This window comes from Mobula birostris, chromosome 10 (assembly GCF_030028105.1).
Source record: "Mobula birostris isolate sMobBir1 chromosome 10, sMobBir1.hap1, whole genome shotgun sequence".
Taxonomy (NCBI): Eukaryota; Metazoa; Chordata; class Chondrichthyes; order Myliobatiformes; family Myliobatidae; genus Mobula; species Mobula birostris.
This window is the reverse complement of record NC_092379.1, coordinates 110681200-110753288: the sequence shown is the minus strand read 5'-3', so window position 1 is coordinate 110753288 and position 72089 is coordinate 110681200. Positions and strand designations below refer to the sequence as shown.

Sequence of the window (72089 nt, the reverse complement as noted above, 5' to 3'; positions counted from 1 at the left end):
TAAAAGTCGAAACCCCCTTACACTCTCCCCCCACCAAAGAAAGTCATGTCCTAATGACTTCTAAATAACTCGCCAACCAGTCCTGCAGACACACAACACACAGATACACACAGTGACAGTGCTCCCCAAACAGTGGACCTTACTCCCATCCCACGGGCGCTACATAGGCCAACCTATCTGGGAGCTTCTTAACACTCCGAGACCTTCGTACCCCCTCACCTAAACCCAAAAGGCTCAGACACTACTAGGGATACCTCGGGCCTGCTTGCCAACTCCTCTCTCATTCCCTCGATCAGTAGCTGCTGTTTAAGTTTCTCCAAACTGAAACATTTAGCTGGGGCTACCCCTTCAGCCTCCTGCAGTCGAAACGTCAGCTTCTTCGGGGACTCCTTCAACTCTCGCCACAGCCTCAGCAGTTCTGACTCAGGGTTCTTGGCCATCTCAATCTGGGACGCAGTTACCCCACCAGCTTCTTCCACACTGACCTGAAAAGCAGCAGTTAAAGGATGTTCAGCCTCTGGTTGTTTCTTCCTGAGGACGTCTTCCAGGTCAACTTTCAGTTTTTCCACTTCATTTAAACTCGCGATAGTCATCTTCAGGTTCCTTTCAAGCGTCCGCCGCCCTTTTCCGAGACCTGTCCTCCATTTCTTCACCTCCTCAGGAGTGTAGTCAAACTCCCTTCCTTGGGCTCTCGGTTTTCTGTTGGCCTTAGTCAGAACACTTCCTTGATCTTCCCCAACTTGTAAGTCTTCCAATCTTTTCTGAATCGACGTCTTGAGTTTCTGCTGATCCCTTCGAAGGTGGGTCGTTGTTTCTTACATATAGTTACAACAGTGCAAAGCAATACCGTAATTTGATAAAGAACAGACCATGGGCACGGTAAAAAAAAAAGTCTCAAAGTCTCTCGAAAGTCCCATCAACTCACGCAGATGTAAAAGGAAGGAAAACTCTCCCTGCCATGAGCTTCCAGCGCCGCAAACTTGCCGATGCAGACCCTGGAAGCACCCAACCACAGCCGACTCTTGAGTCCATCCGAAAACTTCGAGCCTCCGCCCAGCCCTTCGACACCGAGCACCATCTTTGCTGAGTGCTTCGACCCCGGCCCCAGAAACAGGCAATAGGCAAAGCCGAGGATTTGGGGCCTTCCCTTCCGGAGATTCTCGATTCCACGGTAGCAGTGGAAGCGAAGTGGGCATTTCATAAGTTTCTCCAGATGTTCCTCCGTGCTTTTCACGTCTGTCTCCATCAAATCAGGATTGTGCACTGTACTTACTTACAAATACGATATCATTTCGGAGCGGCCACGCGCGCTGCGTCGTGCTGCCATCTTCTCCTCCCCTCCTTTTGATAAAACCATTGTTCAAAAGTTGTTATTTGCAAGGGGACTTGAAACAGATCCAAGTGGGGAGTCAATATTTTGGGTTGCTGAGCAATTTCTCAAAGAGAAGACATTCCACTCATAACTAAAGTCAAGTCCAATGTTTTCAACTCTCAACTATTTCAAGAGCTTTGTACTGAGAATGATGAACAGTTTGAATGCTTGCTTTTGCTTACAAAAGTCAGATGGCTCTCAAAAGGAAACTGCCTAAGATGTTTTCATACACTTTTTGAAACTATGGTAAAATATTTTGTAGACTTGGCTGCTTCATTCAGTAATCAACACAAGAATACTAAGCATTGCATTGCTTATATGTCAGAATTCTTCACAAAGTTCAAAGAAATCAATCTTCAACTGCAGGAAATTATGCAAATCTCATGGAAGTTAAACCTGTTGTCTCCACAGTTCTGTCTGACCTTATTTGAGTGCAACATTGGCCATCGAGACATTTCCAATTTCCGAGAGCTTTATGGATCTTCTCTTGATCCAAATATCAAATTGGGTAATAAATCTGATTATAATTACACTTGTAATGAGCATTTAACAGGAAGGATGGAGGAAGAACTGATCTCACTACGAAATGACTTTGAGCTGAAGCTGAGGATTCAAAACAGTCATATAAAGACTTTGGCTGTAAAAAGAAATCTCTGAATGCTATCCCGTACCATGGAAAAAAGGTCAAGATGTTTTTTATTGCCTTCCGAATATCATATTTAGTGGAGCGCCATTTCAGTGCAGATGCACATCTTCTTTCAAAGCAATAAATGAGACTGCAAATTACAGAAGGTGGAGATCTAAGACTCCTTCTGAAGGAGAAGCTGATATCACTGCACCAAGCCCACCCATCTTATTGAAAGGTGGAAAAGCAATGAAGTAGTGAATATTTGGACTACTAATGTACGCTCTAAAATTGCTGATGAAATTTGTTTTACTGTAATTAACTAAAGAAAATATATTTGTAGTTTTAAATAGATTTGAATATTTTCCAATTATTTGTCACTGATTTGAATTTGCAATTCCTATTTTCTTTCACTGTGCATCGTAAATCAAAATTTTTTCTAGTTTTTATGTAATGGCCGGAAAGATGTGAGTGCTGGGGATGAGGTATTGGGGCCAAAGGGGTGTTAATCCAAAAAGGTTTGGGAACCACTGATCTTGGTGGCACTGGCCCTGGCAGTGATTTCATTCTGCTGCCATTGTAGACATTCAAGCTTGCATTCAGAAATGTTATGCCTTGTAAAATCCCAAAAAGTTCATTATTTTTGAAATGCTGTTCAAACTAATTTTGTAGAATAACTGAAGCCAGTGCCCAATTTCATTTTAATTAATTTGCCATTCATTTCTGGTGTAAGCGATATTTCTTGTCTATCATTAATTTTCACATTGTAAAACTCAAGGCTACCCAGTCAGGTGTCACTCTCATCATTATCTGATTTTTCATCAAAGCAATGGAAATTAGTGCTCTTTTTGAAACTGCAATTTGACTTTTTGTCTTTTTCTCTTCCATCTGCGGTCTATTTATTTTTGTCTGCTGGCATGCTCTCTGTATGTATCCTACTCTTTTGCATTTTCTTCCAGTTTCACCATTAAGCCTGCACTGGTCTGTTGTATAGTATGTGAGTCCATGCCACAATGGTAACACAATTTGTTTGGGTAGGTAGTTTTCTGCTTAGACATTGCAATTTTTTGAGTGCTTACTTTCATTCTTGACTACAACTCAATTGCATTTCCGGCTGCTTTTTCCATGGATACAGTGATTTCAACTGCTCTTTTAAATGTGAGTTGTGCTTCAGTTAGGAGTAATTTTGAATGCTTTCTTGTAAAATTCCTCAAGCTTAAAAATCCCTCAATGCATCATTAAGCCCATCACTAAATTAACAATGCTCTGACAATTTCTTCCATTTAGCCATGTAAGCTGAATTGGACTCCACTTCCTCTTGATTCACTTATGAAAACCCTAAAAATTCTGCAGTCAACAATGGTATTGGTTCTAAATGTTCCTCTATTACATTCACATTATCAACAAAGCTCATTTTGGCTGGTTAGATTGGAGCTGTTAAACTTCTTAGTAAACTAGATATTTTTCCATTCATTCCACTCAGTAACACTAGCACTCATTTTTCATTGATGATTTCATTTGCTTCAAAATACTGCTCAATTCCTTCAGAAAGTTTTGGGGGGGAGAGAACCACAAGGTGGCAGGTGAAAACAAGATTGGGAGGGGTGAAGTAAAAGAGCTGAGGTTGATTAGTGAAAGGGATACAGAGGACTGGAGAAGGGGGAATCTGATAGGAGAGGACAAAAGGCTATGGAAGAAAGAAAAGGGGGAGGAGCACCAGATGGACAGGTAAGAAGATAAGGTGAGAAAGGGAAATGGAAATAGGGAATGGTGAAGCGGTGGGGGAGGGGGGGGCGGCTTTACCAGAATTTCAAAAAAATTGATGTTCATGTGTTCATGCTATCAGGTTGGAGGTTACCCAGACAGAGTATAAGGTGTTGCTCCTCCAACCTGAGAGTGACCTCATCACAACAGTAGAGGAGGCCACAGATTGACGTGTTCAAAGGTTCAAAGGTCGAATTTAATGTCAGAGAAATGTATGCAATATACATCTTGAAATGCTTTTTCTTTGCAAACATCCACGAAAACAGAGAAGTGTCCCAAAGAATGAATGACAGTTAAACGTGAGAACCCCAAAGAACTCCCCAGCTCCCCCCTCCTGCACTTGAGCGGCGGTGAGCAACAATTCCCCCTCCCCCCACTGGCAAAAAAAGCACATCGGTACCGTCACCGAGCCCAAGCGTGTGCCAAGCAATAACAAAGACACAGACCAAAGTTACCCCAAAGGCTTCGCATTTCATCCAACATTCAACAAACCACAGTTTCTCTCTCTGTCTGGCAAGGGAGAGAGAGGTGACCCCATTTTCACAGCAAGCGGGAGACATAACAACAGCCGGCTAGTTTACTATGTTAAAAGTCCATTTTGTCGCTTTTTTCAAACTCTGTGTCCGAAGATCGCAAAGACCTCAGGTCTTCGGGCTCACAGTGAAAGATTTTCCGGCCTCCCTGACGATACATGAGTCTCCTGCCATGACACCGACCCTTGATCCGCCTGTCTCTAGAGCCCCGAGATCAGAGGCTTCCGAACACGATCGACACTCTCAGGCCAAAACATTTGACATGTCGAATAACGGCCAGTTGTGGAACCCCAAGAATGGGTCCCATTCCCGCAAAGAACCGAAACCTGTGTGTAACTCCAGGTCAGGGTCTTCAAAAGAACCCTGAAAGGGAAAAATAGAGATATTAAAGGTGGAAATAGAGCTGTTTACGAAAATGCAAGCAAGGGAGTAGCCGTTAGGCGCCATTATCCCTCCTAATGTCAGAATGGGAATGGGAAGTGATATTAAAATGGGAGGCCACTGGGAGATCCCACTTTTCCTGGTGGATGGGGCACAGGTCTCGGCAAAGCAATCTCCCAATCTGTGTTGGGTCTCCTCGATATACAGGAGGCCACACCGGGAGCACTAGATTCAGTAGACGACCCCAACAGACTCACAGGTGAAGTGTCATCTCACCTGGAAGGACTGTTTGGGGTCCTGAGTGGTAGCGATGGAAGAGATGTAGGGACAGGTGTAGCAATTGATCCGCTTGCAAGAATGATGTCTCTCAATGCTTCTGATAAATGACATCTCTCAAAGCATTTGCGAAGCCATTACAATATCAAATATGGATCATTATTTTTAATGCCTCCAGAACTCCAGTCCTACACACAACTCTTCACACAATGCCAACCAGAAACTACACAGGCAGCAGTCACTGCTGACATTGGACATATTAATTAAAATTAAAACATTGAAGATTCTCAACACATGCAATTGTAGAAATATTTAATTTAACCTTCCAGGAAGGTTCTTACTAACTAACACGTGGGAAAGCTCCAAAACAATCTCAAGTGAGAACCTACATAAAAGACCTATAGAGAAGGCTACTGTGTTTTACCTCCCCAGCAAACCTTCTGTACACAAAACATACAAGAGGACAGAAAGAACAGAGAATGATTTGAAAACTAAAGTGAATCATCAGACTAGAGATCCATGGTTTTATAAACATTAAACAATGGATGAGAATTTAAGAACTGTATGTTTCAGTTTACTACTGTTCTCCACCAAAACAATTCACTTGCAATGAATGTTGCTTTAGCCAGCAGGGAAATGAAAAGCAACACACATCAAAGTTGCTGGTGAACGCAGCAGGCCAGGCAGCATCTGTAGGAAGAGGTGCAGTCGACGTTTCAGGCCGAGACCCTTCGTAAGAGTCTCGGCCTGAAACTTCGACTGCACCTCTTCCTACAGATGCTGCCTGGCCTGCTGCGTTCACCAGCAACTTTGATGTGTGTTGCTTGAATTTCCAGCATCTGCAGAATTCCTGTTGTTTGAGGGAAATGAAAAATTAGGTTTCTTGTCCCTGGCTGAAGGAAAGGAATAGCACCTTTCAAGTGTCCAGTACACTTTGATGGGTTCTATGACTAATGAATTAGCTGTTACAATATGGTCAAAATCAATTAAATAAAACTGTAAATGCTAGAAATCTAAAATGAAAATAGAAAATATTATAAACAACCACCACGTCAGGCAGCATCTGAGGAGGGAGAGAGTTAAACACTTCAGCTTGAAGACCTTCATCACAACTTGGGGAGATCGACAAGTTCCAAGTTGCAGAGAAGAATAGATGGAACAAAGGGAATATCAGATATGTTGGGACTAGGGTTGCCATGGTGATGAACAGTTGATGAAATTATAAACATAAGGGATTCTGCAGAAGCTGGAAATCCAGCGCAATGGACACAGAATGTTGGAGGAGCTCAGCAGGTCTGGTAGCATTTATGGAAACAAATGAGCAGTTGGTGTTTTGCGCCAAGATATTGCATCAGGACTGAAAAGGAAGGTGGAAGATGCCAGAATAAAAAGGTGAGGGGGAGATGGAGGACAAGTTAGAAGGTGATAGATAAAGCCAGATGGATGGGAAAGGTAAGGGGCTGGAGAAGAAGGAATCTGATAGGAGAGGACAGCAGACCATTGGAGAAAGGGAAGGAGGAGGGGCACCAGGGGAGGAGACAGGCAGGTGAGGATTAGAGATAAGAGGCCAGAGTAGAGAATAGAAGGAGAAGGAAGGGGGAAGGTAAAAAAATTACATGAAGATGAATTAGATGAAATCACAAGATCACAAGACAAAGGAGCAGAAGTAGGCCATTTGGCCCATCGAGCCTGCTCCGCAGCTCCCCCATGAGCTAAACTATTCACCCATCTAGTTCCAGTTTCTGGCTTTTTCCCCATATCCCTTGATAACCTGATTAATTAGATACCTGTCAATCTCCTCCTTAAATACCCTCAATGATTGGGCCTCCACAGCTGTATGTGGCAACAAATTCCACGAATCCACGATCCTCTGGCTAAAAAAATGTCTCCTCATCTCTGTTTTAACTGGGTACCCTCTAATTCTAAGACTATGGCCTCTTGTCCTGGACTCACCCACCAAGGGAAACAACCTTTCCACATCTACTCTGTCCAACCCTTTCAACATTTGAAATGTTTCTATGAGATCCCCTCTCATTCTTCTATACTCTAATGAATACAATCCAAGAGCCAACAAACACTCCTCATATGTTAGCCCCTGCATTCCAGGAATAATCCTCGTAAATCTCTGAATTCTCTCCAACATCAGTACATCCTTTCTAAGATAGGGGACCCAAAACTGCACACAGTATTCCAAATGAGGTCTCACCAGTGCCCCATTGAGCCTCATCAACACCTCCTTACCCTTATACACTATTCCTCTTGAAATGAATGCCAACATAGCATTCGCTTTCCTTACCGCCGATCCAACTTGGTGGTTAACCTTTAGGGTATCCTGCACGAGGACCCCCAAGTCCCTTTGCACTTCCAATTTTTGAATTTTCTCCCCATCTAAATAATAATCTGCCCGATTATTTCTTCTTCCGAAATGTACAACCGTACATTTGTCAACATTGTATCTCATCTGCCATTTCTTTGCCCACTCTCCTAAACTGATCAAGTCTCTCTGCAACCTTTCCGTTTCTTCAACACTTCCTGCTCCTCCACCTGTCTTAGTGTCATCTGCAAACTTAGCCACAAAACCATTTAATCCATAATCCAAATCATCGATATACATCGTAAAAAGAAGTGGCCCCAACACCGACCCCTGCGGAACACCACTAGTAACCGGCAACCAATCAGAATAGGATCCCTTTATTCCCACCCTTTGCTTTCTGCCTAGCAGACAATCCTCCACCCATTTCAATATCTTTCCTATAATTCCATGGGCTCTCATCTTATTAAGCAGCCTCATATGCGGCACCTTATCGAAGACCTTTTGAAAATCCAAATACACAACATCCACAGCCTCTCTCTTGTCAATCTTATTTGAGATTACCTCAATAAGTTCCACTAGGTTGGTGAGACAGGATCTTCCCTTCATGAAACCATGCTGGCTTTGGCCTATCTTGTCATGCACCTCGAGGTATTTCATAACCTTGTCCTTGAGGATTGACTCCAATATCTTTCCAACTACCGATGTCAGACTAATAGGTCTGTAATTTTCTTTTTGCTGCCTCCTTCCTTTCTTAAATAACGGAACTACATTTGCGACCTTCCTTCCTCCAGAACCATGCCAGAGTCTATTGATTACTGGAAGATCATTTCCAATGCTTCCACAATCTCCAAAGCCACCTCCTTCAGAACCCTTGGGTGCAGCTCATCTGGACCGGGAGACTTATCTATTCTTAGTCCAATTAGCTTCCCAAGCACTTTCTCTCTAGTAATCTTGACTGTACCTAGTTCTATTCCCTGATACCTCTGGCTATCAGGTATATTGCTCATGTCTTCCACTGTGAAGACTGATGCAAAATACTTATTCAGTTCCTCCGCCATCTCTTTGTTATCCATTATAATTACTCCAGCATCATTTTCAATCGGTCCCATATATACCCTTGTCACTCTTTTACTCTTCATATATTTAAAAAATCTCTTAGTATCATTTTTAATTTAATTGCCAACTTCCTTTCATAATTCATCTTTTCTTTCCTAATGACTTTCTTAGTTTCCTTCTGTAAGTTTTTGAAAGTCTTCCAGTCCTCATTTTTCCCACTAATTTTTGTTTCCTTGTACACCGTTTCTTTTGCTTTTATTTTTGCCTTAACCTCCCTCGTTAGCCACATTTGTGCCAATTTTCCATTCATGATTTTCTTTTTTCTTGGGATATATTTTTCCTGCATTTTCCTTATTTCTTGTAGGAATTTCATCCAATTCTGCTCTGCTGTCCCTCCATTTAGCTTACTTTTCCAATCAACTTGGGCCAGTTTCTCTCTCATACCACTGTAATTTCCTTTGTTCCACTGAAATATCGATACACCTGATACCAGCTTCTCCTCTTCAAATTTGAAACTGAACTCAATCATATTATGATCACTACTTCCAAGGGGTTCCTTTACCTCCAGCTCCCTAATCGCCTCAGGTTCGTTACACAGCACCCAATCCAAAACAGCCGGTCCTCTGGTGGGCTTCTGGACAAGCTGCTCCAAAAAGCCAACCTGTAGGCATTCTACAAACTCCCTCTCCTGAGATCCATTACCTTCCTGACTTTCCCAATCCACTTTCATATTAAAATACCCCATAATTATCTTAACATTTTCCTTCTGACACGCTTTTTCTATTTCCAGCTGCAACTTGTAGTTCACATCCCGGCTGCTGTTTGGAGGCCTGTATATAACTGCTATTAGTGTCTTTTTACCCTTGCCATTTCTTAATTCTACCCATAAGGATTCTACCTCTTCTGATCCTATGTCCCTTCTTTCTATTGATTTGATATCGTTACTTACCATCAGGGCCACGCCACCCCCTTTACCTACCTTCCTATCCTTCCTATACACTGTGTATCCTTGGATATTCAGCTCCCAATCACATCCATCATTTAGCCATGACTCGGTGATGGCCACAATGTCATATCTTTTAACCTGCAGCTGTGCAGCAAGGCCATCCACTTTATTTCTAATGCTGCATGCATTTAAGTACAGTACACTTAGATCAGTATCTGTTGTCGATTTTGCTATATTTCTATTTTGCAGCAAATTATCCTGTATATTCACCGGCCTGTCCTTCTTGCCATCTTTGCTGCACAGTATTTTTGATTTATTCTATTTTCCTCTTCCTTGACCCGAACACCTTGGTTTCCTTCCCCTTGCCAACTTAGTTTAAACCCTCCCTAACAGCTATATTAAACAATCCCGCCAAGATATTAGTACCTTTTGGGTTCAGGTGTAATCCATCTTTTTTGTATAAGTCATACCTTCCCCAAAATAGATCCCAATGATTCAAGAATTTGAAGCCCTGCCCCCTGCACCAGTTACTTAGCCAAACATTCACCTGCTTAATTCTGCTATTCTAACCATCATTAGCGCGCAGCTCAGGCAGCAGTTCTGATATTATTACTCTGGAGGTTCGGCTTTTCAATTTTCTTCCTAGCTCCCAGTAATCTTTCTTCAGGACCTCCTCTCTTTTTCTGTCTATGTCATTGGTACCAGCGTGTACCAAGACTTCCGGCTGCTCGCCCTCTCTCCTCAGAATACTCTGGACTCGATCTGAGACATCCCGTACCTGGGCACCAGGGAGGCAACACACCATCCGGGTATCCTTGTCTGGCTCGCAGAATCTCTTGTCCGTCCCCCTTATGATGGAGTCCCCTATAACTACCACATTTCTTCTTGCTCTCTTGATTTCGGCACTGGGCGGAATGCCAGAGTCTCGTTCACTGTGGTCCTCCTCTGTCAGGTCTGCCTCTTCAACAGTATCCAAAACGATATAGCGATTTCTGAGGGGGACTGTCACAGGGGTGCTATCCACTACCTCTCTATAGGTAGTATCTATCACCTCCTCACTTTCCCTAATTAGCCGAAGGTCATCAATTTCCATCTCAAGCTCCTTAACACGGTCCTTCAGGAGCCTCATCTCAGGGCACCTGGTGCAGACGTAATCCTTGGGGAGGCTGGGAGTCTCCCAGGGTCCCCACATCTGGCACTCCAAGCACAACACTAATCCTAGATGCATACCTCTAATACTACTGTTTGTACTAAATGCCAAAAAACTGTAACTTACTCCGTTACTATGAGACTCAATTGTCGCAGGAAGCCTCTTCCCGTCTCCGCCGAAGCCCGTTGAGCCAAAGCCCTTTCACTCTGCACCCTCTCACTCCACAGCCCACTCCGATGCTGCCCGCTGGATATGGCGGTTTTCTTTTTAAACTGTTCGCGCTCAACTGGCTGATGTCACGCGCCTGCGCAGTCTGGCCTCTCTCCTACTCCGAGAAATAAAATGTCTTCTCGTTGGAAATCCTTAGCCTCTTACCACTGCCTTCTTGATCCGAGGAGAAAAAGTCTGCTACTTTCTTCCTCTTTTTAAACTGTTCACGCTCAACTGGCTGACATCATGCTCCTGCGCAGTCTGGCCTCTCTCCTACTCCGAGAAATAAAATGTCTTCTCGTTGGAAATCCTTAGCCTCTTACCGCTGTCTTCTTGATCCGAAAAGAATATGAGGTGTTACTCCTCCGCCCTGAGAGTGGTCTTATTGTGGCCGAAGATGAAGCCATGGACCAACATGTCGCATCAGGAAAGGGGACAGGAGTTAAAATGGTTGGCCACCGGGAAATTCTGCTTGTTGCAGATGAAACAGAGGTGCTTGATGAAGCACTTCCCCAATCGTTGACAGATTAATAAGGATAGTTAGAGAGATAGAAAGCAAACAAAGGATGTGAAATGCGGCTCTGACATGCCCAGTGGATTAGACAGTGTCAGCAATAATAACATGTTGCTTACAAGGCGCTTCTTTAACCAGGTGTCTCGACTTATTTCTCATTACACACCTGGATGCATTTTGTGAGCACTTACTCTGTTAGAAGCTATATATTATGGTTGTCACTGTTGTTATGATTTATAGTGAATACATGCAATTTCCATGCACTGATAACATGAAGACAACCATGGAATTTAGAGAATTGAAAGGAGAGAACTGAAAAGTAAGCTTGCAAGTAAGATAGCAAACTAAATTAAAAAGGGATGCCTTAAATTGCTTCAAATTGAATTGGGTCAGTAGCCAAAAATCCAAAACTTCAAACATCTTAAAGGAAAATTTAGAAGTAATATCAGGAAGTTCTTCATGCTAGAATGATCACTGTTGCCTATGATGTCACGGGATGTCTGATAACATCTCGTAGTACCAAGATAAGTTTAAGAGCTGCACAGTGAGGCACCAGAATGAAGTATAATGATGAAAAGACACCCTGTTGTAAATACATGGCTGTAGAGTAAGATCTCTCTACATGAGATCGAATGTACCCGGCATTTTCTGTTCTTTCTTTAGTTTTTGCATTTGAGAAATATTCAGAGGGCACTTTATGGTGGTACACAAAGTTTCTTGATATCTCCTAACTTAAATTCTACTTCTGTTGCTTGGGATTCAAGAATTAATACCAGTGATTTAATGATCAGGTATCACAGTTTGGTGTTTATGCAAAAGGCATTCTAATAAACCACCCTGCAGCAACTGGGCAAGAGGCATAGAAAGCAGGAGGGAAATTCTTACAGTGGTGAAGCTAAAGGAAGGTGGCACAGGGCTAAGGAGAGGGTGGGAGAAGTGTGGAAAGGATTCTTAATTTGGCAATTATAGTGTGAGGTCATTTAATTTCTTCTTCTGCAACCAGAGCTTGGCAACAATGCTGTTAGCATTGATATTGATAAGTCAGGAATCAAAAGGTTGAGCATGATAGGACTAATGTTCTGAGCTGTGTATATTTCAATGCAAGAAGTATCGTAGGAAAAGAAGAGGAGCTCAGGGCAAAGATCAACACATGGAGTTATGATTTTGTAGCCATCAATGAGATTTGGTTGCAGGAGGCACAGGACTGGAAGTGCAATATTTCAGGGTTCTGCTTCGGGGTTAGACAAGACAAAGTAGAAGGGATTGGAGGTAGGGGGATATCAGGGAAAATGTCACAGCAGTGTTCAGTATGGACAGATTGAAGAACACATCTTTCAGGCTTTATGGGTGGAACTGAGGGATAAGGCAGGCATGACCACGTTAATGGGGCTATACTATAGACCACCCAACAATCTGTGGGGTTTAGAGGACCAAGATTGTAGAGAGATCTCAGACTTTTGGAATAAACAAAGGTTGTTATAGTGGGTGATTTTAACTTTCCACTTATTGACTGGGACTCTCAAACTGTAAAAGGACTCAAAGGCGCAAACAACAGCAATTCTACAGATGCTGGAAATTCAAGCAACACACATCAAAGTTGCTGGTAACTTATCCTTGTAAGTGGAACAAGTGCTACACATGCCCTTACACTTCCTCCCTTACCACCATTCAGGGCCCCAGTCAATCCTTCCAGGAGAGGCGACACTTCACCTGTGAGTTGGCTGGGGTGATATACTGCATCTAGTGTTCCCGATGTGGCCTTCTATATATTGGCGAGACCCGACGCAGACTGGGAGACCGCTTTGCTGAACACCTACGCTCTGTCCGCCAGAGAAAGCAGGATCTCCCAGTGGCCACACATTTTAATTCCACATCCCATTCCCATTCTGACATGTCTATCCACGGCCTCCTCTACTCTAAAGATGAAGCCACACTCAGGTTGGAGGAACAACACCTTATATTCCGTCTGGGTAGCCTCCAACCTGATAGCATGAACATCGACTTCTCTAACTGCTGCTAATGCCCCACCTCCCCCTCGTACCCCATCTGTTATTTATTTTTATACACACATTCTTTCTCTCACTCTCCTTTTTCTCCCTCTGTCCCTCTGACTATACCCCTTGCCCATCCTCTGGTTCCCCCCCCCCTTGTCTTTCTCCCCGGACCTCCTGTCCCATGATCTTCTCATATCCCCTTTGCCATTCACCTGTCCAGCTCTTGGCTCCATCCCTCCCCCTCCTGTCTTCTCCTATCATTTTGGATCTCCCCCTCCCCCTTTCAAATCTCTTACTAACTCTTCCTTCAGTTAGTCCTGACGAAGGGTCTCGGCCTGAAACGTCGACTGTATCTCTTCCTAGAGATGCTGCCTGGCCTGCTGCGTTCACCAGCAACTTTGATGTGTGTTGCTTGAAAGGACTCAAAGGATAGAGTTTGTCAAATATATTCAGAGAAGTTTCCTTAATCAATACATAGAAGTCCCCATGAGAGAGTGTGCAATACTTTATCTTCTGTTAGGAGATGAGACAGAAGATTGTGTTGGAGGACACTTTATATCTGGTGATAATAATGCCATTAGCTTCAAAGCAAGTATGGAAAAGGATAGGTTTGGTCCACGGGTTAAGATTCTAAATTGGAGAAAGGCCAATTTTGATGGTACCAGAAGGGATTTGACAAGTGTGGATTAGGACTGTCTGTTTTCTGGCAAAGGTGTACTTGGTAAGTAGGTGACCTTCAAAAGTGAAATTTTGAGAGTACAAAGCTTATATGTGCCTATCAGAACAAAAGGTAAAGATAAGAGGTTAAGGGAACATTGGTTTTCAAGAGATGTTGAGGCCCTGGTTAAGAAAGAAAAGGGTGTGCATAGCAGGTATAGGCAGGTAGGAACAAATGAGGTATTTGAGGAGTATAAGAAATGCAGGAGAACACTTAAGAAAGAAATCAGAAGGGCTAAAAGAAGGCATGAAGTTGTTGTACCACACAAGGTGAAGGAGAATTCTAAGGGCTTCTACAGATATGTTAAGAACAAGTGGATTGCAAGGGACAAAACTGGTCCTTTGGAAGCTCAGAATGGTATTCCATGTGTGGAGCCAAAAGGGATGGGGGAGATCTTAAATAGAAGTTTTGCATCTGCACTTTCGCAGCAGATGGACACAGAGTCTGTAGAAGTGAGGCAAAGGAGCAGCAAAATCTTAGATTCCTATACAGATTACAGAGAATGAGATGTTTGCTGTCTTGAGGCAAATTAGAGTGGATAAAGCCCCAGGGCCTGACACGATGTTCTGTCAGACCCAGTGGGAGGCAAGTGCAGAAATTGCAGGGGTTCTAGCAGAGATATTTAAATTATCCTTAGCGAGGGGTGTGATACTGGAGGATTGGAGGATAGCTAATGTTGTTCTGCTGCTTAAGAAAGGCTCTAAAACTAAACCAGGAAATTATAGGCCGGTAAGCCTGACATCAGTAGTGGGAAAGTTACTGATGGTATTAAAAGGGACTAGGTATGTGAGTATTTGGACAGACATGGACTGGTTAGGGATGGTCAACATAGCTTTGTGCATGGCAGGCCATGTCTAACCAATCTTAAAGATTTTTTTTTTTTGAGGAAGTTACCAGGAAAATCGATGAAGACAAGGCAATGTATGTTGTCTACCTGGACTTCAGTAAGGCATTTGACAAGATCCTGCATGGGAGGCTGGTCAGAAAGATTCAGTTTCTTGGCATTCAAAATGAGGTATTAAACTGGATTAGACATTACCTTTGTGGGAGAAGCCAGGTTGTGGTAGTAGAGGCTCACCTCTCTGACTGGAGACCTGTGACTTGTGGAGTGCTGCAGGGATTGGTGCTGGGTCAGTTGTTGTTTGTCGTCTATATCAATGATGATCTGCCTTGAGATTCCTTACAATTAAATTGAGTGAATGAATGGAATGGGTGGAATGGGTGGCCCACTTTTTCTCAGATCATGAGCCACCAAAAGTAATGTTTCATTGGTTGCTTCCTTTCAGGTCATAGTGCCCTCTCAATGAAGATAGACTAAACACATATCCAAAAAAGCTAAGAGTTATTTGTTTATTTATTTTGTGATACAGTGCAGAGTAGGTTCATCTTGTTTCATGGTCAGCACTGCAGCTTGGTCTTCATGGTTTTTAGTTTTCACGTCTACAGTTTTATTTCACGTCATATAGGAAAGGTAACCATCATTTAAAGTAAATCAGTTGCCACCAGTCATTTTTGCCTTGAAACTTTTTGTATAACAGTATAACTATGCCTTCAACATGAAGAAAGTGATCATATTTCTCATGTTTATGAAAGTGATCATATATTTTTTTGTTTTTAAAATTGTTATATTTGTATAATAAAGCTCAAATTAGACATTGCTCCAGTTTTCTTTTTTGTATCCTTGAGCCCTGCAGTCTCATTCCCCGGTGACTACATTAAAGGATCTGTCAGTAGTCAGCAACCCAGCAGTGTTTACTGAGCAGTCTGGGGACCCTTTTTGTTCAGTGTACTTTGGGCGTGTTGCAAACTGCAATCTGTATTAGCTGATAAAGATATAGAATTGTTTTTATTCATGTCTGCACTACACATCCGCAAGTTTCTGATGCCTGAATCTGATAGAAGGTTAATGATAGTCAGGGCTTCAGTTGCTAGACATTTATAAATGTGAAATATGAAACTATTTACAACATCAAAAAATGGCCCAAATTTGAAGAAAGTTCAGTTCGTAAGGAAACCTTTTATAACTTCCTCAACCAGATAAAGTTGCCACAAAGGGGTATAAATAATCATCAGTTGCAAAAAGCCAGAAGGAATGGAGTGATACAAGGCTCAGAATTACTGCCTGTATACTTGTGGATAACTGGTTGTTTTTTCATGTAACATTCCACTTGTTTGTAATTTTAGTGCATACTTTACCCAACAAATAAACAGCCAAACTGCAATGTTAAGACCATAAGATATAGGGGCTGAAATAGGCCATTCAGCCCATCAAGTCTGCTTCACCATTCAATCATGGGCTGATCAAATTCTTCCAGTCATCCCCACTCCCCTGTTTTCTCCCCGTACCTCTTGATGCCCTGGCTAATCAAGAACATCTCTGCCTTAAATGCACCCAATAACTTGGCCTCCACAGCTGCTCGTGGCAACAAATTCCACAGATTTACCACCCTCTGACTAAAGTAATTTCTCTGCAACTAAATGAATTTCTCCACAAATGAGTGCCATGTTCACACCATGCATTGTTCCTTGGCCCCAATCATCCCCCATCCCTCTGTACCAAGCAGAAAAGTTAGTCTAATTAGTATTACATTGCTATTTGCTATTTCTGAAGCTTTATATAAAGTCAGGAACTCAAAACAAAACTAATAAAAGAATCACATTCCTTAAGTATGTGAAAAATGTGCTTCTATATATGAATATTTAAGTAGGTATTTGATTATTAACCTTTACAGTAAAACAAAGCATTTCCTAGACTTTCATATTGTTCAAAACTTGCTTGAGAAATGAACTACAATTTAATATTGTTGGAATTGTCTACGGAGTCCCTGTGGGTGGAAGTTAAGAATAGGATGGGGTACTGGGTGTTTTTTATAGACCACTCAATAGTAACAGGGACATCCAGGAGCAGATGGGGAGACAGATTCTGGAAAGGAGTAATAATAACAGGGTTGTTGTGGTGGGAGATTTTAATTTCCCAAATACTGACTTGCATCTCCCTAGAGTGAGGGGTTTAGATGGGGTAGAGTTTGTTAGGTGTGTTCAGGAAGGTTTCTTGACGCAATATGTAGATAAGCCTACAAGAGAAGTGTCAGGTATCTCAGTGGGATTTAGGAGATAGTGATCACAATTCTATCTCCTTTACCATAGCATTGGAGAGGGACAGGAGCAGACAAGTTAGGGAAATGTTTGTAGTAAGGGGAACTGTAAGGCTATCAGGCAGGAACTTGGAAGCATAAATTAGAAACAGATGCTCTCAGGGAAATGTACCGAAGAAATATGGCTGATGTTCAGGGGATATTTGCGTGGGGCTCTGAATAGGTACGTTCCAATGAAACATGGAAAGGATGGTACAGTACAAGATCCATGGTGTACAAAGGCTGTTGTAAACCTAGTCAAGAAGAAAAGAAGATCTTACGGAAGGTTCAAAGAACTAGGTAATGATATGAATCCAGAAGATTATAAGGCTTGCAGGAAGGAGCTTAAGAATGAAATTAGGAGAGCCAGAAGGGGCCATGAGAAGGCTTTGGTGGACAGGATTAAGGAAAACCCCAAGGCATTCTACAAGTATGTGAGGAGCAAGAGTATAGGATGTGAGAGAATAGGACCTATCAAGTGTGACAATGGAAATGTGTGTATGGTACCGGAGGAAATAGCGGAGGTACTTAATGAATACTTTGCTTCAGTATTCACTGTGGAAAAGGATTCTGGCAATTGTAGGGATGACTTGCAGTGGACTGAAAGCTTGAGGATGTAGATATTAAGAAAGAGGATGTTGTGGAGCTTTTGGAAAGCATCAAGTTGGATAAGTCACCTGGACCAGAGGGGATATACCCCAGACTACTTTGGGAAGTGAGGAAGGAGATTGCTGAGCCTCTGGCAATGATCTTTGCATCATCAATGAGGACGGGAGAGGTTCTGGAGGATTGGAGGGTTGCGGATGTTGTTCCCTTATTCAAAGGAGGCAGTAGAGATATCCCAGGAAATTATAGGCCAATGAGTCTTACTTCAGTGGTTGGTAAGTTGACAGAGAAGATCCTGAGAGGCAGGTTTATGAACATTTGGAGAGGCATAATATGATCAGGAATAGTCAGCATGGCTTTGTCAAAGGCAGGTCGTGCCTTACGAGCCTGATTGAATTTCTTGAGGATGTCACTATGCACATTGATGAAGGTAGAGTCGTAGATGTAGTATATATGGATTTTAGCAAGGCATTTGATAAGGTACCCCATACAAGGCTTATTGAGAAAGTAAGGAGACATGGGATCCAAGGTGACATTGCTTTGTGGATCCAGAACTGGCTTGCCCACAGAAGGTAAAGAGTGGTTGTAGATGGGTCATATTCTGCATGGAGGCGGGTGACCAGTGGTGTGCCTCAGGGATCTGTTCTGGGACCCCTACTCTGTATTTTTTATAAATGACCTGGATGAGGAAGTGGAGGGATGGGTTAGTAAATTTGCTGATGACACAAAGGTTAGGGGTGTTGTGGATAGTGTGGAGGGCTGTCAAAGGTTACAACGGGACTTTGATAGGATGCAAAACTGGGCTAAGAAGTGGCAGATGGAATTCAACCCAGATAAATATGAGCTGGTTCATTTTGGTAGGTCAAATATGATGCCAGAATATAGCATTAATGGTAAGACTCTTGGCAGTGTGGAGGATCAGAGGGATCTTGGGGTCCAAGTCCATAGGACACTCAAAGCTGCTACACAGGTTGGCAGTGGTTAAAAAGGCGCACGGTGCATTGGCCTTCATCAATTGTGGGTTTGAGTTTAAGAGCCGAGAGGTAATGTTGCAGCTATATAGGACCCTGGCCAGACCCTGGTCAGACCCCACTTGGAGTACCGTGTTCAATTCTGGTCGCCTCACTACAGGAAGGACGTGGAAACCATAGAAAGGATGCAGAGGAGATTTACAAGGATGTTGCCTGGATTGGGGAGCATGCCTTATGAGAATAGGTTGAATGAACTCGGCCTTTTCTCCTTGGAATGACGGAGGATGAGAGGTGACTTGATAGAGGTGTACAAGATAGTGAGAGGCATTAATCGTGTGGATAATCAGAGGCTTTTCCCCAGGGCTGAATTGGCTAGCACGAGAAAACATAGTTTTAAGGTGCTTGGAAGTAGGTACAGAGGAGATGTCAAGGGTAAGTTTTTTTGCGCAGAGAGTGGTGAGTGCATGGAATGGACTGCCTGCGGTGGTGGTGGAGGCGGAAATGATAGGATCTTTTAAGAAACTCCTGGATGGCTACATGGAGCTTAGAAAAATAGAGGGCTATGGGTAAAGCCTAGGTTATTCTAATGTAGGGACATATTCAGTACAGCTTTGTGGGCCGAAAAGCTTGTATTGTGCCATAGGTTTTCTATATTTCTATGAAATAACATTTGATATATGCAGCAAGAGAAAAATATTCAATAATTGAATTTAATTAATATTTAATAGAATGAATTAGTAAAGGCCTGTAAATTCCAAATCCATCCAAAACATCATGATTTCCTCTGCTGTATATTCCTTCTCTGGAACCCTCTTCCTCAAACTCTGGCCATCTTGCACTTCTCTTAAAACCCACCTTTCATCCTCAGGTCGTAGACATGAGATACTCTGCAACAGATGTTGAAATTCTTGAGCAACACACACACACACACACAAAGTGCTGGAGGAGCTCAGCAATCCAGGCAGCATCTATGCAGGGGAACGAACAGTCAATGTGTCAGGCCGGAACCCTTCATCGAGACTGACAAAGATGCATGCAGAAGCCAGAATCAGATGGCTCAAGAGGGGAAGGAGTACCACCTGGCAGAGGATAGGTGAAACCATGTCAGGGGGGAGGTAGGTAAGTACAGGAGGGAGAGAGATGATGTGAAAAACTAGGAGGTGATAGGTGAAGGAGGTACTGCTTTACTGTCAAATTTTGTTCACAATGTCCCTGTGAAGTGTCCTGGGGCATCAGACTCAATGAAAGTTTTAACACAAGGTTACGGCCATGTTTTCAACATCTACAAGCCATATCATGGGTATGATGGAATATTAGTCATTTGCTTGGATGAACACAGCAACCACAACACACAAGGAAGTTAATGCCAGCCAACGCAAAGCAGAGCGCTTGATTAAAAGCCAGTTCACTACACTGCATGTTCCTCCTAGCACCAGTGAATCATGGCTGCTGTGTGCCATCCATAAAGAGAACTCCAGGAACTTAATGAAATTTCCTTCATAATATCTCCAAAATTACCTCCTTCCCCTGCATAATCCTCTCCATACTATATTCTATTGTCATTCATGCAATACCTTGAGGTTGTGAAAGACTGTTTAAATTCAGTAGTTCATTCTTTTTTGTCTACACCATTGTGTCTTTTATCTCCCTCTCTCACACACACACACAAATTACAAAGTTCAGGCTTAGCGGTAGCCATTGTACAACCGAACTGCAACATGATCCACCTAAATCAACTTTAGGATACAATACCATTATGAAATATATTAATAGCATGAAGCTCATGGACTGAAATATTGATTAACAATTGTTACAAATTTGCATTAAATATAATCTTGGGCACAATGATACTCTTAATCATACATGGATTTAGAAGAATCAGTTTTAATGGGCTGCAGTATGTCCTTATTCCAAGCTTTCTTCAAATACAGCAGTCTGACATAATCCTGCATAACAAAAGTCCAGTGTATGATAATATGCTAATTTTTTTTGCAATTTCAGACTCACTAAAACAGCAAATGAATTTCATACATAATTACATTCTATCTTAATGTTGTGAAAGTTCAGTTGAAACCTAGATGTAAATTAAACAGCCTCTTCTTGACTCATTTTATTAAATAAAACCTCCTCAGAAAGATTTACACAGCCGTTGGTCATTAGACTCTGCTAAAATGCTGCTTTTACACCTGATGCAGTCTTTTCTAAAGAGGAAAATCTAATTTAAGTAATCCCATGGGATGTAAACTCAATTTTGAGGCTGACCTTATTAAATTAGAGATGTCTATGAAGGCAGTGCTGGCCAGCTGGTAGACAGTGAATTATGGACCTTTCTGTGCAATTTTTCTTTTGCATAATGTATATATTTTAATGAAAATGTTCAGCTTCACTTATAACTTATTTGTTAAATGCACTGATTACAGATTTACTGTTTGAGCCTGGAGATCATGCTTGGTTTCAAAATGATGAGTTCAGCACATTCATGCTGGTGGCATAAATCACAGACGCTATTCAGGAAAACATTAGCATTTACTTGCTTAAACCATACAATGGAGGGAGATCATAATGTCATCAGTGATTTGATGCCGAGGAGCCATGCCACTGTGTGCACCAAACTGCTCAGAATTAGCACACAGTATTTCCTTGGTACTGCAGCCTGTATTAAGGTGGAATTTTCCAAAAAACGCTCAACAAAAAAGTCCAAAGAAACTGGTAAGGACAGTAATTGAAACCATATTTATAATGAAAATCCATGTGCACTTTCCACCAATCTGCTTCCTTTTGCTGTTTAAAGTACTTAAACAGGGGGATGAGGACCATCACTGGGTTCCGGCAAACTAGCAACAGAGGAGCGGAAGGCAGTGTGGACAGGGCTAATGAACTTGACCTGTTCTTTAACAGATTTGACATTGTGACCCCTGTCTATCCCCCACATGAGCCATCTGTTGTTGGCCCCCAACCAACACATGTTCCACTCTCCCCTCCTACCCCTCCTCACAGTCCCTCACCCTGCTCGCATGACTATACCCCTCCCCCACATGAAACCACCACAGTGGGCTTCACAGCTGAACAGGTGAGAAGACAGCTGAAACGTCTCAACCCAAGCAAGGCTGCAGGACCGGATGGTGTCAGTACCAGGGTGCTCAAGGCCTGTGCCCCTCAGCTATGTGGAGTACTTCTCCATGTATTCAACCTGAGCCTGAGGCTCCGGAGGGTTCCTGTACTGTGGAAAACGTCCTGCCTCGTCCCTGTGCCGAAGACGCCGCGCCCCAGCAGCCTCAATGACTACAGACCAGCGGCATTGACCTCCCACATCATGAAGACTCTGGAGAGACTTGTTCTGGAGCTGCTCCGACCTATGGTCAGGCCACACTTAGATCCCCTCCAGTTCGCCTACCAGCCCTGACTAGGAGTTGAGGATGCCATCGTCTACCTGCTGAACCGTGTCTACGCCCACCTGGACAAGCCAGCGAGCACTGTGAGGGTCATGATTTTTGACTTCTCCAGTGTGTTCAACACCATCCGCCCTGCTCTGCTGGGGGAGAAGCTGACAGCGATGCAGGTGGATGCTCCCCTGGTGTCATGGATTCTTGATTACCTGACAGGCAGACCACAGTACGTGTGCTTGCAACACTGTGTGTCCGACAGAGTGATCAGCAGCACTGGGGCTCCACAGGGGACTGTCTTTTCTCCCTTTCTCTTCACCATTTCCACCTCGGCCTTCAACTACTGCACAGAGTCTTATCATCTTCAGAAGTTTTCGGATGACTCTGCCATAGTTGGATGCATCAGCAAGGGAGATGAGGCTGAGTACAGGGCTACTGTAGGAAACTTTGTCACATGCTGTGAGCAGAATTATCTGCAGCTTAATGTGAAAAAGACTAAGGAGCTGGTGGTAGACCTGAGGAGAGCTAAGGTACCGGTGACCCCTGTTTCCATCCAGGGGGTCAGTGTGGACATGGTGGAGGATTACAAATACCTGGGGATACGAATTGACAGTAAACTGGACTGGTCAAAGAACACTGAGGCTGTCTACAAGAAGGGTCAGAGCCGTCTCTATTTCCTGAGGAGACTGAGGTCCTTTAACATCTGCCGGACGATGCTGAGGATGTTCTACGAGTCTGTGGTGGCCAGTGCTATCACGTTTGCTGTTGTGTGCTAGGGCAGCAGGCTGAGGGTAGCAGCCACCAACAACAGAATCAACAAACTTATTCGTAAGGTCAGTGATGTTGTGGGGATGGAACTGGACTCTCTGACGGTGGTGTCTGAAAAGAGGATGCTGTCTAAGTTGCATGCCATCTTGGTCAATGTCTCCCATCCACTACATAATGTACTGGTTGGGCACAGGAGTACATTCAGCCAGAGACTCATTCCTCCAAGATGCAGCACAGAGCGTCATAGGAAGTCATTGCTGCCTGTGGCCATCAAACTTTACAACTCCTCCCTTGGAGGGTCAGAAACCCTGTGCCGATAGGCTGGTCCTGGACTTATTTCATAATTTACTGGCATAATTTACATATTACTATTTAAGTATTTATGGTTCTATTACTATTTATTATTTATGGTGCAACTGTAATGAAAACCAATTTCCCCTGGGATCAATAAAGTATGACTATGACTATTAAAACATGTCATTTTCTTTTGAACAGGAACCTACAATTATTCATGGTCTGCAATGATAACGCTATTCCACTAGATGGCAGCAATCAACTACATTCTGGTCAGTAAAATCTGCATCTCAGTAAGAAAACTCAGAATATAAAGCACTTGACTGTTAACTCTATAAACCTTCAAGACCTGACTAGCAAAAAAAATGGCAAATAAGATATAAAGACCAAATGCTCCTAGAATGAGCTGACCTAAACAAGGACAGAAACTGCTGGACCTCCTCAGGTCAATGATTTCTTTTTTCCCCCTGAGAGAATCTCAGTTTCTCTTCCTGCAGATGCAATCTGATGCACTGAGAATTTCCTGCACTTTTCATTCTATTTCAGGAATGGTCTTGCATGTTGTTGTGTTATAATTGTAGCTTCAGCCATGAAATGTGCACTATATTTTCACTTGAATATCTGGAAAAAAATGTTTGGGGTCCGTAAAAAGAATGTGTTACATAATCAGGGTGCAGGGCCAATGGATTTTCAATTGTTGGAGATTTTGTTTGTGTACATTCATGGCCTCCGAGGACATAGAAGAGCTGCATGGGCCTGGGAGGATGACTGGTGATGAGAAAGATCAGGAGCAATCAGGAATGGGGCCGGGATCAGGATTGAGAGTGGGACTGTGATTTATAATCACATCGAAGAAATAGTGGTCTGGGAGTTAATCAGGGTCTTGGGAGTCTGAAAACAAAAAAAGTGCTGGAAAACCTCAGCAGGTCTGGCAACATCCGTGGAAGGAAAAAACAAGTTAATATTTCATAGCAAAAATCTTGGTCAGGTTTACAGCAGCTTCACCTTTTAAAATAAAACATCTTGAGTGTCATGTTTGGTCGACATCTCAGTAGATAGATGGTTGGATGAGAGAATTGGGCGAGATTGGGATCACTTCAAATGAGGACATGTTGGAGGACCTTATATGTGACTACCCGAGTCAGGTTCAGTTTGGAGTTGCTTCGTCTGCAAGCTGATCATCTTTAAATCAAAATGAAACTGCTCATTCAGATGCTCCTAATCCACATGTGAATGAAATTTATAGGGGTGACATCTACTGTAGATCTCCATGTACCAGACCCTCAGTGAACTCAGAAGGTCAATTTTTTTTATGCAATGGCTCAACTTTGAAATAGTATTTAATTTTTCCCCATTGATTTGGGTAAAAACAATGTAGCAGTCCTGAACTACAGGCAGTTTCACAAAAGAAAAAAAATCAAATTTAAAAAAAAACACAAAAATATCTTTTTTTGGTAGGAAAGGGATGTTTGACGATGGGAACAGGTGTGCAGGTAGGTGCTGTTGTGTATAAATTGGGATTAGTGTGCAGGTAGAATCAATGAGAACTTAGTGGCTTGCAGCTTCTGCACTGTTACGCACTCGTACTCCATGAGAAATATAGTGGCCTCCCTATGGCAACTTCAGACAAGGACTGCTCACATTAAGCAGATATCAAAAGTACCCACGTCTCTTCCTCATGTTTAATGCTGTTCAATTCAGACTTTCACAAGATTAGGGATTTGCAGAACAACTCCTGACTAATTGCACACTGCGGCAGTGCACACAATAGATGAGGCACATGGCTTAACAAATGGAAAAAAGAGAGAAGTGAAATTAGTTCAGTTTTAATTTCTTCATCAAAGGTTTGTGATTGAAGTTACCAGGGGAGATTAATTTGTTAAAATAGATCTGAGAGATGACTGAATACATCATTGTAGAAGAAATCATATGTCAAAAAGGAGAATGGGATGGATTTATGAAAGTGGGTCAGGCTTGTTTAGGCTGAAGGCCTTTATACCATAGGTTACAAATTACTAAATGCATGTCCAATAATGTTGCTTTTAATGACGTGTCAACCCACTAGTTACTTGTATAGGGTAACGTACTAGGGTGGAATCTAGTAAACTTTAAATTGTTTGCAATAATTTTCAAGCTTTTATGCTCTTCTTCAAAGCATCAATTAATCAGTTTGCTGGCAAAAATATAAACAAGAAAAAAAAAGTTTATTATATAGCAGACGTAGAGCCAACAGTCATAGTTTGTAATGGTTCATTCTTTTATCACGCTAACTTTAACCATCTCAGAATGGGCCCTCTTTGTTCCTCACTGTTAATCACCATCAACATAGTGATTGCACCTGGATGTCCTTGTACTAGAGTCATCGAAAGTTAACATGCATGTACAGCAGATAGTTAGGAGGACAAAAGGTATGTCAGTCTTTATTGGGAAAGGATTACAGTACAAGAATATAGACATAATGCTCCGGTTATATAGGGCCCAGGTGAGACTTCACGGAGAATATGGTGTGCAGGTCTGTTCTCCCTACTCGGGGGAAGGATAAACTTACAGAAGAGGGAGTGCAGTGAAGGTTCACCAGGTTCTTTCCTGGCATGAGAGTAGATTAAGACCAGGTCCTCTCAAGTTTAGAAAAAGATCTAATTGAACTGTCTGAGATTCTAATTGGCTTTGACAGGGCTGATGCATGGGTGATGTTTTCCTAATGAGAGTGTTCAGAACTAGGTGCTACCCAAAGGGTAGTGAGCCATGATGGATATTCAATCACTGAGGGCAACTCCATTGAAGCAGCTTGACAAACCAAAACATGCATAAGCACGAAAGTGAAGAAAAGAAATGCCAAGGCCATGTACACAAATATTTCTGAATGAATCATTGAGAATGTAAGATATTGGAGCAGGAATAGGCCAACACAAGGAAATCTGCAGATGCTTATATTTCCAGCATCTGCATGTGTTGCAGGAATAGGCCACTTAGCCTCTCATGCCTGTCCTCCATTTACTTCTTAAAAATTCGTATTTCAGTACAGAGGTGCCAAGTAACACTTTTCATCCAGACAGAAGTGAATCTTTGTGAAAAAGTAGATAACTGGGATCTGTGGACAATTCAACTTTAAAGCTCAGTAAAGATGAAGGGGAAACAACAAGCACACCAGAAAGTGCTATAACTTTGTGGGAAATAAGCTTCTCTGCTCCTTGGCCCTAAAACCAGCCATTAAGTTCCTGGCTGGAGATTTCACTTTAACAAAAGAAGAAATCCTTCTGAAGTATTTACTTTTAAAATCCTGACAGTTTTAAACCCTTTGTAGCACCATACTAACTTGGAAAAATATTAATTTACTCAACTGCTTATCACCCGCCTGCAGATGGCAGTAGCCAGGTATCTTAGTTGTCTCCTTGACAACCCCCCAAAACACTGACTGCATTCCCTCAGACATCTGCAACAATCTGCGGGATGGTTTTTTGAACCAACATGTTGAGGAACCGACTAGAGAGCAGGCTATTCTGGACTGGGTTTTGAGCAATGAGGAAGGGTTAGTTAGCAATTTTGTCGTGCGAGGCCCCTCGGGTAAGAGTGACCATAATATGGTGGAATTCTTCATTAAGATGGAGAGTGACATAGTTAATTCAGAAACAAAGGTTCTGAACTTAAAGAGGGGTAACTTTGAAGGTATGAGACGTGAATTAGCTAAGATAGACTGGCAAATGACACTTAAAGGATTGACGGTAGATATGCAACGGCAAGCATTTAAAGGTTGCATGGATGAACTGCAACAAATGTTCATCCCAGTTTGGCAAAAGAATAAATCAAGGAAGGTAGTGCACCCGTGGCTGACAAGAGAAATTAGGGATAGTATCAATTCCAAAGAAGAAGCATACAAATTAGCCAGAGAAAGTGGCTCACCTGAGGTCTGGGAGAAATTCAGAGTTCAGCAGAGGAGGACAAAGGGCTTAATAAGGAAGGGGAAAAAAGATTATGAGAGAAAACTGGCAGGGAACATAAAAACGGACTGTAAAAGCTTTTATAGATATGTGAAAAGGAAAAGACTGGTAAAGACAAATGTAGGTCCCCTGCAGACAGAAACAGGTGAATTGATTATGGGGAGCAAGGACATGGCAGACCAATTGAATAATTACTTTGGTTCTGTCTTCACTAAGGAGGACATAAATAATCTTCCAGAAATAGTAGGGGACAGAGGGTCCAGTGAGATGGAGGAACTGAGAGAAATACATGTTAGTAGGGAAGTGGTGTTAGGTAAATTGAAGGGATTGAAGGCAAATAAATCCCCAGGGCCAGATGGTCTGCATCCCAGGGTGCTTAAGGAAGTAGCCCAAGAAATAGTGGATGCATTAGTGATAATTTTTCAAAACTCATTAGATTCTGGACTAGTTCCTGAGGATTGGAGGGTGGCTAATGTAACTCCACTTTTTAAAAAAGGAGGAAGAGAGAAACTGGGGAATTATAGACCGGTTAGCCTAACGTCGGTGGTGGGGAAACTGCTGGAGTCAGTTATCAAGGATGTGATAACAGCACATTTGGAAAGTGGTGAAATGATCGGACAAAGTCAGCATGGATTTGTGAAGGGAAAATCATGTCTGACGAATCTCATAGAATTTTTTGAGGATGTATCTAGTAGAGTGGATAGGGGAGAAGCAGTGGATGTGGTATATTTGGATTTTCAGAAGGCTTTTGACAAGGTCCCACACAGGAGATTAGTGTGCAAACTTAAAGCACACGGTATTGGGGGTAAGGTATTGGTGTGGGTGGAGAGTTGGTTAGCAGACAGGAAGCAAAGAGTGGGAATAAACGGGACCTTTTCAGAATGGCAGGCGGTGACTAGTGGGGTACCGCAAGGCTCAGTGCTGGGACCCCAGTTGTTTACAATATATATTAATGACTTGGATGAGGGAATTAAATGCAGCATCTCCAAGTTTGCGGATGACACGAAGCTGGGTGGCAGTGTTAGCTGTGAGGAGGATGCTAAGAGGATGCAGGGTGACTTGGATAGGTTGGGTGAGTGGGCAAATTCATGGCAGATGCAATTTAATGTGGATAAATGTGAAGTTATCCACTTTGGTGGCAAAAATAGGAAAACAGATTATTATCTGAATGGTGGCCGATTAGGAAAAGGGGAGGTGCAATGAGACCTGGGTGTCATTATACACCAGTCATTGAAAGTGGGCATGCAGGTATAGCAGGCGGTGAAAAAGGCGAATGGTATGCTGGCATTTATAGCGAGAGGATTTGAGTACAGGAGCAGGGAGGTACTACTGCAGTTGTACAAGGCCTTGGTGAGACCACACCTGGAGTATTGTCTGCAGTTTTGGTCCCCTAATCTGAGGAAAGACATCCTTGCCATAGAGGGAGTACAGAGAAGGTTCACCAGATTGATTCCTGGGATGGCAGGACTTTCATATGAAGAAAGACTGGATGAACTGGGCTTGTACTCGTTGGAATTTAGAAGATTGAGGGGGGATCTGATTGAAACGTATAAGATCCTAAAGGGATTGGACAGGCTAGATGCAGGAAGATTGTTCCCGATGTTGGGGAAGTTCAGAACGAGGGGTCACAGTTTGAGGATAGAGGGGAAGCCTTTTAGGACCGAGATTAGGAAAAACTTCTTCACACAGAGAGTGGTGAATCTGTGGAATTCTCTGCCACAGGAAACAGTTGAGGCCAGTTCATTGGCTATATTTAAGAGGGAGTTAGATATGGCCCTTGTGGCTACAGGGGTCAGGGGGTATGGAGGGAAGGCTGGGGCGGTGTTCTGAGTTGGATGATCAGCCATGATCATAACAAATGGCGGTGCAGGCTTGAAGGGCCGAATGGCCTACTCCTGCACCTATTTTCTATGTTTCTAATAGGAGAAGGGCAGTTCAGGTTCACTGCATTAACAGCCTTTATATTTACTACTGTCCTAGAGAAATATTACTACGAGGTCTCTTAGCAATACACAGCTTGCATTTATTTTATTTAGCGATACATATTACAGTAGGCCCTTTCGGGCCCTCAAGCCACATTGGAACCCCATAACCCGGATGTAACTCTAAGCTAAACACAGGACAATGTACGATGACCAGTTATCTACCCAGTACATCTTCGGACTGTGGGAGGAATTCAGAGCACCTGGAGAAAACCCACAGATACCACGGGGAGGACATACAGAGACTCCTTATAGGATGGCACAGGAATTGAACTAAAAACTCTGGAATTCCCCCAGCTATAATAGTGTTGCACTAACCACAACGCTCCCACGGTAGAAGATATGTTTTAAGTGTAATAATCACAAAATATTCATGCAAAAGTATATCTCATTGTGAAATACTGTCTCATGTGTTCACTTATAGAACTCGCCAATAGCAACATAAAAATTGTTCTTCTTTTAAAGATTCGCCAGAATTGGAAGCAAATTCATTATTTTTCGTCTCCTCCTTCCCATTTCCCTACTTGCCCTTTGAAAGAATTGCCTCTGAGGTATAGTTCCTTCCTGATAGCTCATCACCACATTTCTTCAACCTTTCCTTTCAGCTCCTGTGCTCTACAGTTCTCACAGACAATGTTGAATATCATCTTTACCCCCATCACAGCCATGACCAGCACCATATGTATTACTTACACAAGGTGTGGGGAGCCAGAACACCATCCTACCCCACCACAGAGCTACATATGGGAGAGCACATTGACATTCATATGAGCCAACCCATTTCCAGCCACAGGGGGATAGCCCATTGCCAAGCCATATGGGTCAGCTAATTGCTACCCACAGGGGACAGCCCATTGCCAGCCACACTGTTGTCAACCACTTTTCAGTCAATTTGTCTAGGAACATTGCAAATGTGTCTGACACATTGGCTTGATCACAAACAAGGTGACTACAGGCTTATCCGTGTTCAATTTACTTTACTATTCGGTTCAATTAAATTTCACCGACCTGAAACAATAGATCTGTTCCTTCACAAAGGCTATTGAGTATTTGCAGAATTTTAAGCATTTATTTAGATCCCTAATACTGAAAGTATTTGCTTCCTTTGGAAGGACGTCACATTGCTCATTTCCATCCAGTCTTCCTTCAGTTCAGTAGTTATTAATCTTGTCTACCTTCTGTCCATTTCAAACCAGTGTTACAGAAACATGGACAACTATTAAAAGAGCTTTTTGGAATAAGCAATTGGAAAAATCTATGTAAAGTGAGCTCATTTATCTTTGCAGGTCACTGTCAACACTCCGGGATGGGAATGATGAAGTCCCACAAGGTGGAAATGGTTATTAATTATTTATTCTATTGCAATCTGTAAACTGCTCAACAACACAAGGAAAATTCCCTTTGGCTTCTTTTAGCTTTAACTGTTCTGCACTTTGAAATGAGTGACTTCGCTGAGATGTGGCACATTGACAGTGTTAGATTTTAGTTCTTACCCTGATCTGATAATATACCTCAGCTTCAGATTCCATATTACAACTCCTGTAACAATGCTCTAATGATATACTCAAAGAGAACGAGTCCATGGTTTCCAGAATTTTCCACTTTACAGACTACAATAAAATCCATTCCAAATGTTGGTTGCTCAGAGAATCTGATAGGTGGAAAATGACATGGTGTTCACCATTTTATTCAGTGAGAAAAGCACATCAGCATTGCGTGTGCTTGAGTAGCAGGAGTCCAGTACTGAGGCATCCTTGGAAAATATCTGAAGGTGGAAATACAAACCTGCGGAGCAGAGCATCAAGTGAGCCAGAAAAGTATACAACGGAGAAATATCCTAAAGCTTCATGAGGTTAGGGAATCATTTAGACAGCAACTTGGCATTTCCTTAGCAATGGGAGTACTTACAGCTCTCCATAGCAGCAAGAGTCAACCCTTTGGTTCACCAATGCCATGACCAATGCAAGGATCCACATTCAGCCTAGCACAGAGAATCGATGCAAGATTAATTCAAGTATATTTTTTTTAGATAGTTTGTGAGTTTTTGAGTTAGTGGGCCTTATGGCCCAGTGTACATTATTTTCCTTTGTTCTGAACAGTTCTTATTTAAACTCTGTGAACTGATCATTCTGTGCCTATGTGTTCCCCCCCCCCACCTCTGAACTTGGGCCATCACTGAACTCCTGGCCAGCAAGACTTAACCATTAAATTGGACCAAGCAGAGAAGGAACAGCAGAAGTCAGCCGTGAATTTCATCTGGTCAGGTAGAGGAGAAGTCGGTGGAGGCTGCTTTGGTAGAAATGGGTTCCGCAGTGCAGCAACTACTCCGAGAGTGGCCAGCCCAGTGTGAGCTGGAAGAACGGGCATCAGAACTTGCAGCAACGTTTCAGCAACTCTCAACAGGCAGCCAGAGTCAGGTGGAGGCCACTACTGTTCTCAGTGCCAATATTCAGCAGCTCTCTACCAGGACAGTCCCACTTCCTGCACTGGATCCTCCCCATCCCAGTCTGACCAGCTTCATCCACTAATACCTTGATTCTCTTGGCGGCTTCCGGACCCAAACCCAGCATTCCGTCACCAGGCTGAAACTCCAGTGACTCTATTGGCTACAGAAACTTTTATTTCTCAGTGTGAGCTGACTTTCCAAGCTCAGCCACGTCAGCTCAGAGATCATGCACATAAACTGGCTTCCATGGTGAATCTCCCACTCAGCCTGGTCAATGCTCTATGGGAACTAGGCTCTCCTGCAGCCGAGTCTTGGCAGCAACTTGTAGTCGAGTTTGATCTCCAGTATGGGGTTAGGAGGCTGCCCACCACTCCTGGATCTGCGCCAAGGAAGAGGGTCTGTGAGAAACCATGCAGTAAATTTCCAAACTCTTATGGTTGAGATGGGATTCAACAAGAGAGCTCTCATCATTGCTGTCCAGTGTGAGCTGAACAGAGGTCTGGAATGATATTGCAGTGCGTGATGAACAGGACAGCCTGGATGACTGATAAATCTGGCCATTTGCATAGACAACTGCATAGCTGAGTGGCACAGAGAGAGAATGCTATGACCCTCCTACTCAGCAGATCACTGCCTGGCTTCACTCCTTCTCCCTTCGCCCAGTACACATCCAAGGAGGAGGCCATGCAGGCGGCGGGGGGGGGGGGGGGAGGGTGGAGGGTGCACCCATCTCAGGAGGAACAGGATTGCTGTAGAACAGTTTACTGCCGCTAACTGTGACCCTTCAGGACACTTCCGGGATTCATGTTCCAGAGCAACCAGTAAAATACTCAGTGATTCAGGAGCCATGTCTCTATTTTCTGCCTATCTGGATTGTATTTTGTGTTGCATGATTTTATTATGGGTTACAGTAACTTGTCAAGAGGGTTGGGGAGAGGTAGAAACAAGTGAGTATCGTCACGTATTCACACTTTGTCCTCGTTAGTTTTAGTTAGAGAGACTCACTAGGGGACATGGATATTTTTTGTTGACCGCTAACTCCGCTTGTTTCAATTATTTCATTACTGCTACGCTAGCTTTGATCATTTTTTTTTTTTAAATCACTATACAAAATCATTCACCTTTGCCATTGTTGTAATAAAGGATCAAACGTCGTTTTTTCAACTTGGAACTCAGTTATTTGGAACCACATCACACAGTGTCAATTCCCTCGCTCAGTCACTCAGCAGTTTTGGTTTGTTTTTCCACTAACCACTACGGGTACAGAGGAGAATTCAGGCAGGTCAATTCTCCCTGAAAACATGCTCCCAGCTTCCCTGTCATGGGGCTCCTGGGCCCATGAGCTGAGAGAGAGAGAGTATTGATATGGCAAAACGCACACACTCAAAGCTGGAGGATTTTATGTGTGTTAGATTTCCAGCATTTGCAGGTTTTCCCTTGTTTGTGAGAATGTTGATATCAATGCTTTGGATGGCTGGCCTCTGGGCACCAGCATGATCCTCCTTTCTGCAGTCCCCCTCCAACCTGTGATAGAGGGCAACCATAGGGAACAGCCCTCCTTCCATATTGTTGGCTCACCTGAACTACCGACTAGCATTTGGCCTTCCCTGCCTCTCTCGACATAACCCACTGATCAATTGGTCTCTAAAAGTACTCCAAGAGGAGGGACGAGCGTTCTTGTCTACCTGACTCATTCCATCTCAAGCCTCTGTCAGTGTATCTCCTCCTGGGGCAACTGTGTGGTGTTCCAGCTGAAATGCTGACCTTTGAGAGATCTTCGGTAGAAGCCTCCACACCATCCATATGACTGTGCCATTGACCTCTTTCGTAGTTCTAGTGCTCCTTGGGGCTGGCTTTTTTCCCCTCTCTCATCCTGAAATGGTGGCCATGGAAGAATACAGCAAGGATGCATTGGTTTTAGGATTTATTTCACCAGCAAGGGCGAGGCGATGGGGGCTTCTTTTTTGAGAGCAGGAAGGATGGCAAGCTCCATCCCTGCATTGATTATCGGCCCCTCAACTACATCACCGTGAAGGACCGCTACCCTCTTCCCCTGCTTGCCTCTGCATTTGAACATCTCCAAGGAGAAACCATATTCCCCAAAGTAGATTTGCACAATACTTACAACCAGGATCACATCCAAGAAGGGGACAAGTGGAAGACCCCATTCAACACCTCCATTGACCACTATGAGTACTTCTTGAATTCTTTTGATCTGGTTAACCCCTCTGCTGATTTTCAGGCCCTGGTCTACAATGTACTCCGGGACATGTTGAATCAGTTTGTTTTTGTGTATTTGGATGGCATTCTTATCTTTTCCCTCTTTCGCTAGGAACACATCCAGAATGCCCAGAAGGTTCTCAAACCAGAGAAGTGAGAGTTCCACAAACAGCAGATATCATTCTTGGGCTACATCCTCACCCATTTTAGTGTTTAAATAAACCCATGTAAAGTTCAGGCTGGCACAGAATGGCCCAAATTATCTACTGTCAAACAGATAAGGCTCTTCATAAGGTTTGTCAATTTTTAAAATCGCTGCATCATCAGTAGCTTCAATTCCATCTCAGCTCCCATAAATGCATTCACCAAGAAGACCTCTGCAGGATTCCCATGGACAATTGAAGATGACCAACCATCCTCAGGGTCAGAGCAATGCTTCCCCACTGCCCCAGTGCTGCATCATCTAGACCCATCCCGTCCATTGTCAGGGTTGATGTATCTGATGTCGGCAATGGAGCTGTACTTTCCCAGCGCTCTCCAGCTGCACTCTTGTACTTTTCTTTCCCATTGCTTGACTCCTACAGAGTGTAACTATCATGTCAGGAACTGAGAACTTCTGGCTGTCGAGGGGGCCCTGGGGTATGGTGACACTAGCTGGAAGGAGCAGAGCACCCTTTCTGGTATGGACAGATCGCAAAAACCTCTCCTATGTTCCTGATGTCAAGAGTCTCAACTCCTATCAAGCCCATTGGGATCTCTTCTTCACCCAGTTTAATTTCACGTTCACCTACCATCCTGGCAGCAAGCAAACCACAGCCGATGTCCTCTCCTGCCAGTAAGACATCTGAGAACAAAGCCAATCCAGAGCCCTTTATCCCAGTAATGCATTGCTGCTCCAGTGATTTATGGAATGGAAACAGAAGTGAAGGCTACCCAACAGTCAGAGCCAGGCCCAAGTGGAGGATCCTCCAACCAGCCGTTTGTTCCTGCCATTGTGTGCCCCAGTGTATAGGAGTGGCGTCACTCTTCCTGTTTGGTTAGCCACCTGGGGATTCATAGGACCTTGGAATTTATAGAGTTAATTTTGGCGGCTCTCTACATCCCATGGTGTCCCACAACTTCACCTTTGCCTGTTCCACTTGTGCTCAGAACAAGATGTCATATCTGTGCCCTGCTCATCTGCTCTGCCCACTGGCTGTGCCTCACCACCCCAGTCCCACCTTTCTGTGGATTTCATCACTGTCTATCTCCATCAGCTGAAAAACACTACCGTTCTAGTAGTTGTGGACCTGTTCTCTAAAGCAGCCCAGTTCATTGCTCTTCCTAAGCCCCTGTCAGCTTCTGAGAATGCCACCCTCATGTGTTCAGACTGCAAGGTTTCTCTCAGTTCATGGTGTTTAATCAAGGACCATAGTTCACACCCTGTTTTTGAAAGGTTTTCTTTTCTCATTTTGGAGCCACGGTCAGCCTCTCCTCAGGTTTCCACCCCCCAATCTAACAGCCAGTCTGAGAGAGTGAATCAGGAACTGGAGACAATCCTGTGCTGCCTTGTCTCTTCCAAACTACAGCCTGGAGTTCCCAAACAGTTTGGGCAGAGATTGCCCACAATAACCTCCAGTCGCCCTCCACTGCCAAGTTCCCCTTTGAATGCCAAAAGGCATTCCATCCACCACTCTTCCCCAACCAAGAGGTTGATGTAGGAGTCCCTGCTGCTGAAGTCACCCCACCTGCCCTAGCTCTTCCCATTCAGTGGATGGGTTCCTGCTCAATTTTGTGTGGTACATCCTGGCATCTAGACAGGTGCGGGACAATGTTCAGTACCTTGCTGATTGGGAGGAGTATGGTCCAGAGGAACGTTCTTGGATTCCGACTCAACACATCCTGTACAAGTCTCTCACCCGGGACTTCCTGCAGGCACAGGCCTCTGGCACCTCAGGAACTGCACCTAGGGAGCGAAGGCCCTTTCACAACTGCGCACACTGCCATGGAGTCTGGGTGCTCTCGCAGGTGGGCAGCTGAAAGAACGAAGCAATTATGCACGTGAGAATGCAAACATTGCAGCCAATCAGGGTTTCTCTGTAATTGCATTTAACTATCTTCCTGGTGTTTCAGTTTTGTTTGAAGCACACGATATCAATGCTCCCTGCTTACCTTAGTCCTCGTTCCTGGAAAGACGCTTGATGATTGAGATAGATGCTGTCAAAGGAGTGGTATTAATTTAGTTCTAGGTTACTGCTTCGAGCCCCAGTGACATTGATAGTTTTTAGTTAGCGTCCCTGTTGGCCGAGCATTCATTATTTTCCTTTGTTCTGAACAGTTCTTACTAAAATTCAGTGAACTGTTCATTCTTTGCCCATGTCTCCCTCTCAGCACTTGGGCCATCACAAAGAGCTATTCAAATTTATGACCACTCTTCACCCCTGTAAACTAGACCTTTGCACCTACCTCTTTTGCAATGATAGAAGATAGTCAAGGACTGGCATGCTGTAGTTTATGGTTTATGTTGTTGATTTTTTTTTAAACCAGGTTCATTATGAACCAGCAGAAATATCTGAAAGTACTATTGGGTTACTGGGAGCCAACACAAAAGGCTTCTGATTAATTTTCTTCATGCAGTCTGTACCAGTTTATCAGCCTAATTCACCTGAAAAACCAGACACAAGTTTTCTTGAGCATAACAATGAATTGAGAGCAGGAATGACAACTGAAAAAAACTCCTCCAGGTTAAACAGCCTGAGTTACATTGATTTATGAAACAGGAACTGTCTGCATTCAATTGCTTTGAATTGCTTGGCATCCTACATTAGACAAAACTCCAAGCTGCAGAACAGTGAACTAATAGAGCAGTGTTGGATAATCAGTCTATCTTGGACATGAATTCTGAACTTGTAATAGATAAAAATATTACAAAACCACTGCAAATAATGAAAGCCAAGATCTATTTTTTTCACCAAACTCACATTCATTATTAAACTCCTCTCCCCTGTTAGGGATTCCAACTTGGTCTCTGTGGAATTATAGTCAATAGGTCAGACACATGCTGTCATTGCTGAAGTGAGAGGTGAGAATCCCAAGGTCATATATTTTTATTTTATTTTAAATTCTACCATGTATTTTAACAGAAAAATTCATTTGATTCCATATCATCCCAAATGTATTACTGAATCTGAAATTCAATTTCCTTCTCAATCATATATTCTCAACTAAACTCCTTAAATATTCCATATCATAAAGCTATTTGGTGATTTTATCAGAAGCAGAATGATTCTGCACGGGAAGCAATTTGACCCACTGTGCCTGATCTTTCAAAGTCCATCCTCTCCACACACCCCTCGCCTCTACACCTCCCCCTACACCCCCCCATCCGCCCACCCCCGCCAACCCCTGGAGCTCTGCAAAAATATTCCTGTTCAGTTAATGAAAATCCACATCGATTCGGCTTCTGCTGTCCTCTAAATTATTGTGTTCAGAAGCATAAAAACTCGGTTAAAATATTATCAAGCTCCCTCAGTACTTTGAATATGTTAAAATTTGCCTTCGCCTTTTATGTTTGAAGAAGAACCATCCCATTCTTTTTATGATTGAAGCTGCAGGTCCCAAGTGTTATTCTAATGAAGCTCCACTGAACCTTCTTCATGCCTCAAAGCAATTTACAAAATATAGCCCATTTTACTGGATACAATAACCAAGCTGAGAGCCAAATAAAGATTCGTGAAGATTTAGAATAATCCTAGTACCTCTGCTTATGAGGTTAAGGATCTCACATGCTTTTAGAATTTCTCAATTTCAAGTTAGGTTGAGTTTATTCCCATATGCACAAGTGCAAAGTAAGGTCTACTTACAGCAGCATCATAGGTGTATATACCATATAAACAGCATTCACCAGATAAGCTAATTAAACATACATTATATATAACTTTTTTTCAAGAAAGAGCATAATTAGAACAAAACAGTCCATTTTACCGCAATGTAATCACTGTGTTGCTAAACTGTAGTGATTAAGGTTTTGCCAGTGTATTCAAGAGCCAAATGGTTGAAGTGGAGAAGAATGAACATGTATCAGTTCACCTTGGGGAATTATTAGTGGGGAGATTCAGCAACTTTAAACTCCTGGGTGTTAATACATCAGATAACTTCTCCTAGGCCCAGCACACAGATGCAATCATAAGGAGAGTGTGCCGACATTAGCTTGTTACCAAACTTCTCCAGATGTACCATTGAACATACCCTGACTAGTTGCATTGTTGTCTTCTATTTCCATAGAACATAAAATAGTAGGGTACAGGAACAAGTCCTGTGGCCCATTAGTAAACAAATCCCTTCTGCCTACACGAAGACCTTATCCTTCCATTTCCTGCATTCATGTGCCTATCATAGTGTCTCTTGAACACCTCCATCATAATTGCTTCCTCCACCACCACCCCAGGCAGCACATTCCCGATCCCCACCACCCCACCAAAATTAAACTTGCTCTGTCCTTTGAGCTTACCCCCTCACCTTAAGCGCATGCCCTCTGCTATTAGACATTTCAACCTGGGGGAAAAGATACTGGCTGCCTGTCTACTCTGTATCTTATGAAGATCTATCAGATCTCCCCTCAGCCTCCACCACTCCAGAGAAAACAACCCAAGTTTCTCAGTCCTCTCCTTATAGACCTCTAAACCAGGCAGTATCCTGCTAAACCTCTTCTGCATCCTCTCCAGAGTTCCAAAGTTCTTCTTGACTGGGCAACCTGTACAAAATGCAATACTCTAGTTGTGGACAAACTAGAAATTTATAAACCTGCAACACAACTTTCTGACTCTTGAACTCAATTCCTCAACTAAAGGCAAGCATGTCACGTGCCTTCTCTACCACCCTATTAACCTGTGCAGCCAAGTCCAGGGAGTATTGACTTGGATAGTACATCATGGCTATCATAGCTATGAGGTCATATCTCCATGTACCGATCCATGCTCTAAGTTCATTACTCTTATCCATAATACTCCTAGCATTAAAATACACACACCTCAACCTATCCATTTCATCGCGTCTATTATGTCATTGTGTCCATTACCCTGCCTTTTCTTTCTGGTCATGACATCTACTCTATCTCAATCCCTCCACTTTCTGACATGGTGCTCTAGTTCCCATCTCCCTGCCAAACTAGTGTAAACCCTCTTGAGCAGAACTAACAAATCTCCCAGCCAGGATAACTTTCACTCCAGTTAAGATGCAACCCATCGCCCTACTCCCAAAGTTCTAATGGTCCAAAAACCTGAAAATCTGCCTCTTGTACTGTTTCCTCCACCATTCATTCACCTGTTATAACTTTCTGTGCCTGCACTGACCAGCATATGGAATTCTTGCCAAAGAAATGAACTCGGGGATGGAAGCTAAGGAGGAAGACCTCAGCTTTGTGGGGATGTGCACTCACTGAGGTGTGGGTGAAGGGGGACAAAGGCAAATATTCTGTTCACCACAGCCTTTGGCTGTTCAGCCTCCCCCTTGAGAGTGCTCTGCAGTTGCTCTGAAACATCCTCAATCCTTGTGCCCAAGGGGCTGCCACCGTCTTCATAGCCAAAGAATCATCTATCTATTCCCCTATCTAACATGTCTCCTATCATTATTGCTCTGTCTGACTCTACCCTTATCTGCTGAACTAAATAAACAACCACAGTGACACTGGCCTGACTACTGATCGGTTGTCAACACCCACCCGCCCTCCCCCACCCCCACCGAGATGTATCCAAAGGGGTATATTTGTTTCTGATGGGAGTAGCTACACTGAAAACTTGCTCTGACTGCTTGCTTCTCCTGGTGGTCATCCATCTATCTGAAGCCTGAATCTTGGGTGTGACCTCCTCCATGAAAGTCTCATCTATAGATGAACCTGGCTACCTCCAGATCTAGCTCCAGTTCCTTGACCTAGTCTGTCAGGAGCTGCACCTGGGCACACATCCCATAGATGTAGTCAACAGGAAGACCATAAGGTTCCCTGACTTCCCAAATTTTCCCTACCTACCATCCTGCCTACACCGAATCAAGAGGTAAAGGTGAACATCAAAATCTTACCTGTGCTTTCTCAATGAAGCCTTCTTTTAAAGAGCTGCCCTCATTCTCCACACCTGGGCAACTTACTTCACTTCTTCACACAAAAGCCTAAGCAGTCTACTTTTACATCAGCTTCTGTCTTCTTCGTTTGTACTAATGGCAGCTCACACCTATCAGGAAGGTGCATTACCACCACCTACGGATCCTACCTCCCAAACCTGCTTTAATTTTAAAAGTTCACCAAGGCCCAAAATGACTTAACCATCCCTGCCTCAGGCCAATGACCACTCCTAAATGACTATTCTACTTGATTCTAACTTCTTTTTTATTGGCTGGGGTTAATTTGTTTATGAGACAATCAACTATTAACTAACAATTTGTAAGTATGCCACTTTTAGAGTCCAGTGCAGTGAAACTTACCAGCTAGTCCCAGGAACTACAATCTTTGAAAATTTCACTCCACTTGCTCCAAGTACCCACTCCTGTTCAGTGAAATTCACCACCACATCCTGAGATTTACCACTTTTAAACTTTTGCTCTTCTTCCTCCAAGTCCTTGATCCTGGTCTCTTCTACTTAATCTGTCTCCTTCAAGAGTTAGTGTTACTGGAAGCTGTTTTTTTTTACATTTTAGATTTCTTGTGTCACACTCAATATCTGAAGAGAAAAGTTCTGCTAGCCTAAGGGAAAGAATAGGGGGACTGTTTGAATCTTTCTTTTGAGAAAAAAAGAACAAAATGATCTTCTTCCATGCAGGATGGTACTATAATTCTTTAATTAAAAGTTAGTTTAAAGGTATAGCAATTTGCATATAGATGAACAATGAAAAAAAATATAACATTGATCAAAGATCAACATTATTCTATTTGTTTAAAATGAGTTTGTGAGAACTTACAGTCTTACCTCTGCTTATTTCACTTTTTTCCCCATGTGTTTTTACTTGGTTGTTAACGCAAATAATGCATTTCACTGGATGTTTCAATGTACACGTGGCAAATAAGCTTGGCTCTAAAATCTTCACATCCTACTTACACTGTAGTTCATTTGGATTCATATTCATCCCTCGGCTCTGTGCATTTGTAAAGCAATCTTGTTGCCTGACTAGCAGTATTTGATGCATCATGCAACACGTTAGTACTGTTTTCCTGCTCTTTGAATTGTACAGTCCGAGGAAGCCAGACAATTAACTGCTTCTTCATTAACGCAGTGGACAAATTTGACTCTGAACGTATTTATTCATTTAGAGATACAGTGCAGAACAGGCCCTTTCAGACTAATAAGCTGCACTGCCCCAGAAACCCTCCTCCTTAACACTAGCCTAATCACAGGACAGTTTACCAAAATGTCTTTGGAATGTGGGAGGAAACCAGAGCACACAGAGGCAAGCCACGCAGTCATGGGAAGAACGTACAAAGGTGATACGCACGGCACTGGAAGTGAACTCCGAACTCTGATGCCCTGAGTTGTAATGACATCTAACCACCACACATCGTCCTTGTTGGTGATAAATTTCCAGTTTTGATTTCTGTTCTGTAAGTTCTCTCTATAACGTTGTTTATGTTTTGCAGATGCTGACGGATTAGTTGTCTGTTTTCTGCACCTTCTGCATTTATTTGCAATCCAGTTTTTACTTAATATCAATAATATCTATCTTAAATTATTTCTGACAATGGCAATGACACCTTTACACAAGCCATTATTTTCAAGCTCCATATATTTTGCATGGTCTTGTTGAGTGGATTTTGTAATAGTTAAACCATTTTTCTCCTACTCTGCTCTGTATATTACTCACCTGAAGACAGGCTTCCAAATAATGTATCATGCTCCTTAAAATCTGCATTGAGTAAATTCAGAATAATTACTTACACAGTGTTTGGATGGAGTAAGTGAATTCAGAACCGTATGCAGCTCAATTTCACCTGTCATTTTTTGCTGAAAACTGCAGAACAAAATTGCTGAGTAATCAGATGTGGCTTGACTTGTATGCACAGCCACACTGCTGGTGCCTAAGCCTGCCATGACAGCCACCAATATGATGGTTTGCAGAGAAGTCTTATTGCTTGTCCCTAGGTCTGCTTTACTATCTGCAAAGTCTGACTTCACACACTCATTGTCAATTTGAAATCTATTAGGGATTTTTTATATAATATCAGGAATATTAGGTATCAGTAGGTGATGTGAAGAACTGCTAAAACAAGTGCATTAGATTATTCCATTCCAACAACACTGTGTGTGTGTTAGTCTGCTTACACGCGTGCACACACACCAGGCAAACATCACATATTTAGAACGCTGTATCAGCAATTAAGAATTCCTATGATGCTGATACTTTTGTCATGTTATCAAAAGTAAATTATATGGATGACTGAGTCACAGAGATCAAGAGATGTTTCCCACCTGACTATTCTCGATGCATTAGCAATTGAGATGCAGTAGCTGAACTAGGATTAGGAAAAGCACACAAAATGCTGGAGGAATTCAGACAGCATCTATGAAAAAGAGAAAACCATCTAAGTTTCAGGCTGAGATCCTTCTTTAAGACTGATTTTCAGTATCTGTAGACTTTCTCTTGTTTGTGGTAAGGAAAAGTAGCTGATCTTTTTCCTCTTTTAATTATATTTTCAGATTCCAGCTGGAAACACACCTATACAGGTGGGCTTCAAATGAGCTCAGAATGCCACTTGGTTCTGCTGCTCTCTCTGAATGAGCAATATATTGAGATTAAATGTTTAGGCTTATCATTATCATTAAGAACTATTAGCTGAAGGGCCATTGAGTGCATATTCAATATGCACTCTTGCATAATTTAGGACCTTTGAGAGAAAATTGGAAAGAGAATTCCTTTGTTTAAATACCCATCAAGATCATTCTGTAATTTGATATGAAGAAATAAAACCAAAATATATAGATGGTGTCAGGAAGCAGTGAACCTTCTTTAACAACATTCAAGATGGTTTGAAATAAATAAAAGATCATTTTTTTGATATCTTAATCCTTTAAATTCTGATATCTTTGATCTGGTTATAGAATATGTCAAATTTAGCCACTTTAAAAATATGCAAAGTACATTCTACATATAATTTCTACACAGATCTAGGTGATGTTTAACCAACAACTTTCAGATATTCCTGATAAAATAACAGTTCCCATGTTATCAATTATTCATCAGTTATTGTATATAGCATATTTAGCATAAATATACAGGGTAGGTATTCTGCTTTATTAAGAAATCTATTGTTGTTAATTTGGGAATTAACTTTTGAGTGCTTTTAATAATATGCCTATTTTCAAAGTTCTTTCAGTCATAATATTTATTTTCAAGTGAGATGTTTGTGGCCCCAGCCTGTTGACACCTATTGATTTTCATTGCATTGTTAAGATCTCAACTTGATATAAGGAAGAAATATCTTAGAGGATTACTGGAATTCTGTGCCCCAAAGGTGATTGCTCGTTCAAGACCGAGATAAATAGCTTTTTTAAAATTATGGCAATTAAATGATTAATGCAGGAAAGGGCCATTGAATTAAGAGATCAACCATGTCCGAAGGGCTGCATGCTTTAATTTCTCATTTTCCTGGACGCAGAGAAACTCAGTTTCTGTTGCTCAGTCTTGAAACACAGCAGTTTGATGTCTGGTAATGAATGGGTAGCCCAATACTGGACTTTCCTCATTGCTATCACTACCTTATTGTGATGTGGGAAGCAGATTTCTACACAACACCCCAGATGATAACAAAGGCCCTGTGGAGTCTTCTTTTTACATACAATGCTTTGTGCTCTATTTCTTGCTCTGTACAATCCAAAATTACATTTTCCTTCTGTACAATAGACACAGACAAAACTGATATATTCGACTTCTCAATACTTCCAGATTATGCTCTGTGTTGCAACTTGTTGAGTTATACCAGGTATTGTTCCAATATTTATGTTTCTTTGACAGTCTGATGGCTTCTAATTAATTTGTTTGTCTACCTTCTGTAATTTCTCAGCCCAGCTACTCAACCTTTTAGATCCTCCTGTTCAGCTGAGACCCAATTGAGACCCCACCTGCTCTCCAAGTGAGTTGAATGATGCGAACTCTATGCCACCAACTGGTTTATAGAAACTCAGTGTGATGATGTCTTAATTACACCATAGATTTGGTTCGGTAGAAAGGCAACTTGATACATTCCCCAAGGAACATGATTGGCACCCCATACCAGGCAAGCATCTGACTCTATTGCTGCCTATTGAGGAAAATTCAATGTTATCTGATACTTAATCACTATTGCCTCCATATATTATTCCATCATGTGTTATAAAGCACAGTAAAATTGCGAAAGCAATGTAAGGAGAGCATTACATGAGTCTTATTTCCAGGAGCATACAAAGATATTATCACAGGCTAGGACCGTAATGGGCACTGAATTCCTATAATGGAAATTAAAAGTATATCTGGGCTCATACTGTATGCAGCTTGAAAACCTGTGTGACAGAGAGTACCTAACTTAAAAGATTTTGAAAATCTGCATTCTGTTTTATTAAGGAGAAAGAGGCACACTTAATTTAAAAGCATACTGTAAGATTCTGTAATACTGGTTACCCAAATCAACACAGCTTTTTCTGACCATTGCTTTGATGCCAGTAAAAATTAATCAAAAACTTGTTGTCAAAGGCAAATAGTTTCCAACTTCTATTAAGAAGGCAGATTAAACAAAAAGATTTATAAAGGTTACAATACGACAGACACAACTCAATGCAAAAAGGTATGAGGTAATAGATTTTGGTATTGATTTTGACAAACAATGCATGCTCAATGGCACAATTTTAAAGGGGGTGCAAAAAGAAAAAGACCTGGTGTGTATTTTTTTATATATCTGGTTACCTCTGAAATAAATTCCATTTTTCTGGAACTTCTTTTGTACTGTATTCACATTCCTTTTTGAACCACGCATCCTTCAGGTAACTAAAAGGAATAAAAAGCCTTGGTGGATATTTTCCTTTACTTTTTCAGGATTACTACCACTGATATGAGTCGTGAAATGTTTTGTTCTATGGCAGCAGTACAACGCAAGACATAAAAAATTAATATACAATAATAAATAATCAATGTAAAATAGGAATGGTGAAATAATGTTCAGGGACTGCCCAGAAATCTAATGACAGAGGGGAAGAAGCTGTTCCTAACACATTAAGTGTGGGTCTTCAGGCTCCTGTACCCTCTCCCTGATGGTAGTAATGAGAAGAGGGCATATTCTGGGTAGATAGGGTCCTTCCTTCACTCGTCTTCAAAGAGTTAAGTCCAGTTACACCCCATGGATATTGCGCAAGCTGAGTACACAATAATCAGAGGCTGTAATTGGACATGGTATGTACTAACTTGGTACATATGAGGTCAATTGCCTATTGTTCAGTGTTTGGGACTGGAAAAAGAGTTTGGGGTTAGGAGATAGAAGGGCAGAATGGAGTGAGATAGTTTTTACATTGCCCTCCCCTGCTGATTATTATGTTAACAAAGGAAACATCAGGACACTAAAGTTCCAATGAAATCCTATTGGTCTGAAATGTTAACTTCTTTCTTCTTTCCATATGTGCTGAATATAACAATTTTGTTTGAATATCTGTTATCCAGAATTACATGAACTAGTGAGTCCTGGGTCCTGGGTCCTGATTTATTCAAATATTAGCCAATTCCCTCCTTCCTAATGAGAACATAAATCCAATCATCCATTGTTCATCATTGATGTATACTGAATATTGATGCTTTTAAATACCCCATGATCCTAGCTGAGCATTATCTGTAGCTGCAGCAGACATTATCGTAACTACGTACATCCAAAAAGAAATTAATGAAAGATATCTCATAGTTCAAAGGTTCAAAGTAAATTTATTATCAAAGTATATATATGTTACTTTCTTCATTTTCTTGAGGGTATACTGAATAAATCCGTAAGAGAATAATAATCATAATAGAATCAATGAAAGAGTGTACCAACTTGGGTGTTCACCAATACAGAGGTTAGCGATGGCTCCCAGCTGAGACCAGTGGGGTGACTACGGTCAGTAGCTGGATTGGTAGCGTTTGGACCCAGGGCATCACTCTTCATGGAAGGACTACATCCATGCAGCTGCTCTCCTCGTACGCTGTCGACAGGATGTTTTCAGTTTCGGAGATTTACAGCGTATGATTTTTGGACTGTTCTTTATACTGGTCTCCTTCAGTTTCCCGGTGTTTTGTTTTTGTTGTGGCTGATTGGCAGGTGGGTGATCAATAGGTTTTTTGTAGGTGAGAGGGAATTTGGGGGCTTTGATGCTACTGTTGCTGTGCTTTTCTGCGAGGGGGTTGCAGATTGTTATTATCACTTTTTTCTGCGGGGAGGGGAGGGAGATTTGATGCTATTATTGCTGTTTTTGTCTGTGGGGGAGGAATGGGGGATTTGATCCTACTGTCATTGTTTGTTTCTGCTGGGGGGCAGGTGGAGGATTTTGGGCTTTGTGGGTTCTTTTTCTTTTTCCTGGGGGGGGCGGAGGGAGAGTTGATGCCATTTCTTTCAAGAACTCCCATGGTCTTTTTATATTTCATGGCTAGCTGAAGACAAATATCAGAGTTGTACTGTCCATGCATACTTTGACAACAAACTGAACCTTTGAACCAGTGTGCAAAAGACCACAAACTGTGCAAATGCAAGAACAGATCATCTCATGTCCTTGATATTTAGTAATTATTATTATCTGTTCTTGCATTTGCACAGTTTGTGGTCTTTGAAAGAGTCTAGAGGTTGGGGGAACATGAAAAATGGAGCAAGTGAAGCTGAGTGAAGTTCCTGAACCTGGTGACGTGAATCCTGAAGCTCCTGTACCTCCTTCCCAATGACAGCAGCAAGAGGGGAGCATGACCTGGGTGGTGGGGGCCCCTGATTATGCATGCTGCTTTACCGCGACAACACTTCATGCAGACGTGCTCAATGGTGGGGAGGGCTTTATCCGTAAGGGACTGGGCAATCGATCTGTACTAATCTGTAATACCAGTGTTGTAACAAAATCAAATCATAGTTTATCTGTTCATGTCCTGTTCAAAGCTGAGTCAGTTAACTTTCAGCCATAGCACAAATTGAGGAGCTACAACCAACTTTATTTATTTTTTTTGTTTAGAGATACACATGGTTAAGACCCTACCAGACCTTTGCGCCATGATGCCTCAGCAAACCTGGACAACCCCAATTTAATCATAGGACAATTTACAATGACCAATTAAACTACCTGGTACGGCTTTGGACTGTGGGAGGAAACCGGAGCACCCTGGGGACCCCGTAAGGAGGATGTCGTAATTGAACTCCAACACTGCAAACTGTAATAGCGTCACACTGCTGTGCAACCGTGGCACCTTGGGTGAAGGAATGAAGGATTATCAGGCATTCTCCCCTCTGAAGATTGTTATTCGTTGGTTGGCTGGCAGATGGACCCAGATGCCAATATGATGTTCTGAAAAAACCATGAGGCAACACAAGTATCCCAGGCTCAGCACTATGGCATTGATGAATAGTTTATTAAATCTATTGCATAAGTGTTCACATATACAGACATATTATGAAAAATGTAATTATTTAGAACGGTATGTCTACATGGCTAAACTTTCAATGGCTCAAAATGACTACCCATCATTATGAAAATAGTTACCATGTGCACTCTTACCCTCCAGCCATTTTCTGCACCTATCCATCTACTTCAGTCTCCACTTCTGCAAATTAATCATTGTATACATTGTCCTCACTAAATCAAAATATATAAGCCTGTGAAATATTACTCATTGCTAATTGTTTGGCAATGCTGTCAGATAGACAAATGGTGTGTCATTCATTTATAGAGCAAGTGGAAATGCACCTCATTTATTACCAGCTCCAGTCAATGAAACCAGGATGTAGCACAAGGGTTTTTCTAATTCAATTGTTTTCTCATATCCTGAGAACAGTAATCCACAAATTCTAGCTGTCAATGAGTATCTAACCATTCTGTGGAAATTAGCCAAAGTGGTGCATAAACACTCCAAAATATTTTGGATATGAATCTATCAAAATCCAAACTCTGTCAAAGTGGTGACCAAGTAATACAGTTTATCACAGGCCCTTGACAAAGCCAGAGAGAAATAATGCTGGGATTTCTACTCTGATTTAACATTGAGTGACCTCCATTGGAAATGGCATACATTTAGAAATGGAAAAGGAGATGTTAGTATAGCACGCGAGTTACTGCATACTATCTAGATTCAGGTTTGTGGAGGATTCGGAAAGGCCTTCTAATAAAAATCAAAACTTTTATCTTCAACAATGCAAAAAGGAAAATGAAGGGGGAGGGAGATGCAGAGTTATAATTAAAACAAATGTGCTCATAAGAATGAATTTGGGCTGCTCATTAATGTAAAGCAATAGCTAGGTCACGACTGTCATTGATGTTCTAACCCTTTGAGTAATATCTCAGTAACATTTGGTCTATAAGACTACCCCATGTCTGCACCATAAATAAAGCCATCTATGGACTAAAGATGCCAGGAAAACTAAATGTAATTGAAATTTTTTTTTCATTTTAATGATTTTGCAGATGATCTGCTAGAATAGACCATCCATTAAATCACTTCTGCAAATTTAACTGCGAAATCTGGCTGCTTCCCTGCTATCTCCTTTAATCTGATCCAAGACTCTGGCTGTGAGATTATATTGCTTTACTGACTATATTATTATAACGAGGGAAACTATATACACTCATCCTACGACACGCCACTTTGATCAAAAGCTTAAGACTGGCCTATTTTTCTCCAACATCTGTTCAGTACAGAATCAGGACAGCATGAATGATTTCTTACTGTAGTTCACCGTTAAAGTCCTTGCCGGTTTCTTGCCAAAATCATTCAGCAATTTGTAGCATCCATATGTTGCACTACAAATCTTCCACTTGTCATTGACTACAATTCAGGCTTATGTTAAAGCCCAAAAGAAAGTGCAAGCGGTGCTTACATACACAAAACAATTTGTGGGATTTTGTTCTTCCCCTAGCCTCCCAGCACATCCTTATGCAATTCTCAGTACTTAGCTCATTCGCAGCTCAGCAATTTCATTCAACCCACAGTTTTGTCTTTGCCCGCTTCTTTTACTATTCTGGTTTCCGTAGTAAGATCTCCTTCACTTTTCTAAGCTTTTTGAGAGAGATTTCAGCTAACTGCAGTAGTTCTTTGGAAGATCATTCTTCTGTATCTTCACAACATATCATACAAATGAGTATATGATTTAGAAGCAGGAATAGGCCTTCCAAACCCTTAAATAACTTCGTGGTTGTAACCTCAACCCTGTATTCCTATCTATCATTTAGTCTTCCTCCCCTTTACATATCCAGTATCTGCATCTACCTTAAAAATATTCAAGGGTTCAATTTCTAACAGCCCTTGAGAAGGAGTGTTATGAAGTCTCCAAATTTTGTTTGTCTACTCGACCAGCCCATTAAATTAACCTTTTTTTTAAAAAAAGACCTTTAAAGTTTCTGACTTTGATATTTCCAATACTTTAGAGTTTGCCAGTGCCATCGCACACTTTTATTGATTGAAGCTAGGTAAGGAATGTCGGGAGATAAAATAGTATTTGTAGAAGTAGCTATTTAACAGTCAGAATAGACAGAGTAAGCCTAAGAGTCTGTTTTCATGATGCGTGACTCTGTTTCTCGTGCAAACCCCCAAGTCCAACCCAAGAGTGGGATCCCATCACAATTGTTTTTCATATTAAGGAATAATACAGCTGAGAAATTGTGGTAACAAAAGGCATATGAAGTCAGAAATAAATTGCAGCCACGTTATATACATGGGCTCCTTCATGTACTTCACCACCGTTCGCAAGTGAACACACAATAGTGTCAGCCCTGCAAAAGGTATTCCTCCTTTCACCATGCTAGAGGAAGTCAGCTGCATTACAGAAGATGACCAGAGGGAGATTGAGCAGACAGTTTAGGAGGAGGCTGGAGATGGGACACAGGTTGGATCACAACTGACTCGGCTCATAGGAAATAAAAACAACCATCAATCTCCATTCACAAAATTTAAATTGCTTTCTTAACAATGGGTTTGAGATGCATTTCAAACAGTACATTACATTAATGTTGCATGAAATGAAAGCAACTTTCCTTTCAAATTAAAAATATCAGCAGGAAAAACTGTACATTGTAATACCAGAGTATTCATAACCCTCACTTTAATAAACACAAAATGAACAAAAACAATTGCATCCTCAGGGCCAGTTGTCATGCTAGTAAACCAGAACTCAAAGGGAAAATAAACATTCTCCAAGTCAGGTTTTTTTTGTTCTATGGTTGAGTTTTATTTCCTCTGTACACAGTAATGTGTAAATCTTTTATGAGATGCAATAATAAATGGAAAAGTAACTTGACCATAAATATTTGGAGTACAACAGCTGGGTATCAAAGACTTGACAATTTACAAAAAAAAATGCATTTTCCACACTTTACAGAGGCCATAGTTCTGTACAGCACCACATATTTACAGATATCAAATACACTAATAAGCAAATTGCCCCATTTGACAGGCACAGCTACAATGACACCTTGATGTTTGGGTTTAAAAAAAATCTTTTACATGCAATAAGCTGATGAGGTTGCCTGCAGTACTCAGTGCTGGCTGCAATGACAGCTGTAATGGTCTTATTGTGACTAACCCAAAACATCTTTAAGGCACCTCAGTACATTTATGACATATGCAAGAGAGACACCACAAAGAACATCGTTGCTTTTGGAATACATACATGTCGCGCACAACAGGAAGCATGCATCAGTATTCATTACATCCAAGTGTGTAAGTAAGACAGAGTTTGTAAATGCTGGCAATTTCAGTGGAACAGTAAACATGGATATGCATAGGTCAGTCAGCATTTGCAAAGAACTAAGACAGGTTTAAAAAGCTTGTCAGAACTGAAGAAATAGTCACAGACATCTCATCAGTTGTTGGCACACCAGTTGTACTTTCTATAATTTTCTGCTTAATATCATCACATTTAAAACAGACTCCTCCCATTGGCTTGAACATCTTCATGCATTTCACCTCAGTGTACATTCAGTAATCACAGCAACCCCCACCCCCCCTCAAAAATTTAAATCGCTATACCTTATGTAGTGTAATGGAAAAAAAATTAAGCTAGTTTTCAAACAGACATTTTGACCACAGCACAGATTTTAAAAACATTTAATGTAAACCAATGTAGATCAAGAAGAAAGCCATCTCATTAATGTAATAAATATCTAATAGCATCATTAATCATTGTTCAAGTCTAAAAGGCTAATCCAACGACATTTAGGTTTTGTTAACCGGTTGCCAAAATTCTACAGGAAATAGAATTTGTCTCAAACAGACCTGCAAGTACTGTTACTTTGAATTAAGTCAATGTCAACTGGCAATATCAATGCCTGCAGTCTAAGACAAGGTGGAAAATGCCACTGGCACGTTAAGGCAATTCTCTTGCAAGATTGGTGTTCAGGCACATTGCTGGGAGAAATTACTCACTGCCTTATTCTGCATGCCACCATTTTACACCTGAAATAACATAATATGCTCATGAAAGAGTAAAGCTTCTATTTGTACTGTTCCAATATCCCTCATGTACAGAAAATATATAAAAACAAATTCTGCAAAAATTGAAGCATGTAATATTAAGAATGCTATTTAATTGGATTACTGTTAAATTTGTAGTTCCTCAAGAATTAAATCCCCCCTGATAAATAGCTTCAAAGGAATTAATGCTTTGATTTTGAAATAAGGACATCTCACCATATTTTATGAAGTTAAAGACAAACTTGCCACAAAAAAAATAAGTTACAAGGATTTAGATTAATCATGTAATATTTGGAATGAACCACTGAAAAACTGATTAACCTTTACATGTAATTAAGCTGTACAGTTCTGTTTCACCAACAAGAAATTTATAATTTGTAACAAGATTTACTGCCAGAATATCACAAATATCAAATGCAAAGCTATAGAGGTTTAAAAAAATAAAATGGTAATAGCAGCAGATCTTTGTGATGTGCCTACTTGTATTATTATATAAAGCATGAATAAATCATATTGTTTAAAATACTCATGTACTTGAGGTGGCACAAATTACTGGAAGACCTGCTTCATAAGATCCACATGTCAATCCTGCACTTATTAAATAAATTCCATCTAATGACTAATCAAGTAATAAGTGATATTAACAGACTGTTAACAGCTACAGGATAGAGCCCCTTACTGAAATATAAAATTAGTGCTGGAAACACCCGGCAGAACAGACAGCATCTGCAGAAAAAGAAACCATTTAATATTTCAATTCTGAGATCCTGGACCCAAAATGTTAAGTAAATGGCTGAGTGTTTCTTGCACTTTCTGGTTTTATTTTAGATTTCCAGCAGAGTTTTTTTTTAAACTATTTTCCCAGGGTATTTTACTGGCTTTGTTAGAGCACAGCAAATGGGAATTTCAAAATATTCAAATACAGAAGGGGCAAATGATGTTCATAACACCAATGGTGAATCTTCAATTCTCTCAAAAATTTAATCCCCTTTATTCTGAAGAGATGCTACTGATGATGGCAGTAAATGTGGGCAAATGCACACCTACTATTTGTTTTAGTTGTGATGCTACCTGGAATTCAAGCTGTACTTAAAATATTAACCAACTATTTATTCTTCCTTTCGTCTCCCTTCTCTTTTAAAAGTGATTTATCTCCAAACATTGACATTTTGAAAAATGTCCACAGTCTTTTAATAAATGGCATGAAAGGATGCACAATACAACTGCCTGAGCATCTAGGAAAGATGAAAATCAGAAAAATTGATAGCTTTTACACTGATGCTGAGTGTTCCTGTGCATCCTCTGAATATAACAATTCATCTCCATATTATCTATGTACGATGATTTGGCAACACCCACTACATGGACTAATTGGCCACATAGATAACTAATCAAAGAATAGCAACATCCCAAAGTTTGTACCGTCATCTTTATATGAAACTTTAGGAAGGAAAGAACATTAGAAAGCAGCTTGTGGCACCAAGGCAAATGAATGCATAAAGCTTGCATCACAACATCGTGGCATTTTACTCAATGCTTTAGCTGGCTAGAAAAGATAAATAAAATGAAGTATAAGGAGAAGATGCATAGTTCTTGTTTTTTTGAAGAGATTGCCTGATACCAGCTACAATTTCCAGTCTCATTGTGTGTGTATTCAAGTAACAACTCTGAGATCATACAAGACACACACAAAAAAATGTCTTGGACTTATATGCATAAATTCACAGGTGATTAAGAAGGTGTTTTCTGATAACAGTCTGGAGCAGGAATCTAGGCAATGTTTCTCTTTACCCATTTTACTCATCAGGAAGAAAAGTATTGATTTTACAGTTGTATTAAGGTTATACATGGAAAATACATTATAAAGTTGAGAGATGTACAAGTAAGAAATTTATAACCTTTGGCTTGGATGTAAAGCTTGAGAACACACAAATGAGATTTCAAGCTTGATGCTGCTGATTTGTTAAACTACTGGAACTGCAATCTTGTACAATACAATTAAAGAAAATCATTCCAAATTAGGAACAATTTTTTATTTAAATTCTAACATTCATTACTTCTTTTGGATAAATTTAATCAACAAATATTGCTGAGATTTACAGGAAGCACATAACTGCATAGCTATATTTCACAACAGACAGTAGCACTATATATTACACAAAGCTCAATTCTACAAACTTTATGATGTTTTCAGTTTTGACAAATAATTACTTCAGTTATGGAAAAAATATTTTTCAATTAGAATATCTTTCTTTCTGACATACCTCTGGTACTTTGCACTATAATTAATCATGAGACAGGAATTGAGAGAATTAGATAAGCACCTAGCAGAAATTACTGGACAACAAGCAACAGCAACAATACATGTCTACTCAACTTTCCCTTTTTTTTTTAAAGACCTGTTAATTTGACAAATCAGATCTAGGACAACTTGCCTGAATGACTCAAAATTACATCAGGAAGGACACTGACTATACTCTTCAAGCAAATCAAATTGGAGCTTTTAAAAATCAGTGTTTATAAAAATCAGAACTCAGAAATATAGTAGTAAGGTTCTAAGAGGAAGTAGAGTCCAAAATTTGACTACTGGGAGGAACCAGAGGATAATTAACATTTTTTTTTAATTGACTGGAAGGCTACTTGTCTTGGGATTCCACAGGACTAAATAAATCCTTTCCTTTTTGTGATGCCTGCAAAGATCTAAAATTAAATGCAACATAGTTTAGAAATCTGCAAAAAATATATGATGATGTACAAATATCAAAGTCTGAATGGTACACAGAATGATTCTAATCTCAACAGAAAATTCAAAAAGATTAGGTAATTAGAAATTTATAGTTGAGAATAATTACTAATCATTCAGAAGGGATTTTGACTGCTCCAAAGTACAACAGTGGTAGTAAAACTCACACTTTAAAAAAGTTCTTGTAAGAACACGATTTGCCACACCTTACAAAACTAGGATCCAAAAGCAAGCAAGCCAGACAGCACTTTATTGGCTGTAAGGGATTCAATGGTCTGAACAGCTTCCTTTACACAAGTTTTTAAGATTCACATGCAAGTGCAATAATTCTTTGCTGAATATATATTTAGCACAATTATTAAACTAACCCTGGCAATTAGCAGTTTTATTTAAATTAGGTAGCCAAGTAAAAGCTCTCATGAAAAGAAAGCTGATAGTGCTGACTCGAAAACCCATAACTAAGTAGAAACTCATTAATATCCAGTTTATCAGATTCTGAAATCCACATTAATGTTTACTCAATTAGAATGAGTACAGAACCTGTACAAAAAGAAACTCAATTTATGGAAAAGTAGGCTGAAAAATACATGAAAAATTCCTGCAGTTAATTGCAAAACAAAAGTTTGAATTCCAACTTTTAAACAGTCACGTTTGGTTAATTTTAGCCATCCCAATACTTCCGCATCAATACAGCAGCAGTTTATACCAAAGTAATGGAAATGCTCTTAATATATAAACCACATAAATTGTTTAACAAAAATCATGCAATTCACATTCTAAAAATGCTACAGTTACTGCTTCACTAATACTTTTTATAAAAGAATATTATTCAAAGCCTTTGGTGAATACAAAACAAAACATTGTGAATTTACAAATTGGTAATATAACAAAAAAAAAACCCTCAGGCAACACAGCTTTCTCCAGCAGTTTTCTCTCCACATAATAAGTTAAAAGATTACACATCCATGAGTAGTGTTTCTATTCCACCCTTCAGGAAGTTCCACACTAAAGGGCACTTTTTGTTTTCCTTGAAACATAGTATTATTGGCAGCTGTGCAATGGCCAGTAAGATCCAGACTGTGCTTCCGACTTCATCTTACTTGAATGAAAGGGAGATCGTACCCGAGCAATCTCTCCAGTGCCACACCCTTTACCAGCAAGTTCAGAATCAGAATACCTAGTCAAGGATGCAATTTTACAGAAATCTTCTTCCCCACTTTCCTTTAAGGAAACACATACCCCTTTGCCAGTAGTGTTTTCTCTTGAAGAACTATAAGCACCCGTCTGCAACGCGAAATCATCATTTTGTAATGGTAGGTGAGAGGGTCTAACCAATTTTCGTGAATTATGAGGCATCTTATTGTTAATTACGGGTCCCAGATTGCAGTTACAAGTCGGCTGATTTTGAGCTGCCTGTTTAACTACATTGGATTTACAGTGTAAACACAAATCCCCAATCCGATTAGTGTGCTGTTTGCCCAAGTCTGTTTCAGAGGGACATAAAGAATTAAATGATGCATTTCTCTTATCTGCAGACACAGGTTCTTCCCTGTACTTGGCGAGCTGCTGTCTGGACCAATGCAAACCATGTGCAATCTCTGGGGTTTCCAAAGAAACAATTTGACTACTTCGTTTGCCGAACCAGTGACAAGCAGATCCTTTCCTGCCATCCCATTCATATGGAGGAACATCAGGAGACTGTGGGGTACTCTTTGATGCTGCTGTGACCTTTGACAGATACAAATCAGTAAGTTCAGATTCTAAGCTGTCAGTATCAAGGGACCTGCTCCTTCTGCTAACTGATAATGGAGCTGGCAGTGAAGGATTTAGTTTATAAAGACTGCTATGCCGTGGAAGACTGGCAGCCCCCCAGCAAGTGCCAAGGGAAGTAGTCTGGGCACAACTTGGAAACATTCTGTCGTCACAATGGTGATATTTCTCCAAGTAACTGTTATCAAAGGCCTCATAAGATGCAGAGATTTCCTCGTCCAAGACCATTTCACTCTGCTGGTCACATTCTTCTTCATTCTCAACATCAACAACGTCAAAAGTTACCATAGCTGGCAAAGCATGTATATCCTGTGTGAGTTGAGACCCTGAATCAGAATTCCCAAGGCCTTCAGAAAGATTGGGATAAAGTTTTCTGTTAGCTGTGAATTCAACTAAAGCCTGTGAGTAGTTGATGGCTTGTTCAAATTTCTCTTCGGTTTTTCTCATTTCTCTACCATCAGAAGAGCTTCCACTTAATTCATTGACCACTCCATTGGCTCCTGTGCTGTTCTGAACCAATTTCTTCAAACTATGATTCTCACTAGTTTTCATTTGTTGGCCCCATTTACCACTGTTTTCATTTTTGCATTCTTGTGTACAACTTGCTCGAGACATATTACTGTGAAGTTTTGTTAAGCTGTAGCTTTCACACACACTCCGCTTACACATCAAGTATTCATCAGTTTCATCCGGACATAATCTTTGGATTTTTGTCCAGTTCTGCCCATCAGCCGCCTCTGACAAGTACTCAGCTTTCACTTTTCCATTTTTGTTCAGACTATTTGAAATAAAAGGTTCTGCGCACACAGCAGCTTGTTGATTTTTGGCAATAACACCAAGAGCGTCTGCCCCAATTTTACTAAATTCAGTCTCAAGTAGATTACCAGAGAATGCTTCCTTTCCTCTAACAGAGAAGTCTTTTATAAAAGTCATTTTCCCATTTGACTCCCAACAAGTCAACTGTTGCTGTAGGTGGGCTATTCTGATCTCATCTTCCTGAATAAAATTAAATTTTTCTTGCTCTGAAGGAATCATAATGTTCTGTTTAGTTGGAATACAAGGAATATTTGTATCCACTGGCAACGAAAAGCTTAAAATGGATGTAAGTGAGGCACCCAGTGAAGGTGGCTTGGTTTCGAAAGATTGTTCATCACTTGGTGGAGAATTTATAAGACTATCATTCTGCTCAAAGAGTTCATACAAGGCATCTCCACTATAGCTATCCCTTGGAAGTCTTCCATTTTTACTTTCACTAATACTGTCGCCCCCTTCCTCCTCATGTCCTGGGGTGGTAGAGTCATAATAACCTTCATCACTATTTGGTGCCGATTCCTGATGGTCACTCTGTGGTGTCACCAGCTCACTACTATTGATTGCACTATCAGTGACACCTCGCAGAGCACAAGCATCCGACAGGTTAATATGCAAAGCAGAATGCTCCACATCACTGGGTGATCGCAAACACTCACCACCATCTTCGGCTATATTTTGGCTGCTATCAAAGACTGTCGCTGTCCCTGTCGCTTTCTCCCACAGCACTTTAAGATATTCATCTTCAACCTCATCTGGAGTTGCCATTTCTTCCCCACCACCCTGATAGGTAACCAAACACGAGCTCCGTTTCCCAGCTGTTCTACTCCTCTCACCCGATACTGTGCTTTCAGCGATGCTATCATCGTCATGGTCAGCAATGATGTCCCCACAGCCTGTTAGAGAGTCAAAGCTCTTCAGTGAAGTCACATCACCAAAAATCAAGCTGACTTGATCAAAGGAATGCACAGATGGTGGGTCATGATCTATGCAATTAGGTTTTACAATATCAGGCATGCTACCAAAACCGGAGTTCAGATTAGAAATAGCACTACCAGGCTTCCTACTTAATGCCTTAGTTTCGCCCACACTGACCTTCCTTACCTCTGCAGCAGATGTCTCAAACTCATTCCTCTTGTTTCTCGTGCTATTTTCAATTTTTAAAGCACCTGACTCAGAGAAAGAACTTATACTATTTGCAGTTCCAATTTTATCTGCTGAATTGCTTGCTTCTGTATAGTTCATTTTACATGAAGGCTTCAGGTTTAGCTCCACCATGCCCTTTTTAAATTCAACCCCAACGACTTGTTCTCCTGCGGCTGGTTGTTCCGTATGTGCAAAATCATCAGCAGCATAGTTACTGTCCTGTGGGTCTCCTTTCACAGAATCAACAGCTTTGTTCTTTTTGTGACGTCTGATGCTACTAAAAAGACCCCTCAGGCCCTTCTTCGACCTCCTCTCATTTGAGGGCTTATCTGTGCTTCGTTTGTGAGCAAAACATTCAGAGTTCTCCAATTCTACAGATTCACTTTTATGGAAATCAGAGTTGATGTTGTTATCTAGTGCCAAGTGCTCACTTTTAGAGCCACGCAAGCTTCTTGATGCTGCAGAACTCCAACCAGATGAATCATTGTATCCACCCCACACAGTATCAAGTCCTTCTTTTTGATTAATATCCAAAGTCACTTCACTGATGCCATTGAGAGTTTTGCTTTTTGTGATTCCCTTTTTGGAGAATCCCTTTACTTGTCCTTTGTTCTTAATAGTGAAAAAGCTAGGTAGTGCACAAATGCTCTTCTTTCCTCCAAACAATTTAAAAGCAGTTTTCTTAAGCTTCCCAGAAGACTGTTCCGTATCACAGGCATCAGTAGAGTCGTATGGTGCAAGCACAGCTGCTCCCAGGATCTGGCTCCCTCTGGCAAGTTCCCCACGGCCAGGAGACAAAGCCTTTGTTCCGGCTGTTTCTTCACTGCTGCCAGTTTCCATGACAACTGTGTCTATACACAGGTGCAATCAGCTGTAAATTAGATCAGTTGCACAACGACCCACAACTCCTCCACAAAGTCTGTATACCTGCTCAACCACCATCATCCTACAAGGAAAACAAAGAAAAAATTAAGTTCTAAACAAAGGCAGCAAAACATCCTGTTTTTATATCATTTCTGTTTTATAACATTCCTGACACCTTCGGAGTGTGGTCATATTATTATAAAAAAATAAATATCATCAGCTTGGGATATTCACTTCCTTGGGATATAGAAATATTATAATTTAATAGAAGATCTCCAGTAAATGAAAAGCACAATGGAAAGACAATGACAATTAAACATGGAAGACAAAATAAAAACATACTTCCAAAAACAAATTTATTTTCTGTACTCGGCCAAGTTTTCCCCCTGTGGTAGGACTGACATCTTTCACCGAAGAAATTTAATTATGCCTTGACATTAAACATTAAAGAGCTATTCAATTGCACACTTCTTTATAATGAAGTTTGATCTCAATGTTCAAGCGATTTTACATTTTAACTGATTCACCAAACAAAATTATGAACATCCTACACAATCCACCCACCCTCACTAAATTCCCAGGTCTCTCAATTTTGCTATTGTCTGAAACCTTACAATTCAAATTTGACTTGGTTTCCTATATATTAATTTTCAATAAGTACCAGAAACCAGCAATGTTATAAGTAACACTGCATTTACAAAGATGAGCCATGTGAAAAAGATGTTCAGCACCTTTAACTCACAACATTTAGGCCATAAATAGCTGCAAATTGACAAGTGCTCACAAATATTCTGAAGACACAACAGGAAAACAGGACAGAGTACACAACATACAACGTTTACAAAGCCTCATAACTAATATGCCTCAGCTCAAAAGTGCATGTCTCTGTCACTTGTTTTCTTTTCCTGGAGTTCCAAGGTTGAGTGAAACATGAGAATTTTAAATCACAATCTTATCAGGGTGCTTAGGACATGAAATCATCCAATGTCTTGTTTTTAACTAAACTTACCCTTTCCCTTGGTTTCAGGTTGTAATTTTACAATCCTGTAACAGCTTGCAGTAGTTTTCAGCAGTTTCAGGAGCATTATTAACTGCACCAACCCTATTCCCTCACAACAAGAAAGCAGGTCATTTTCACTTCTCCTATTTTCACTTCACAAGCCCCAACACCTCCCACCTTTTATCAATTCAAAAAGCAGCAGAGTGTAACATTTGAGAAACTGATCTGAGACAGATGAAAATGTTATTCCTCTCCAAATGGGAAAGTTGTAGAAGTAATACAACACTCATTTGCTTCCACAGAGACAAAAGGTGTGTGTCTGTATTCATTAAATACGGGTTGATTACCACTCATCCGAAGTTATAATGTCACAAATGGAAAATGCCACAAGGTGCTGGAAAGGTTCCCAGGCAATGCGCAGGGCTCTGCACACCAGTTCTGAAAAGTGACCCAACATATGTAATGAACAAAAATAGAAAAACATTGCATTAATCAAAAAATGAAGTTCTCAACCGTATATTGAAAGAGTGGACTCGTTAGCATTGGAGTGAACATATGCTGCTGAACGGTATGCTGATCATGAAACAAGCAAAGATCTATCATGATGAACTGAAAATTGAAGATAATTGTGAATATTCAGCAGGCTGGTTGTAGAAATTTAAGAAAAAGCATGGAGTTTTTTTAAAGATTTGTGGTGATAAAGCAGCAGAGAAATTCATCGATGAATTTGCCATTATCGTTGCTGATGAAAATCTAACACACTGAACGGCTATATCAGTACACGTGTGATGAACAAGTTTAATACAAAGACTGCTTACTGGTAGCACAAATTCAGAATCGGAAATGATGGTGATCCTAAGCTATCTCGTTATATATTCCAAAACATTAAAAAAAATCGGAAACATTTCCAGCCTCAAGCATTTCAGGTCAGGGGTACTCAACCTGTACTATAATACCAAGTGCATGCCAACCATCGAACAGAAAATTTCAATACAAAAAGGCATAGAAATTGACAATGGAAATACTGTAAAACAAAATCTCAGTAGATAAGGTAGTGAGGAAGGTGCATGGCACGCTTGCCTTCATTAGATGTGGCATGCAGTACAAAAGTTGGGACGTCATGTTAAGTTGAAAAGGGCACTGGTAAGACCATAGCTGGAGTATTGTGAGCAACTCTCTAGGTTGTTTCCAGCACTGGAGGGTTTGAGTTATGAGGACAGACAGAATGGACTACTGTTTTCCCTGCATCAAATGAGGCCAAGGAGTGACCTTACAAAATCAAAGTCGAGTAGATTTTATTATCATGTGCACCAGCACATTTAAGCTCATAGTGTAGGACCTCAGGCTTCTGTACCTCCGTGCAAGAAGACAGCATGGCCAAAATGGTGGGGATCTTTAATGATGAGTGTTGCCTTGTTGAGGCAGTGCCAAGAGTGGGGACGCATGTGCCTGTAATGTACAGGGCAGAGTCTGATACTCTGTAGCTTCTTACATTCCCCAGTTCAGATTACTGGACTAGACCACAATACAGTCAGTCACGATACATTCAAGTAACCATCTGCAGAGGTTTGTTAAAAGTGTTCAGTAACTTGCCGAAACTTTTTAACTTCCAAAGAAAACAAAGACACTGACACACTTTCCTTATAATTGCAAATGTGTGCTGGACCCCAGACAGGTAACCCAATCTGTAAACAGTCAGGAATTTAAAGCTGCTGATTCTCTCTACCCCCAATGCCCCAATGCAGAGTGGCACATGTTCACCTTCCTGAAGTCAATCAGTACTTTAATTTTGCCGACATTGAGCAAGAGGTTGTTGTTGTGGCACCACTCAACCAGGAGCCCTATCTCGCTCTGGTAAGCCAACTTATTGCCACCCGTGATGCGTCGAACAACAGCAGTGTCGTTGGCAAATTAATAGACAGCGTTGGATATGTGTTTAGCCACATAATCACATGTGCATAGAAAGCAGAGCACAGAGCCAAGCATGCAGCATTGTGAACCTGGGTTGATAATCAGCGAGGAGGAGATGATGGTTCCAATCCTTACTACTTGAGGTCTGCCAATAAGGAAGTTGACCGCCAAGATGCAGAGGTCCACATCTTGAAACTTTACACGTTTTGATACATCTTGAGGTAGATCGTCAAAGCCTTTTTCCTACCTTAGGGAGTCCACAACTAGAAGGCACAGTTATAAGGTGACAGCGGATAGGCAAGTACAATGACAATGTTTAAAAGACATTTTGAAAACTACTTGATCAGGTTTAGACTAATATGGACCAAATGCAGGAAAATGAGACTCACTCCAGAAAGCGTCGTAGTTGGCATGGATGAGTAGGACAAAGGGCATTTTTCTGTGCTCTAACACTGAAGTACTCATACTACATACACCATACTACACGTTGCAATAAACCTGTAATTACAAATAGATATACATTTCCTTGGAAGTGCCTGGTATGTGCTACCTGGGGTGGTAGGAGAGGCAGAAACTCTGGAAGTGGTCCTGCCGAAGGGTTTTGGCCCGAAACTTTGACTGCACTCTTTTCCTAAATGCTGCCTGGCCTGCTGGGTTCCTCCAACATTTTGTGTGTGTTGCTCAGAAACTTTTAAGAGATGTTTAAATAGGCACATTAATGAGAGGAAAATTGAAGATGCACATTGTGTAGGCTGAGGGGAATACCGGGGTTGTTCATTTCATTACTAATTTAATTGATTCAGCACAACATTGTCGACCAAAGGAAGGGCCTGTTCCTGTGGTGTACAGTTCTATATTCTATGTTTTAAAACATGATTTGTAACAAATGAGTCCTAAAGGATCTCGGCCTGAAACGTGGACTGTTTATTTCTCTCCAGAGATGCTATCTGACCTGCTGAGTTCTTTCAGCATTGTGTGTGTGTTGCTTAATTATTCTCAATTCTATGGTAGCAAGTACAATCATGCTACAATTCAGGACTTCTGAGTAGAAGCAGCCCAGAAATAATATTAAAAAATTGTACCATGGGATAAATAACCTGACTGACCATGAAGTTGATGTGTTTTTAAAGTTTTGTTGATTTTACTTCCCCCCACACCCGAGATACAGATCCACTGCTAAAACAGCTATTCATTGAATGCAAGAATATAGATAATATGCAGGGAGGCTGGGTATGGGCTAACAACATCACACATGGGGTTACCTTAAGTGATATGTTTCCTTTGCCAGTCTAATTATAGGAAATATATCAACTATCACAGAACACAGGATGCTGTCAAAGTACTTCTACACTGGTAAAATGTCAAAGACAGCATACTACCAGTCATGACAACATGACAATGAACTGATTATTGATGTAGATTGTGAGATAAATATTGGCTAGGCTACCATAATCCTCTCATTCAACCAAAATTGTACCATTCAATCTTTTACAATCACCTCCACGAACAGACAGGCCACAGATTAAAGAAGAATGTGATCAGAATTGCACAAAACTAATCTCAGCATTTAACGAGGAAGACTGAAATAGGAGAATTAAATACAAGCAGAAATACTACCATTTAAAAAGGGCTTCAAAGTTGTGCCTTGAGAAAAGAATATCAAAGTAGCTAAATTATGATAGAAAATGGCAGAGGAGTGGGGAGCTTTGAGAGTGTAAGGATTTTGCTAGAATATCGATTTGAAGGAGGGCTTTAGTCCCAGAGGATTGTGGCCAGCTGCAGGTCCCAATTGCTGCCACAGTGAGAGCACAGAATGAACCAAGATCATGAGCTTTAGAACCAAATCAAGCAATGGGTTTATCTAATAAGTCATCAGTGGTCCTTTTACTGTAAATAAACAATATTAAAGGTGTTCATAAAACACAAAGGACTAGCATTAAGCTGATGAGGCAATGAAATGAATACACTAATATCAACTGTCAAGTTCATTAGCAATTTATCACAGTGATGTAACAAATCCTCTGTTTCAAGATGTAAAGTTTCTCGCAATTCAGTGGTTCCTTTTTCCAAATGACATAAATGAATCAAACTGAATTTGAGATAATCAAAGCAGCAGGGATTATTGATTCTTAGTAATATGCTACAAGCAACAGATGCCGGTGCAAACTGAAATAACCTTTAAACAACAGAGCTAAAGATCCACAATTTTAAATAGACTTGATGGGTATTATATACAAGTAAACACTGCTAAAAGGAGGCTGGAAATAATTACAATGATAAATATTACAAATCTAAAAAAGTGTATATCCCAACATGCATAGGCCTAAAGACAATAACCATCATGAGCATATCCACATAACTGCTATCAGAAAATTTACAAAGAAACACTCTGCCCTCCAACAGAAACCAGGATATAAACTTATTTTGAAAATGTTTGCATCACTAGGTAAAATATGACTATTTTAATATCAACAGAAACTAAATGAAAAAAATTGGAATCACAACAAATTAGTTATTAAAAGGCTAAAACAAAAAATATGGGTGATGGAAATATGAAATAAAACAGAAAATTATGAAAATATTCAGGTGAGGTAACAAACACAAAGTAGTAAAACATTTCAGGACAAGTCATCTCATCTGGGAAAGATTTCAGCCTTTCTTTTAGAAAGACAAACTTCCCAAATTGAGTTATACAGCAACAATCATGAAGACCAGCAAGAAGCAACCAGAACAAAATCTACGATTATTGGTTAAGGAGTATGCGATTTTTGGGGAAACTGAGAGCAGGGATTTGGTACCAAACTTTTTAAAGTTAACAGCAGTGGTCTTATTGTGGTAAGTGCCAAAGTACACGTTTGTACAAAGATGGCCCACCTTCTACACCCTGCACCAACAATACAAGTGTTGAACACTGCATTCCCCGGTCATTTCAGGTCAACACCCTCCAGAGTCCACCCCTACCAACTGAAAGCACCAGATGCAAACAAGGTGTGTTCCTTCTTTCCAATGGCCACCATTTAGATCTGTGCATAAAGAACCCTGCAAGGAACACTAAAAATGTCATGTGGAAAAGTAAACTGAAAAAGGAAATCTTAAAAGAGACAGAGTTAAAATGCACAAGCAGAGTCTGCAAGTATGTTTTCAATGGCTAACCTGACAGCATCAGGCCACTTGAGGTACCCCCATTCTACTCAAAAAGAGCATTTTAAAATTTCAACACATTTTGTTTGGCTAGAAATCTGATAGCTGACCAATCATTATTGTTTTCTTAAACTTCAAGCATTTTGTTTACTATTGACTTGACTCTGGATTCTTATACTCTCATATCCATAAAATTCTGTGTTTGTCTTTAAAACACTTACTCAAGCGTCAGCTCAGGTATCAACTGACTAATGAACTTCCAGCTTAAAGTTCAACAACAGCTTCCATCTAAGGAAAGCTAATTTGACAGGATGTGCCTGATAATGCAATTGCCAGAAGTGTTTCTACTTTTGGCTGGACTTCCCACTTGGGATGCTGCAATCTCCAACAAGACTGGCTCAATATCCAAATATTGGTGTCTTGCATCAAAAGCTACTCACTCTCCAGGAGTGGTAGGAGGGAGAATAGAACTTGGGCACAAATATAAAATTAGTAAAGCCTGATGACATCTGATCATAACAACAGTATGTATTAGACCTGCTACTTATATTTTAGAAACCTTTAACATTAGGCTAACAAAACTACAGTGTATTCTGGTTAATTGGTCCATCATATAATCTCTGCAGCCTTTGATTTCGGATAACTCTTAAAGAACAAAACCTAATTGAGAAAAAACCCTGTATTTTGGGACAGGAGACTATTGCTGAACAGTTTATAATGAGTGTCAGCATGTGAACTTGTCTGACTGTTAGGAACTATAGAGTGAACAGATTTTAAATAGCATCAGTTGCATGCATTTGTGGTCAAAGAAGTGATTTTTGTCATTGACAGTTGACAAGAAATTAGCAGTAAGACAACTTAGAAATGTTTTGCTCACTGCGGTTTCAAGCATTCAGGATTGCAGATGCCAGAAACAACCAGGAGTGAAAATGAAATGATTTCACTACTACGTTAGGAACTACTAAGAATTTGAAGGCATCAACAATTATTTTGAATGTTACAATGAAAGTGAAGATTTGGAGGATGCAATCATCAAAAGCATTGTATGAAGGCAATCCATTATCTGCAGCTACATGCCTGCACTAATTTTGTTAATTTACAGCCAATCAAAAGAACATGGCAGCGTATTGGTTGTCTGCCGTATCCAACAATGACAGTGAAAGCTGTGCGGGCGAGTTTTTAAAAGTAGAAAAGCTGCTGCATTGAGACAGTTACATTCTCTCAACCTCGGAAGTCCAGGTCAAGTGGTACAAGTAGTCATCTTCGTTGCAGTGGATAACCATTACTTCTTCTGTACCTCATCATGCTCTTCGCTCTCCACAAGACTTTGTGAATTGCCTTCTTGGCCATTGGATCCCACTGCTGATCACCTGCCCGCTGGGGCTGACCATATGCTAGGACATACACGTCCCTATTTCACCAGGGCATGGGGCCCACCAGCTTCCCTCACCTGGTTTAGCCCACCCGTAGAAGCAGTGTACCAGGATGTGGCCACTGTCACATGCAAGCAGCTGCTTGGAGCCACAGGTGAGAGCTGAGCATCCAGTGGAAACTGAAGTTGAGTGAGCTGCCCCAGAGTGGACACGACAGGCCCCTTTACCAGAGGATGCTACCTCTCCCTGGACAACCCATACATGGCAGTGTACAGTGAATGAATTCCAGGATTGATAACCATCAGGAACTAATACACAGTTTTATAATACTGGTAGCATTGGTAGTGTTCTAATTTGTTCTGTATTTCACTTAAACACATAATTTTTTACTCAGTTAAATGGTAGTTTGTATATTTTTTTAGACACCTTTTTAACCATTTCCATGAAACTTTGACTGATTGGGACAATTAGACAAAAATGTACTGGACCCGATGCGTCCCAATTAACCAGAATCCACTGTATTGCAAATATTTTCCAGAGCGATATACAAACAGCTGGAGGACCTCAGCAGGTCAGGCAGCATCCATGGAAGGAAATAGGCAGTCAAAATGTCTTCAATGTCCCAATGAAGGGACTGAACCCAAAGCATCTACCTTTATCGATGGCTGCCTGAGCCACTGAGTTTCTTATAGCTTTTTGTACATTGTTCCAGATTTCCAGCCACTGCAGTTTCTTGACCAAATATATTTTCAGAGGTTTTTGATTGACTTTTTGAATATTACTTTTTCAAACAAAAGAGAAATTACATTGCAAAATAAAGTATTCCCTGGTGGCTTTTGTCACTCCCCCATCCTCTTTCAGCTTTCCTGTAGTCCTGGAAGGAAAATTCTTGTTCCAACACAAGATCACTCTATCACTAAAATAAAAGCCATCACTGTCTACAGGTAGGATTGTAGTACCATTAAATCCTCAATCTAAGATTCCATAGTGAAACCTTACTTGACAGAGCAAAGGTGTTCTGTTGCCTGTGAAGAGCTGCAGATATCTAAACTAGGCCAGTATCTTTACCAAATCAGGGAATACACTAACCTACTAACACCCAAGAGGATGCAGGATCCATCTGGTTAAAAATATTACAGGATAATCTTGGGGAACTACGGAAAATTTAAATTTTGTTAACCGTCCATTATAATGGATAGGAAAACTTGTCACCAATTGAAACAAATAACACATTTCAACAAAAAAAAAGACAGGTAACAACCTTCATCTTCATGATTTCTTTATTTCCAGGTATTTGATCACTTCACCAAAACTTGAGTTTCATGGCAATAGCTTGTTAATTGCCCCTATAAACCAAAAAAAGTTCAAGAAATTGTTGGTCAGTGATCCATACAATATAGTACAGTAGTTAATAAAATGCAGTTCACAACAATGCCAGAAATGCAGTGTCAGCAACACTATCAATCACATCCACAGCAGCTTAGTATGGCAATCTCTGCCCAAGACTGCAACAAGTTGCACAGTTACAAAATACAGCCCAGTCTATGGCAAAAACCTGTCTTCCCTCCACTGATTCTGTCAACACTTCCCACTGCCTCAGGAAAGCAGCCAACATAATAAAAGAACACTCCCACAAGAGTCATTCTCTCTTCTCCACATCCCCCCCCCCCCATCTTCAGGCAGAAGATACAAAAAGTTAAGAATATATACCATCAGGCTCAAGGACAGCTTCTATCCCACTGTTATAAGACTCATGAACCTCATGTACCATAAAGATGAACTTTTGATCTCTCAATCTACCCTGCCACTTTTTGTCTCTGTGCTACACTTTCTCTGTAACTGTAAAACTATACTCTGCAATCTGTTATTGTTTTCCTTTTGTACTACCTTGACGTATGGAAAGATTTATGTGGATGAATTGCAAACAAATCTTTCCTTTCTATCTTGGTACACATGATAATAATAAACCAATTACACTCTTTGTTATGCATCTTTGCTAGCTAGAATTATGTGAATGTATTAAAACCTAGCAATCTAATGTACAATCACTAAACAGCAGAACTTTAAGTATATAGTGTGAGAAAGATTAATTACTACATTTAAATTAATGTCTCTATAAACAGGAAGGCATAGTTAGCAATACACCTTGTTTAAGCGAGTTTAAATAAGGTTGGCGGACTACTCTTAATGATCTTTGTGCGAGGTGCATCCAAGACAGCATAATGAGGTCTCTGGACAAAGTGTGTTCACCTTCACAAATTACCAGATCTGACTGGACAAGTGTCTTGGGGATATAAACATAACTATTAGCAACCCTACTCATCTCTCCACACCCCCACTGCACTCTCCTATTCCACACCATTCCTAAAAAACATAATAGCCTTAGCATTTAAATTGTCTATACTTTCTGGGGTTAGGATTTCTATAGTACAAATAATGTACTGATGCACTGCATTACCTATCCTAAGACTATTAGTGCAACCTACTCTGCAACAATTGCTGATCGAAGCATTTTATTATTTTTAATAAATGCAAAATAATTTACCAATGAATAACTGTATTGACATCCCTGATTCAAAAAATGTTTTTTTTGATTGTTTTGGCCATCTGGTCAAACTACTAAAAGCACATCTCCTCACAAGTTATAATCATAAAAATGAAAAGAATTTTGAATTCATACTAGCTTTCACACAAAGCCACGGCACTTCCTCCTCCCAGCCAGTGATAATCATGTTGTTCATCAAGTTTCATTTATTCTATAACGGCAAAGTCAAGTTTATTGTCATATGGACAAATACATGTATGCGAGATACAATTTTTTTTTAAAAAATGTACCTCCAGCAGCTTCTTGGCATATAGCAGCATTCACAAGCATAAATTAAACACTTTTTTTAAAATGAAAAATTAAATAGCTCAAATTTCAATTCTACTATTCTCTAACATCTAGCGAACACTGCATAATACCACGATATTCAACAGTTTATGCACATAATTCATTAAAATGAACAAATATTCAGATGAATAGCCTCAGAGGGAATGTTTTTTCTAACAATTCTGCTGGAGCTTGGCACCCGCACGCAGCAACGCCATTGGCAACCAGATGATCATCAATTTAACCTCAGATTCCAGACACTTTAAAGAATGCTTGGCTCCTCACCAAGATACAGATACAGATACACTGGGTTTCTTTGGCACACTGGCACTAAAGCAAGAAACATCTCCTTCTCGGTTAAAACTCGTCCCTCCAGACTCCGGGTACAATAGAAATTTCATACAATTGCCGTGATTACAGTGAATTGAGTAAGATCTTAAAGGGGTAAATACAGGAACGAATCCGCCTGTTGATGATACTGATGGAAACTTTCAGGAGTCGCTGGCTACACGGATGGCTTTGGTGGGTGGCGCTGAGAGAAGGAGCTTGCGGTTCACTCGCAGCCTCACCTGCGGAGGGAGGGTCTCTCTGCTCGGCATCGCATTCCCAGGCGCTGCCCCGGCTCCGGGCCTGCTCCAGCCCAGCCCGGGTGAGAAGCCCCACATTCACATTAACGCAGAGCCACCATGCGCCCTCACTCTGACCCTGCTGGCCATCTGTCACTCACCTTCGGCGCCTAGATACCACTCAACTCCACCACGCCGACCCCAGGACCACTCCAAACCACTCGGCCTCAGTCAGGCCTTCTCTTTGATGACGCCCAATCCATAACTGACAGTCCGTGCCGTCCAATCAGCGGCGTGATCGGCCTGTCAATCTGGATGGTGTAGGCGGGCTTTCCGTCTGCCGCAATTCCATGCGAGAATGGCAAAACGGCGACCTGTGAGAGGATCGATGGAATGGGGTGATGCAAACGGAGAGGGTCAAATAGGGTCAGTGCAGGAAAGGACAATACTGTAGATAAAATTCAATGAAGAAGAGCATTGGTCAGTGTGGACAAGAAAACGATCTACAGAGAGAAACTGTAAACTGTATCAGTGCAGACGAGCAGGAGAGAAGTGGCAAAGTGGGTCAGTGCCGACACGGAAAACAGTGCGAAGCCAAACAACATCAATGCAGTCAAGAAGTAATAGGGAGTTACAAGGAGTGGCCGTTCAGACAATAGTCACAGAGAAAGGCCAAAATCGGTCAGTGCATGTCGGGAAAGTACAGCTAGACGTGAAAAATGCAGACCAGGGCAATAGACAGAACTCAAACTGGACGAAATGCAAACAAAGAAAAAGAGGGTCTTAGTGAAACAAAGTGTACGTATTCGATCGGATGTTATTAGATAGTTGTGCTGGAAAATTCAGTCCTTTGATAGCAAGGGTTAATAGTGATGGAAAGGGACGGGCTGGGCATGTTAAAACCAGAGTTTCATATTCAAAGGCACATAAAACATCGAGCAGGAAATTACTGGCTTAAATGCTTAAGGCCAAATTGGATGGATTGTGTGCAATATTGTACACAAAGGAATGTGTGCTATTATTTCTCCTGAGAAACAGTTGGGAATGCATTGTTTTCAGAGAGAGCAGTATCATGACAAGTATGACTACAATTTGCTTGAAGAATGGTCTGAAGAGCCAAAACAGTAAGGTTATATGACCATAAAATCAAAACATGATGCTACGCAATTACTCCCTCTACAATTTAACGTAGCTTGGCTGAGAGCCAAGAAATTGTCTGGACTAATTTAGTAAAAATGGTATTTTTGAACTGCGGGAAGAGAAATAAAAGGTGCATTCACTGTTACGATGTTTATCTATATCGAGCAAGAGTTTGAAGCATGAGCAGAACTGAGGTACTACAGGAGCAAAGCCAAGAAGATCTTGACAGGTCCTGATAAAATGGAGGTGGAGAGAATGCTGCTCCTGCTGGAGAATCTAGAACTTGGAGTCACAGTCAAAAATGAAGTTTCTCCCATTTAATGACACAGGAGGCAAACATTTTTCCTCAGAGGATTATGAATATTTGGAATACATAGTGTCATGGAAAACTACAGCACAGAAACAGGCCCTTTGGTACATCTAGTCTGTGCTGAGCCATTTAAACTGCTCATTCCCATCGACTTGTACCAGGATCATAGTACTCCATACTACTACCATCCACGTACCTATCCAAACTTCTCTTAAACTTTGAAGTTGAGCTCGCATGCACCACTTGTGCTGGCAGCTTGTTCCACTCTACACGATCCTCTGAGTGAAGAGGTTTTCAGTCATGTTCCCCTTAAACCTTTTACCTCTAACCCACGATCTCTAGTTGTCCCACCAAATCTCAGTGGAAAAAGCCTGCTTGCATTTACTCTATCTATACTCTTTATAATTTTGTATACCTCTATCAAATCTCCTCTCAATCATCTACATGTAAAGCTCAGCTATATCGGCTCATATTTATCTAGGGGAAACCCCGTCCACCGCCCAACTGTGTCTTCCAGTTGTGTCGGTTGCTGTGCAATGCCACCTGGTATGGCCTCAAACATCAAACATCAGACAGCACACAATGTACACTTTACAGATTACACTTTATAAATCTTACTAGGACTATGAGATTAATAGAGATACAATATAAAAGAAAAAGGCGCCAGACTTATTAAAGTTCAATTTCTTGGTGCTCACAGTTGGAGCTCAAATACCTGGGGTCTTCTCCCTTCACACTGCGATCCACTCCGACCCCCTCGACTTGTAACTCGGGACCATCCAAGACGATTGACCAGAGTGCTTCCAGCACATCCATCTTACTCCCAGTCTCTCCTCCAAAAGCCTGCCAAATGCACCGTTTCCCAGCCATATGAGACAGAATATCACCCCAGAAAAGAATAACATGGACACAGGGGCGGCGCTAAGGTGGTGCTAGCTGGGGCTATAGCCCCGGCAGAAATTGCAATAGCACCACCAAGAAATTAACTGCAGCTGCTTTGCTTTCTCTGTATAGTTTTGAATACAGAAAGTTTCTCCAGTTGATCTAGTGAAACAGCGCCCCCAATTACTATAGCACCCACGCAGCAATAAAGTTATAAACTCTGTCAGATCCACTCTACACTTCTGCTCATTCGTTCGTTGTCAAGGTCTTGCCGTTGCTGTCCTCAGATCAGTTAGGCTGATCTAAGATCACTTAAGGTGGTGACATCACTCATGCTCACTCATGCGAGAGATTGA

The 72089-nt window shown here is 41.1% G+C and overlaps 1 protein-coding gene across 3 annotated transcripts; it reads right to left on the bottom strand.

The window, feature by feature from the left end:
- Positions 1-49606: 49606 nt before the first annotated feature.
- Positions 49607-69649, bottom strand: amer1 (APC membrane recruitment protein 1). 3 transcript variants are annotated; one of them, XM_072270821.1, is made up of 3 exons: positions 69563-69649; positions 67225-67309; positions 49607-58620 (listed from the first exon to the last, which is right to left on the bottom strand). In XM_072270821.1, the coding sequence occupies exon 3, from the start codon at positions 58512-58514 to the stop codon at positions 54990-54992; it is 3525 nt and encodes a 1174-aa protein (XP_072126922.1). In that variant the 5' UTR covers positions 58515-58620; positions 67225-67309; positions 69563-69649; the 3' UTR covers positions 49607-54989. The 3 variants fall into 3 exon arrangements, with proteins under 3 accessions (XP_072126922.1, XP_072126923.1, XP_072126924.1); XM_072270822.1 differs by lacking the exon at positions 67225-67309 and having other exon boundaries at positions 69563-69644; XM_072270823.1 differs by lacking the exons at positions 67225-67309; positions 69563-69649 and adding an exon at positions 69405-69542.
- Between the last annotated feature and the right edge of the window lie 2440 nt (positions 69650-72089).

Coding starts and splice junctions, on each gene's coding strand:
- amer1 (XM_072270821.1), bottom strand. CDS start 58,514: ATGGAAACTGGCAGCAGTGAAGAAACAGCCGGAACAAAGGCTTTGTCT.